This window comes from Schistocerca gregaria, chromosome 4 (assembly GCF_023897955.1).
Source record: "Schistocerca gregaria isolate iqSchGreg1 chromosome 4, iqSchGreg1.2, whole genome shotgun sequence".
NCBI lineage: Eukaryota > Metazoa > Arthropoda > Insecta > Orthoptera > Acrididae > Schistocerca > Schistocerca gregaria.
Genome location: NC_064923.1, coordinates 53528423 through 53600511, shown reverse-complemented (window position 1 = coordinate 53600511; position 72089 = coordinate 53528423).

The following is a 72089-nucleotide window of genomic DNA, read 5'->3' as shown; positions in this document are numbered from 1 at the left end:
AGCGCTCACACGGTGTAGATTTCCGACACATGGTTGCTTTACGAAATACATTTGTTTTTTCTCCTGTATCGTCCCTGTTAATTTTGGCACTGAATTTTTAAACATGCATTCGATACAAGGAACGCCTCTTCCATAGCGCATTTCTAGAACATATCTCATGTGAGCCCAAACAATGTGTTATCCACTCTGGTACAAAACTTGCCTTATAATCAATAACAACGGGTAATGCATGTCACAGACTTAAACCAGAACAAGCAGTCGTTGGTCACCTATGATGCGTTACACGCCTTGATAAAAGTGTGTCACTCATGCGCACGAGTCATAACCGGCTGATTAAAAATATATGACCCTGAACAAAAAATTGAAACTGTGAGTGTGAGTAATCATCTCGCACAGAAAATGATTCAAGTGGCTCTGAGCACTATGGGACTTAACATCTGAGATCATCGGTCCACTAGACTTAGAACTACTTGAACCTACCTAACCTAAGGACATCACACACATTCGTGCCCTAGGCAGAATTCTAAACTGCGACCGCGAGCGCGGTTCCGGATCGAAGAGCCTAGAACCGCTCGGTCACTACGGCCGGCTTCCCGCACAGAAGTGAAGCCCTTATTAATACTGTATAACCGATTCGACTGCCATAAATGAGCAACAGAAATAAATAAAATATTCAGGTGCCTCGAGTGGTACATTCGGCTACTTAATCAGGCACTCTTCCTTGGCCCACAATGGTCCCTTGGTTGATGAGAATTCTATCCGAAGTCAATATGCTGACTATATGTGACTGTACTGGATCTGTGTACGCCTTGGTGTCATGGTTGTTTTGTATGGTAATGAAAAAAGAAAGAGAGTTAAAGTCGGTGCCACAAGACAGTCCACTCCTCTCGAATAAGACAAAGGGGATCGTCGAATTCAGTGTCTCCATCCGACTGATGGATGTCCATCAACAGTCACACATGTACTCACTTCGTGGTGCATTCTAGAGAGGTTTGCTGTCCAATCTAGGACATTACTCTGCAAAAACCGGTGATGAGTAAGCTTACGGCAAAACCTCTCGCCCTTCCCTTCCAATTACTGGCGTTGAAGATATCTTCCACCACAAGGATTCCAACCGGCTACCCTAGAATCGAACGCTAACATACAGGTGTGCGTCAGCGACGTCGGGAATTGAGACGGTTGAATAGTCTTATCAAGAATAGAACTGTTTTGTTGCTCGGAGGTAATAAAAATACGCACCTTGAAGTATTCCTGTCTCTGCACTAATATTCGTTCTCTTGCAGAAGCAAAAGCCCATGGACACTGCTACAGTCACTTACTTACAAGAGAAATTTCTTTCTGTCTTAATTTAAGTATGCAAGACAGCTATTCACATTTCGTCAAGAGTGACGTTTGTAGCACAGTTTTGTAGAATGGATGTTTGATAACGAAGAGACGCGCATTCCGCTTCGAAGGGAAGTAGACGGAATTGTTGGCACACCAATAGGAAAAAAAGAACACTAGGACCTTTGCGTACAGCTTCAGGTAGTCCCTGATTTTCTGTTCTAGAGAGAAAACATTTAAAAACAATAGTAATAAATACAGCGAACCTACTGGACTTTATCTTTGTATCCAGGATGAAAATTTCACTATGCAGTGGAGTGTGCGCTGATGTGAAGCTTCCTGCCAGATTAAAATTGTGTGCCGGATCGAGGCTCGAACATGGGACCTTTGTCTTTTGCGGACATGTTCTTTACCATCTTATTTTTCTTTGGTTGACCTCATTTTATTTCCCATTGTTCTGGGTGGACGTCCTAAGACTCCCGCTCAACTTCATCATTTCTTTCTTACAGAGGGCAGCTCACCCTCTGATCGAACACGCTGGCCTACCGTACAGGCTAATCATCTGAACTACCCAAACACGACCCGCGACGCGTCCTCGCAGCTTTAATTTCGCCAGTACCTCGTCGCCTACCTTCCAAACTTCACAGAAGCTCTTCTGCATACCTTGCAGAGCTAGCACTCCTGGAAGAAAGGATATTACGGAGACATCTTCCAGGGAGTTTCATATCAGCGCACACTCAACTGCAGAGTAAATATTTCATTCTGGAATCATCCCCCAGGCTGTGGCTAAGCCATGTCTCCGCATTATCCTTTCTTCCAATACTCCTAGTTCTGCAAGGTACGCAGGAGAGATTCTGTGATGTTTGTAAGATAGGAGGCGATGTACTGGCAGAATTACTGTGAGGACAGGTCGTGAGTCGTGCCCGGCAAAGGTCCGGATTTCGAGGCTCCGTTCGGCACACACTTATAACCTGCCAGGACGTTTCATGCATGTAGTTTCGAAATGCCCATTACTTAATTGTTCTGTAGATATACGATGGGTGTGTATCATCACTAGGAAACTCTCACCGGTGAATGTATACGACAATACCGTGTCGGTCCAAAGTGTTTAGAGATTGGGTTACTAAAGTAAAGTTAAGATGGCGGTTTTAATACTCTAAATAGCCAGCTCCCCAGCTGATTACAAAGCACATAACGGTCAATACAATCATCTGAAATTGCCAGAAAAGTCCTTCTTTGGGTTATAGTTTAACTCGTGCGTCATGTTGACTTGAATGTAAATTGCTCCATCAAAGCATTCACATTTGGCACTTTGTCGCTTTTTCGTATTTTCATCATCCGTGCTAAATTTATCCATAAACGAATTGTCGGAGATTTCCATTTTAACCCTCTCACGGGAAGCGTCCACACGTCGTTGCTGTTGGTGAGTCAAAGTGAGCATAGCGTACTTTGCACACACTTTAGTTCTCTTCGAAACGTTATGAAAACCGTCTTGAACACTTGATACAGAGATGTTGCTCCAACGCAGTTTGCGACACAACAACGCTGACATACACTGAAGCGACAAAGAAACTGGTACAGGCATGCGTATTCAAGTACAGAGATAAGTAAACAGGCAGAATACGGCGCTGCGGTTGGCAACGCCTGTATAAGACAACACGTGTCTGGCGCACTTGTTAGATCGGTTACTGATGCTACAACGGCTGGGTATCAAGATTTAAGTGAGTTCGAACGTGTTGTTATGGTCGCTGCATGAGCCATGGGACACAGCATCTCCAAGGTACCGATGAAGTGGGGTCTTTCCCCAATGACCATCTCACGAGTGTACCGTGAATATGAGGAGGCAGGTACAATATCAAATCTCCGACATCGCCGTGGTCGGAAAAAGATCCTGCAAGAACGTGACCAACGACGACTGAAGAGAGTCGTTAAACATGAGAAAAGTGTAATTCTTCAGGAAATTGCTACAGATTTCAAGTGTCAGAGTGCGAACCATTCATCGAAACATCATCGACATGGCCTTTCGAAGCCGCAGGCCCACTCGTGTACGATACAAAGCGTTACGCCTCGCCTGGGCGTGTCAATACCGACATTGGACTGCTCATGATTGGAAACATGTTGCCTGGCCGGTCGAGTTTCGTTTCATATTGCATAGAGCGGATGGACCTGTACAGGTATGGAGACAACCTCATGAATCCATGGACCTTTTTGGTCAGAGCAGGGGACTGTTCAAACTGGTGGAGGCTCTGTAATGGAGTGTGGCATATGCTGTTGGAGTGATATGAGGCCCGTGATTCGTCTAGATACAACTCTGATAGATGACACGTAGGTGAGCATCCTGTCTGATAACCTGCGTCCATTTATGTCCATTTTGCATTCCGACGGAGTTGGGCAGTTCCTGCAAGACAGTGCGATACCCCACACCACACATACACAATTGCTACAGCGTGGCTCCAGGAACACGCTTCTGAGTTTAAACACTTCCGTTGGCCACCAACCTCCCCAGACATAAACATTATGGAGGGTGTCAGGGATGCCTTGCAACTTGCTGTTCAGAAGAGATCTCCACTCCCACGTGCTCTTACGGATTTATGGACAGCCCTGCAGGATTCGTGGTGTCAGTTCCCTCTAGCACTACTGCAGAAATTACTCAAGTCCGTGCCACGTCATGTTGCGGCATCTCTGCGTGTTCGCGTTGGCCCTACACAATATTATACACGTGTATCAGTTACTTTAGCTCTGCAGTCTATTACGGCCGCATGTCCGCTACTTGACACTGACTGCACACAAGTGACAGTCGTATGTGCACCTATTCTTGCAGTTGTTAGGTCATCTACCACCATAGTTACTGCGCTGACGTCGCTTATGCGTCAGGGATAAGATCAGTCCTGGAACTTTTTGGAAAGATGGTGTATAAGCAAAAACGTCCCAAATAACAAGGATCCACAAATGAATCGTATGCGAGATATTTGAGAACTGCTGCTTACGAACAGCCATTGCATCAGTGTGACATATTCTAGATCGCACAAACATGTTGCAAGTGTAAAGGTTTCTACTTGGGCTCTGACCTGTAATCAGTGGTTGAAGTATGTGTTAAGTGTATGATTGGGCACAGCCATATATTTTTGCTGACCTAATACGCTATCTAACTCTCCAATACGGTTCATAACTAGTTGATCCATTTCTTGTCATGAATTAAGAGATGATGTAGGGATAAATATAAAACTACCCTGTGCCTCTACAGCAGACAAGTCAGTGGAATTGGTTCCACTCTAAGAATCACTTTACACAGACCTCAAATGGTCTCATTAATTGAAAACGTTTTGTGAAAATATCTGCCGTGGCAATGGTGAACAATTGTTTGGTATGTCAGTGATAGGCGTTTTACTGTTCTTTTACTGCAACGTTCTTGGACCATTGATGTCTCCGTACGTCAAATCTGCTTACATGTCGAAAAAGCATTGGCATTGCTAGACGAGATGTACACCGACAGTTGCCATCGAGGACTCTTCCAGAACTACACTCCTGGAAATGGAAAAAAGAACACATTGACACCGGTGTGTCAGACCCACCATACTTGCTCCGGACACTGCGAGAGAGCTGTACAAGCAATGATCACACGCACGGCACAGCGGACACACCAGGAACCGCGGTGTTGGCCGTCGAATGACGCTAGCTGCGCAGCATTTGTGCACCGCCGCCGCCAGTGTCAGCCAGTTTGCCGTGGCATACGGAGCTCCATCGCAGTCTTTAACACTGGTAGCATGCCGCGACAGCGTGGACGTGAACCGTATGTGCAGTTGACGTATAGTGGCCATGCGGGAGGCCGGGTGGACGTACCGCCGAATTGCTCAACACGTGGGGCGTGAGGTCTCCACAGTACAACGATGTTGTCGCCAGTGGTCGGCGGAAGGTGCACGTGCCCGTCGATCTGGGACCGGACCGCAGCGACGCACGGATGCACGCCAAGACCGTAGGATCCTACGCAGTGCCGTAGGGGACCGCACCGCCACTTCCCAGCAAATTAGGGACACTGTTGCTCCTGGGGTATCGGCGAGAACCATTCACAACCGTCTCCATGAAGCTGGGCTACTTCCCGCACACCGTTAGGCCGTCTTCCGCTCACGCCCCAACATCGTGCAGCCCGCCTCCAGTGGTGTCGCGACAGGCGTGAATGGAGGGACGAATGGAACCGTGTCGTCTTCAGCGATGAGAGTCGGTTCTGCCTTGGTGCCAATGATGGTAGTATGCGTGTTTGGCGCCGTGCAGGTGAGCGCCACAATCAGGACTGCATACGACCGAGGCACACAGGGCCAACACCCGGCATCATGGTGTGGGGAGCGATCTCCTACACTGGCCGTACACCTCTGGTGATCGTCGAGGGGACACTGAATAGTGCACGGTACATCCAAACCGTCATCGAACCCATCGTTCTACCATTCCTAGACCGGCAAGGGAACTTGCTGTTCCAACAGGACAATGCACGTCCGCATGTATCCCGTGCCACCCAACGTGCTCTACAAGGTGTAAGTCAACTACCCTGGCCAGCAAGATCTCCGGACCTGTCCCCCATTGAGCATGTTTGGGACTGGATGAAGCGTCGTCTCACGCGGTCTGCACGTCCAGCACGAACGCTGGTCCAACTGAGGCGCCAGGTGGAAATGGCATGGCAAGCCGTTCCACAGGACTACATCCAGCATCTCTACGATCGTCTCCATGGGAGAATAGCAGCCTGCATTGCTGCGAAAGGTGGATATACACTGTACTAGTGCCGACATTGTGCATGCTCTGTTGCCTGTGTCTATGTGCCTGTGGTTCTGTCAGTGTGATCATGTGATGTATCTGACCCCAGGAATGTGTCAATAAAGTTTCCCCTTCCTGGGACAATGAATTCACGGTGTTCTTATTTCAATTTCCAGGAGTGTATAAACTAATCGTTCTCTGAAGGAACAACATGATGCGGGGATGTTTCAAAGAATTTATAATTTTCGGCAAAAAATGAGAGCAGTAATGCATCAAAATGCGAGTACGACACATGGAACACCACTTGTAAGAGATACGAGTGTATACTAAACTGTCACATGTACGTGGTGAAGCACTACTGCATCTTTTTAGTAAGATAGGCTGTGAACGAAATTTGAGCTCAGTTAGATGCATATATAATCGAAAAGTTAGCGTTTGAAATATATTTGAACTAACTAGGAAAATGTTTCACACTGTAGTGACTGGAGGCTTGTAGCAACACATTCGCAATTACCTAGCAATACAATCATTTAGAACTGTGTACAGGAACAACTTATCTCTTGTCATCGCATAGTTATTATGATACATCTGTTGTCACACGACACTTCATACCGAAACATCGTATATCCCTGCCGCTGCTGGCACCATTCACTGTAAATCCAGGACCCTCTACAGTCTGGCTGTAAAACATCCTATGGTCGAACAATATTGTTACACTGAATGGCGTTAGAATTCTGTCCGTCACTCCCTATTATGTATATTGGCTTAGTGAATAGGTTCAACCTATTGACAATAGAATGTTAACCTACAAAAGTGTTGTCGACACTGTTGTCTGTAAGGCATGTTGCATGCGATCCCAGCCTAGAAGGAAATACGAAACATCTTTCAGGCTACGTAATGTCCAAAGTCGCACTGATTCATTAGCGTATTGAGGTTTCGGATGACATAAAATGTCCGTCACATCGGTGTGAGAGAGTACTTTACTCAAGTTACGCTGCAACTAACTAACGATAACCTTAAGTATTCGTATTAGGTTCAGAATTAACTGTCTTGGTTATAACTTTACACCCGTGAAATTTAAAATTATAAGTGCGCCAGTGACTTTTCGCAAGGCAAATCGGACTTCGCCCCGATAAAAAAGACGATATTATTTAATGAATATACATAATAAATATCTCAATGAGATGCCCACAATGGCAGCTGAACACATCTCGACCAAGCCGGCTATTTCTGTTCACAACAAACTGGTTCGTGAGATGACAAATTACAGAACAGAGCTGACATTAAAATGTACAATGAATTTCATTTCTCTTAACTTATTGTTCAAAGACACTTACACGGACGAAATGTACTTACAGATACAAGCAAGAAGGATAACATAAGAAGAACTAACAAGAGAAGAACGAAAACAAGTCACAAAAAAGGACAGACACTCTAACTTTTACTTATGGAGATAAAACTTAAGTCATCCCTATTATGATTCAAATCGAAACAATAAGCGGTTCTGTTCTCATCATAATAGTACAGTTTTTGGTTCAGTGAAACGTCTCTGTCTACTCAAGGTAAGTTACACTAAGAAGGAAAAAAAAACATTGTGACGCTTCATATCTTTACCGAAAGTTGAGGTTGTGTCAGTATTAACAATCTATCGGAAATCAAAACAGCCAAGTTAATAAACAACATATCATCTTTTATAATAAATTAATATGCTATGAACCATGGACCTTGCCGTTGGTGGGGAGGCTTGCGTGCCTCAGCGATACAGATGGCCGTACCGTAGGTGCAACCACAACGGAGGGGTATCTGTTGAGAGGCCAGACAAACGTGTGGTTCCTGAAGAGGGGCAGCAGCCTTTTCAGTAGTTGCAGGGGCAACAGTCTGGATGATTGACTGATCTGGCCTTGCAACATTAACCAAAACGGCCTTGCTGTGCTGGTACTGCGAACGGCTGAAAGCAAGGGGAAACTACAGCCGTAATTTTTCCCGAGGACATGCAGCTTTACTGTATGATTAAATGATGATGGCATCCTCTTGGGTAAAATATTCCGGAGGTAAAATAGTCCCCCATTCGGATCTCCGGGCGGGGACTACTCAGGAGGATGTCGTTATCAGGAGAAAGAAAACTGGCGTTCTACGGATCGGAGCGTGGAATGTCAGATCCCTTAATCGGGCAGGTAGGTTAGAAAATTTAAAAAGGGAAATGGATAGGTTAAAGTTAGATATAGTGGGAATTAGTGAAGTTCGGTGGCAGGAGGAACAAGACTTCTGGTCAGGTGACTACAGAGTTATAAACACAAAATCAAATAGGGGTAATGCAGGAGTAGGTCTAATAATGAATAGGAAAATAGGAATGCGGGTAAGCTACTACAAACAGCATAGTGAACGCATTATTGTGGCCAAGATAGATACGAAGCCCACACCTACTACAGTAGTACAAGTTTATATGCCAACTAGCTCTGCAGATGATGAAGAAATTGAAAAAATGTACGATGAAATAAAAGAAATTATTCAGACAGTGAAGGGAGACGAAAATTTAATAGTAATGGGTGACTGGAATTCGAGTGTAGGAAAAGGGAGAGAAGGAAACATAGTAGGTGAATATGGATTGGGGCTAAGAAATGAAAGAGGAAGCCGCCTAGTAGAATTTTGCACAGAGCACAACTTAATCATAGCTAACACTTGGTTTAAGAATCATGAAAGAAGGTTGTATACGTGGAAGAACCCTGGAGATACTAAAAGGTATCAGATAGATTATATAATGGTAAGACAGAGATTTAGGAACCAGGTTTTAAGTTGTAAGACATTTCCAGGGGCAGATGTGGACTCTGACCACAATCTATTGGTTATGACCTGTAGATTAAAACTGAAGAAACTGCAAAAATGTGGGAAATTAAGGAGATGGGACCTGGATAAACTGAAAGAACCAGGGGTTGTACAGAGTTTCAGGGAGAGCATAAGGGAACAATTGACAGGAATAGGGGAAAGAAATACAGTAGAAGAAGAATGGGTAGCTCTGAGGGATGTAGTAGTGAAGGCAGCAGAGGATAAAGTAGGTACAAAGACGAGGGCTGCTAGAAATCCTTGGGTAACAGAAGAAATATTGAATTTAATTGATGAACGGAGAAAATATAAAAATGCAATAAATGAAGCAGGCAAAAAGGAATACAAACGTCTCAAAAATGAGATCGACAGGAAGTGCAAAATGGCTAAACAGGGATGGCTCGAGGACAAATGTAAGGATGTAGAAGCTTATCTCACTAGGGGTAAAGTAGATACTGCCTACAGGAAAATTAAAGAGACCTTCGGAGAGAAGAGAACCACGTGTATTAATATCAAGAGCTCAGATGGCAGCCCAGTTCTAAGCAAAGAAGGGAAGGCAGAAAGGTGGAAGGAGTATATAGAAGGTTTATACAAGGGCGATGTACTTGAGGACAATATTATGGAAATAGAAGAGGATGTAGATGAAGACGAAATGGGAGATACGATACTGCGTGAAGAGTTTGACAGAGCACTGAAAGACCTGAGTCGAAACAAGGCCCCCGGAGTAGACAACATTCCATTAGAACTACTGACGGCCTTGGGAGAGCCAGTCATGACAAAACTCTACCAGCTGGTGAGCAAGATGTATGAGACAGGTGAAATACCCTCAGACTTCAAGAAGAATATAATAATTCCAATCCCAAAGAAAGCAGGTGATGACAGATGTGAAAATTACCGAACTATCAGTTTAATAAGCCACGGCTGCAAAATACTAACGCGAATTCTTTACAGACGAATGGAAAAACTGGTAGATGCAGACCTCGGGGAAGATCAGTTTGGATTCCGTCGAAATGTTGGAACACGTGAGGCAATACTGACCTTACGACTTATCTTAGAAGAAAGATTAAGAAAAGGCAAACCTACGTTTCTAGCATTTGTAGACTTAGAGAAAGCTTTTGACAATGTTGACTGGAATACTCTTTTTCAAATTCTAAAGGTGGCAGGGGTAAAATACAGGGAGCGAAAGGCTATTTATAATTTGTACAGAAACCAGATGGCAGTAATAAGAGTCGAGGGGCATGAAAGGGAAGCAGTGGTTGGGAAAGGAGTGAGACAGGGTTGTAGCCTCTCCCCGATGTTATTCAATCTGTATATTGAGCAAGCAGTAAAGGAAACAAAAGAAAAATTTGGAGTAGGTATTAAAATTCATGGAGACGAAGTAAAAACTTTGAGGTTCGCCGATGACATTGTAATTCTGTCAGAGACGTCAAAGGACTTGGAAGAGCAGTTGAACGGAATGGACAGTGTCTTGAAAGGAGGATATAAGATGAACATTAACAAAAGCAAAACGAGGATAATGGAATGTAGTCAAATTAAATCGGGTGATGCTGAGGGAATTAGATTAGGAAATGAGGCACTTAAAGTAGTAAAGGAGTTTTGCTATTTAGGAAGTAAAATAACTGATGATGGTCGAAGTAGAGAGGATATAAAATGTAGACTGGCAATGGCAAGGAAGGCGTTTCTGAAGAAGAGAAATTTGTTAACATCGAATATAGATTTATGTATCAGGAAGTCGTTTCTGAAAGTATTTGTTTGGAGTGTAGCCATGTATGGAAGTGAAACATGGACGATAACTAGTTTGGACAAGAAGAGAATAGAAGCTTTCGAAATGTGGTGCTACAGAAGAATACTGAAGATAAGGTGGGTAGATCACGTAACTAATGAGGAGGTATTGAATAGGATTGGGGAGAAGAGAAGTTTGTGGCACAACTTGACTAGAAGAAGGGATCGGTTGATAGGACATGTACTGAGGCATCAAGGGATCACAAATTTAGCATTGGAGGGCACCGTGGAGGGTAAAAATCGTAGGGGGAGACCAAGAGATGAATACACTAAGCAGATTCAGAAGGATGTAGGTTGCAGTAGGTACTGGGAGATGAAGCAGCTTGCACAGGATAGAGTAGCATGGAGAGCTGCATCAAACCAGTCTCAGGACTGAAGACAACAACAACAACAATGTGGAAAATTTATGAGTAAAAGTAACTTCCACAAGGAGTGGCACTGCCTGGTAACATAGCTCGATGAAACTTGACAATGCATACGAAGAAAGCGTACAATATAATACTGACGGTAACTAGAAGAAATGAACAATGAGATGAACAGAAAACACTTTCATTCAAACACAATAATTACGCTCAATTCACCTCGATTATGATGGTCAATAGACATTGAGAAAAGCGGGAAACAGTTCTTAATAGGGAGTGTGATCACGAAGGACAGCAGTGCATGCTCTGGAACGTGCGTTGATGCTGGCCACAAGGTTGGTAAGTTGTTCTCGTGGTGGGCCGTTCCTTTCCTCCACCAGTGCGGTTGACAACTGTCAGTTGGCCGTTGCTGCATTTTTGGCGTGCTACAGTACTTGCTCCCCCCCCCCCCCCCCCCCCCCACACACGCACAAACGTTCGTTGGGATTTACGTCGGGGGAACGGGCTGGCAAGTCCATTCACTCAATATCCCCATTCACTGTATATACTCTCGTTCGAAGACCTCCTCCACCTGCACTACATATATATTTGTTCCTAGCTCAGTACCCCTCAGTGCCCACATTATTTCTTTCCAGACAGTAAGTAATAAGTGTACTACGTTTGCTTAAAATCGATCAAGTCGTTTCGGAAGAATGGTGGAACGTACATACACTGGTGTTCATAATTAAGGCAACAAACAGAAATTTTTCAAAGTTCCACTTATTTTGCCACAAAACAGTACAATCAGGCGATAATTAAGTATAAACAATGTAAATAACATAAACAAACTGCAACACGAATAACGGTAGACAAAAACGTTCTTCGTTTTTACCAACTCAAATGACTTGCACACACATACCTTCAACTAGCTAATGTGGTCAGTATGGGTGTGACCAACTGTGGCAGCAATAGAGATCTGACAACGACGGGTCATGCTGTGAATTATCTCATAAATCTCGTGTTCAGGCAGTAACTGCCATTCTTCCTGCAGAGTTGCTCGCAAGTCTTTGGGAGTTGCTGATTGTTGCAACCCATGTCCCTAGAGAATCCCAGACTTGCCCTATGGGATTCAAATCGAAGAGCGTGCAGGTGACGCCATCCTTACAATATCTTCCGTCTCCCAGAAAACATCAACTACCCATCCTCTATGAGGTCGAGCGTTATCGTCCATCAATACAAAGTCTGGGCACACAGCACCTAGCAACAACCGCCCATGAGGTTCCAAAATTTGGTCACGATACCTGACAGTAGTTAAACCTAGCCGATTCATCCATACTACGTATTTCAAGAAGAAGTGTTCGAGTGGTCAACGTAGTCCCTGACCACACCTTTAGGGATCCTCCTAAATATTTGAACAATGTTTTAATTCCTAACTTGTATTCCAGTTCCCACCAGATGAGGATCAGTCGAGAATCACTCTCGTATCTGCGATAACCTCATTGGCTCACTGTTCGACCGTACAGGTCCCATGTTGACGACTGCACTCTAAACGAAACGTTTCTTTCTGTGAAGACACGTCGGAGATATGCATACAGCGGGTCTCCGACAATAAAGACCATTCTCCGTTGTGTGCATCGTTTGCCACGATACAACGCGTCCAGCGAATGCCAGGATATGAGACGCCAGTAGTCGTGCAATACTAAGAGGGTACCGTCTTTCCTTTGCAGCTAAATAACGGTCATCTCTTTCTGATACCACAAGTGGTCGAACCTGCCCTGGCCTTCGACATACAGTCTCGGTCTCTATAAACTGTCAACACACCCGAGAAACAACAGAACGATTCACATTAAGCCAGCGGGTCACCTCAATTTTGGGACTGTCCTGCTTCCATTCTCCCTATGCTCTCCACCGCAGAGAGTCTCGTAGGCGTCTGCTCTGTGACACACTGCACCGTCTGTGACTGTGTAGATAGCGATTGTGGGTACGGGACTACTCGGAAAGCACTACCCTGTTTTATAGGTGACCTGGTGTCATCGTTAGTGGTTGTTAGTTGTCCCGAATGTCATGTCCCGTGCAGAACATGATCCTACGGACATCTGTTGATAGTTTGTTTGGTTATATCGTGAATGAAGCACATGACTGGGAAATAACAGTTTGTGGCTTTAATTTTCGACACCAGTGTACATACATATATGCATTTCATATTTATGTATATATTCGTATTTATGCATCACGCTTTATGTTTTAGAGATCTGAACACCGTCATTAGCGTAGGAATTGTCTTCGTGGGGTGACCGTAAAAAATAATCAAATGTAACTCATTAGCTTAGTTTAGTTTTTCACAGACTACATTTTTGACCTCACAAAGCTACTATTCATTGCCTCAGTGAAACACAGTGACCGTCTTATAAATTTTGATATTATTATGTGCGATATTTCAGCATCGCAATCACAGAAATTCTATCGTCACTGTTTTCGACTTTCAACAAAACGTCAAAGAACGAAAGGGGGACAAGGAAATGCTGTGTAACTCATTTCCAAATCATCTTAACTTCCATATACAGACATACGTACTTGAGTATGTGAAAGTAAATTCACAGTGTAAAACATAGTTTGGGAGGAAAGCCTTCTCAGAGCGAAAAGTAGTAAAACTACCAAAGTAGTTAAGTAGTTTTTCATTTGAAAAGTCTTACGTTGGGATATTCTTAATCATTTACTTCCGATTTAATAGCTACTAAATAAAGAGGGTGTTTGAAACTGGTGTCCATCGCAAAACATTAAAAAAATATCCGTATGGACGTTGTTCGAAAAGTTCTTCTTTAATGATTTACGAAATAAATTCCCTGCAGTGGCTCCAGATTGCGCACCAAGTCTGCCACTTGCAGTTTTGTTTACATTATTCCTTACAGATTGTCTTGGCAGTTGTTTGCACTCTGCACGATTGTAATTTGTGCAGCATAAACATGTTGGACAGAATGATTCAATGGTCATCTTATTGTTTCGTATTTCTTCGCACAACGTCTTACTTGATCACGTACGTAAGTTTTCTCACAAATGATTGCATCATTCATTTGATACTGTAGCTCGGCCATTCAATGGATGTTCTTCATACATGAGTGTTATCCGCCTTACTTTACCTCAGTAACCAGTTTCGAATCGATGGATAGCACGAGACTGAAACATTGCATGAGTCGCCAGATTTGAATGCAACGGATTTTTATCTTTGGAGATATTTAAATCTTTTGCGTATTCAACTCCCGTGTCTGATATAGGTGCTCTGAGGAAGTGCATCCAAAATGAATTAGACGGAATTGGAAGCATCCAGGAATTTTCAAGAGAGTGCGGCAAAGCATGGCACACAGCCTCAGGGGATGTATCGAAACAGGAAGAGGTCACTTACATCGATTTTGTAAATGTACATTGTGTATGACGTGTAACATTAACAATAAACCATTATAATTTCCTAAGTTAGGTTGTTTTGTCCTGCATTCAAGTGGTTTGTTTCTAAGGTTCTGGTGTCAGGAACATATCCCCTTACTGGTGGACGACAGTTTACAATCACCGTGTATCTCGCTACTTAGTCAACTGCAGCTTCAGTTTCAACAAATAGAGTGAACTATTTTTACGTAGTGAAAGCCTCTCCTGGCTCCTTAAACTAACGAATTACTACCTAAGGTATTCAAGCAGGTGTCTGCAAAAGCCAATTTTACACGTACATAGTTTCCTAGTATTTTGTGATCCCTCTTTTTCTTTGTTTGTAAAGAGATTATCTTGACGACAGTTTGATAACATATTTCAGTTTCTGTTACTACGGCAATCACAGGGATCTTCCGTACGTGCTTCTGGTCGTCCCTTACGCTCCTTACAAGACACTCAGCTAGTCTCTCGTGCCCCCTTCTGTTCAGGTGCACTCCATGATATTCAAATCCCCATATCCCAATAACAGCCACAGAAACAGCGCAGATATGAGAGTTTATTTCAGTCCGAAGCAGTCCACTCCGCTATTTGTTTACACGGCTGACAGCTGTGTCATCTCAGGGTTGGTCATGGGGCATGAAAACCTCCACGAACGTGTGCTGCTGTGCATCTATTTCCTCCAAGTCATCTTTGACCCTATACTCCAAGTTGTTAGTCAGGCTGTCTCCTTCTCCTCCGACTATAATTACTCAACAAAACCTCTGCACAATGCGCCTATGTTCTCTGTCAACTGGATAAGCAAGGTATTAGGTTTTACGATACTTATGACATGGTATACATAGACTAACTTCCTTCAGCAGTTGGTCTAAGACCCTCCTGTCACTGCTATCCAGCAGGAGGACATTTTTCTTTCTTCCTGGCTCTTCTACCGTCCCATCCTTGATAGGTTTCCTGTGAGTCTGCTGCACTCTACTTTGCTCAGAATCTATTTGACGCACATCTTCTGCTGCATGTATAAAGTAAAATTGATTGCCAAGTGTAATTAGAAATATTATTTTCTCCTTTATGTTATTACTTGTCACCAAAAATCAAATGGCACTAATCAATATGGGACTTAACATCTGACGTCATCAGTCCCCTAGGCTTAGAACTATTTAAACCTAAATAACCTAAGGACATCACAAACATCAGTGCCCGAGGCAGGAATCGAACCTGGGAACGCAACAGCAGAGTGGTTCCGGACTGAAGCGCCTACAACCGCTCGGTCACAGCGGCCGGCACTTGTCATCTTTTACAAGTTCTTATTTTCTGTTTCCCCCTTCAATCTATCTAGTTCAAAATATGCTATTTCTAATTCTACCCCATGGGCATGTATCTACCTTCCCTGTTGCACGATTGTGTTGCCTCGACTGCATAACTCACAACTCCATGTGCGAACCTCATCTGACACTTATATACTGATTTCCCCACTACAGCCATCCGAATGAAACATCAACTTACAGTACCGATAGGTTTCTTCCATACCAATTAACCTGCGGAAACTCCAAAAATTTGCCAAACATAACGCTATGTTTACCGTAAACTAAAAAGTGCCAGCTCGCACCTAAGCTGTGACGAAGTACGATTAGTGAAAACAATTTCCGATGCGGTGCACAGCTGACCTGTAGACAAGAGGCGCACGTAAAAACACAAGCGTTTAGACGACACACGGATGTTCTTTGAAAGTAAGATTAGTTAGCAGAAGATGTAAAATGGGTGAAAACTAAGAAGCATAATTTCTCAAACATAAACTACCAGGAATTTATGAAAAGCACTGCAATGTATCAAAACCACACATAACGTATAGAATGTACAGAACCCAAACATTCACTGAACGTAAGTTTCAAAACGTAATGCACACGAAACCAATGAAAATTAGAAAATTAAGATATATTTAACAATAATATTAAACAAACACTATCCGGACATTACGGAAAGGAGGTGACCGGAGTGGCCGAGCGGTTCTAGGCGCTACAGTCTGGAATGGCGCGACCGCTACTGTCGCAGGTTCGAATTCTGCCTCGGGCATGGACGTGTGTGATGCCCTTAAGTTAGTTACGTTTAAGTAGTTCTATGTTCTAGGGGACTGATGACCTCGGCAGTTAAGTCCCATAGTGGTCAGAGCCATTTGAACCATTTTTCAACGGAAAGGACTGCGCTGTATCCAAAACAAAACGTAGTGTTCAACGAACAGCTGATGCTGCGGCCTGAGCCCACTTTTGTGACTCTGCACTCCAATCCCACGTGTTTCTCTTCAGGGGCGTATTCATCCCTGTCTTAATTTTTGTGGATGGCAATGCGCGACCGCAGGTGAAAGAGCTGTTGTAATGAGAGAATATCCGGCGGTTGGACTGCCCTGACAGTTTCTACGACTAAATACCATCGAGCACATACGGATGAGTTGGGAAGACGTGTTGAAGCACGTCCACCCTCACCAACAAACGCCCAGCACTTGCCAAGCACGCTGGTGGAGAAACTGAACGACACACCACAAGAATACCTGAGGAGTTTTGTGATCAGCGTGGGAACACGCTGCAGAACATGCACTGCCACCCGTGGTGATCACACACCCTATTATGCACACTGCCCCGTTTCTCTTTTAATGTCCAGGGGATCATCATAAATTGCGGCCACTTCAGTGTAATTATTCTCTTTGAATATAAGTGTCATTTCTGTTCGTCTCATTGCGTATTTCCTTCGGTTACTTTCTGTACTATTCTGTAGCTTTCCTTTCTATGTATGGTCCAAGTTTCTTCGAGCTGTGTTATTTGGCAGTGGCACATCATACTGAGGTAACTTTCATCTTTCAGTTTGGCACACAAGTTTGTGTATATATTGCAGGAAAAAATACAACACTTCTAGGGTAAGATCATTTTATTGACAGGTGATGTAGTACGTAGCTCATCACCGTATGAGTATTTGATAAATTCAGATGAAATGAAACACACATTTCGTGCAGTAAGGCATGCCCAAAGATTTGCATCAGTAGACATTATATTCATTCCTCCCCCCCCCCCCCCCCCTCTGCCACACTGGCGACAACACAGGCAAGTATCGTCTTATGCAAATTAACGTATTCGATCAGCATGGCATCATGCGTTAGATTATCCCATGCACTATCTACCTTTTGTTGCAATTGGGCAATGTTTCTTGCAGGCTCTATAGAACGAGTAATTCCCGCTTCACCATTTTCTGTAGGTATTTAGATGGGCAGAGGTCTATTGCTGGGCATGACAGTTGTTGTACACCATGAGTCACACATTCCAACGCAGCAGCCGAATAGGGACGTACGTTGTCCTCCTGTAAAGGAACATTATTTTCCTGCCAAAGAAATGGCAGCAGCACGGTGATAACTGCTCGTGCCATGCAGATGGCACTGATTACTTTACCCTAAAGAAACAACCAAACGTAGCCGCGAACTGTAACTGATACCGCCCTCCACCTCTCACACACACCGTGAAGCCTGCAGCGGGACCTGTGTGCAGCATCACACCGAAGCAGACAGATTCTACCCTCATCAATGAAGACAACAGGCTGTTATTCCTTTCTTCAGTAGACTCAGTTACGGCACCACAATACAATATGTGATCAAAAGTATCCGGACACCTACAAAAATACGTTTTTAATCTTAGTTGCATTGAGCTGCCACCTACTGTCAGGTATTCCGTATCAGCGACCTTATTAGACATAGTGAGAGAGCAGAATGGGACGCTCCGCGATGCTTACGGACTTCTAGCGTGGTCAGGCGATTGGGTGGCACTTCCGTCATACGTCTGTACGTGAGATTTCCAAATCCCTAAACATCCCTAGGTCCAGTGTTTCCGTTCTAATAGTGAATTAGGAACATGAAGGGACACGTACAGCACAAAAGCATACATGCCTACGTCGTCTGTTGACGACCGCCGACAGTCGAAGAGAGTCGTAATATGTAATAGGCAGATATCTATCCAGACCATCACACAGGAATTCCAAACTTCATCGGGATCCACAGGAAGTACTATGACAGTTTGTCGGGAGGTGAGAAAACTTGGATTTCATGGTCGAGCGGCTGCTCATAAGCCACTCATCACACAGGTAAATGCGAAACGACGCCCCACTAAGCAATAGGATCGTAATCATTGGACGATTGAACAGTGGACAAATGTTGTGTAGAGTGACGAATCGCGGTACACAATGTGGCGATCCGATGGCAGGGTGTGGGTGTGGCGAATACCAGGTGAACGTCATCCGCCAGCGTGTGTAATGCCAACAGTAAACATCGGAGGTGGTGGTGTTATGGTGTGGTCGTGTTTTTCAAGGAGAAGGCTTGCACCCCTTGTTGTTTTGCGTGACACTATCACAACATAGACATTGATGTTTTAAGCACTCTCTTGCTTCCCACTGCTGAAGAACAATTCGGGGATGGTGACTGTATCGTTCGACACGATCGAGCACCTGCCCATAATGGACTTGATGTGACGGAGTGTTTACAAGACAGTAACATCCGTGTAATGGACTGGCGTGCGCAGAGTCCTGACCTGAATCCTACAGAACAACTTTGGGATGTTTTGGAAAGCCGACTTCGTGCCAGTCCTCACCGACCGACACCGATACCTCTCCTCAGTGCAGCACTCCGTGAAGAATGGGCTGACATTCCCCAAGAATCCTTCCAGCACCTGATTGAACGTATGCCTACGAAGCTGTTATCAAGATTAAGGCTGGGCCAACACCATACTGAATTTCAGCATTACCTATGGCGGGTGCCACAAACTCGTAAGTCATTTTCACCCAGGTGCTCGGTTATTTTTCATCACATAGTGCAACTGTGCTTGGCTGTGTAGCCTGATAAGAGGCACACGTGAACTTAGTCCTACTGCAGTCAGAAGGTTCGCAATGCTCCATGCTCACACATCAGATGCAGCATGTACCGAGATTTCGTCTCTGGATGTGGTTCGATCGGCCACTGCTGCTCTCGGAATGCGTCGAATTTGATGTGTGTCTGCAGGGGAGACCGGGATTGGTTGGTGTAAGGGGCTAGTTCGCACATCTATTTCATGTCATCATTCTAATGGTGAATGTATGTATGTAAAGGTGCATCCTCCACAATAATATCTGTCTGCTTGGAAATCTCAAAAAGGTGACGGCTAAGTAATTTATTTTTGGTGAATTTCTAGATCAAATTGAGGCACTACTGATAGCGGTTTTCGAAAGAGTGATTAACAGTATTTGCAAGGATGTACCACAGTTTTTTGTTTATGGCGTATGGGATTGTGTAGTATGCATCTTGTTTCTGATAACAGTCGGGGCTAGTTGGTATAGTCACGTATTGGGTTAATTGGCATATGTAAACCAACATGTCACATCGAACAAGACCGGTCATGAACACCCTACAACCTCAACGACTTCCTGATCACCTTAAATACATTTAAATGACCTAATTTTGGCGAACACCTTGCCCGGCAGCATCTGGTAAGATCGTAGAAACTGACGCAATGGGATAGGCGTGTCCACTATAATAAAAACAGTATAACAAGTAGGGAAATACCCCGATAAGGATGATTTCATTTGGCACGGTCGAAGTAAAATTGTGTGAAAATTAAAGTCACCTGTTGAGATAAACGTGCACCATCTCTCATTTCATGGTTGACTTAAACAATTGAACTAATTCTATCTGAATAACTACAAATAACTATAACAATAATAAGAATTATTCTTCTTGAAGATTTTAGTGTTTGTTCATACATTCAAGTTCATACGGTTGTTAAAATATATAACAAGAATTTATTTTCTGCTCAGTTGTATTTTTTACACGACGGATTTAGTTTTTGAAGAATTCATTCATAGAAAAGAAAGTTATCCAAAATTTCGATAAAACGTTTTTCACCTAAAACTGCTGTTCTGCGTAACTATTCATTTTCATTCAAGGTTACGCCAACTCACCTTTAGCGGTTTGACAGCTGCAGTTAGTTGGCGTAATTGCAAGCATTTAGAAGTGTTTTTGAATTTTATCTAAACACGTACATAATTAATGAGTCCCAGATGATTTTATAACGGTTAAAGCAACCGTCGCATTCACCAGAACCTCTCCAACTAGCGCACAAAAAATGGAAACATAAAAAAAATCAATACCCACACCAACTAGCACCGGTCTACCCTACTGCGTGGACGTCCAAAAACTTGTCTGCGGGACTGGGAATGTTCCAAAGACCATTGCTGATAGCATCGACACATCACCGATACGCTGTACCCAACATGTGCAGCAAACCGTCTGTCCAGCTTTCCTCAGGTCAGTAATGCTACTCCTTTCAAAGGCTGAGGCAGTTCAGCCGGAATTGGGTGGGGGCGTGGTTATACCCTAGAATGAACGCTGCAAACACTGTTCGCCCCTAAATTCAGCACAGTCACGGTCTGCAGAGTCCAAAAAGAGGGTACTTCTTGAGCGCCGTCTGGTCGCTGATGAAGGTGGGAAATAAATTATTAACACGACAATCAATCATTAAGCACGTATTATACTATTGTGCCGCTGAAAACAACCCTTGAGGGTGTTGCTTTTTCTCCGGCAGTGTATGTTGCGTGAGAGGGAATAAAAAAAAAGCTATTATAAATGTGATACAAATATTTGCTACGTAATTAAGAGCTAGCACCAACGTATTCTTTTTTTTTCCTGTATCATTTATCTGGTACTATGTTCTGATACGACAGAGTATGCACGAAGTATCTCGCTTTGCTGCGAAATCCTGATAGTGCAGCACTGAAATAGTAGAGCCTTGTTGACACAATATACTGTTATTCTTTAGCCCTGCATAATTCATGGCTGAATTCACACCGATAACTCAATAACTCTCATAGAACCATTTTTGCCGTCCATTCCCAAACAGATCATTAATAGATGAGAAATGCACTGATACAGCTGGAGTACTGCCTTTCCTACAGCGCTTAAAAAAATTTTGTTAGTAATATTTTTACGCTACTTCAGATTAGATTAATGTAAGCATACGAAGTGACGGCTAAACGGTCACGTTCCCTTAACAAGTACGTTTTCCATTGTCTAGATGCAGCCGTGCGAAAGACTCCTTGTGGAAGACTGTTGGGAAGTATCTTTTTCTACGTTCGAGGGAGTTCTGCGCCCGCCGCCGCATCGCCACAGATTTTTTCTCCAGGTTTCCTTTGGGCTGTCGGATGGCGTGAGATTTATGCGGGACAGCCCATTCATCTTGGCGCTCTCGCCAACGTAGAATTAAGACATCACCGTAAATTTCCAAACCGTGCAGTTCTCACAGCCTCCTACCACGGAATACGTTAACAGCACACCGCAAATTTAGTGTATCGATGCCCATCTAAATGCCAGAATTTACTGCGGCGCCAGCTCTATAATGATCGCAGAGAGTAACGTATATATTTCGATCGTCAGCTGACAGCCGAACTTGGTAAGCGCTTATTACGTCTTGGAGCGAAACGATATACGTATTATTAACTTTTGTAGGTCTCAATTACATGCTCCACATGGGCAGCGAAACAGGTTCTAGCAAAAATTCTTGTTACGTTATGACGGTTATGGGGCTTCTGGCTGTCAAAACATTCTAATGGATATTCAAGATCATTACTGAATACTGAGCAATAAAATTTCACAGTCTCGTACACTAATGTCGTGGAAACCTTTTAGTGGAAATGATGTGCCGTTTTCTTCGTACGATCTGTCTTTAATGACAGATACATTGAACGTCAGTTTTCTGGCAAACAATGAAAAAAAGTTAAAGAAACCCCAAGACGGAATTCAGATGCCAGAACGCGCCCTGCTGTCCACCCTTGCGGACATTCATGTCTTGTGTTTAACCGACGACGCATCACCGACAACAATCTACCTCATTTTAAGACTTACGTCTACGCGGGGTAGCAGAGCGGTAGGAGGCGTCTTGTCACGGTTCGCGCGGCTGACCCCGTCGGAGGTTCGGGTCCTCCCTCGGGCAAGGGTGCGTGTGACGTCCTTAGCGTAAGGTAGTTTAAGTTACTTTAAGTAATGTGTAAGCTTAGGGACCGATAACCTCAGCGGTTTGGTCCCATCAGACCTTACCACAAATTTTTTAAGTCTAACGAAACTGGTGAGGTAGGTAGGAGTTTAGGAGTTAACCTAAGGTATTTTCTCATAGTATAGGGATTTTAACTCTAACGAGATGTCGGAGATTAATTTATTTTATTGACGAGGTTTGTCACATTATGGTCAATTAGTTGACCAGCTTATCGCTGCAGTTTACATAGGCGGTGTTAGTGTCAGATGGTTCAAATGGCTCTAAGGACTATGGGACTTAACATCTGAGGTACTCAGTCCCCTAGACTTAGAAATACTTAAACCTAAAACCTAAAAGCATCACACATCTATCTACATCTACATCCATACTCCGCAAGCCACCTGACGGTGTGTGGCGGAGGGTACCCTGAGTACCTCTATCGGTTCTCCCTTCTATTCCAGTCTCGTATTGTTCGTGGAAAGAAAAATTGTCGTTATGTTTCTGTGTGGGCTCTAATCTCTCTGATTTTATCCTCATGGTCTCTTCGCGAGATATACGTAGGAGGGAGCAATATACTGCTTGACTCTTCGGTGAAGGTATGTTCTCGAAACTTTAACAAAAGCCCGTACCGAGCTACTGAGCGTCTCTCCTGCAGAGCCTTCCACTGGAGTTTATCTGTCGCGATTACTAAATGATCCTGTAATGAAGCGCGCTGCTCTCCGTTGGATCTTCTCTATCTCTTTTATCAACCCTAACAGTATTCAAGCAGTGGGCGAACAACCGTACTGTAACCAACTTTGATTTCGGATTGCATTTCCTTATGATTCTTCCAATGAATTTCAGTCTGGCACCTGCTTTGCCGACGATCAGCTTAATATGATCATTCCATTTTAAATCGCTCCTAATGCGTACTCCCAGATAATTTATGGAATTAACTGCTTCCAGTTGCTGACCTGCTATTTTGTAGCTACATGATAAGGGATCTATCTTTATATGTATTCTCAGCACATTACGCTTGTCTACATTGAGATTCAATTGCCATTCCCTGCACCATGCGTCAATTCGCTGCAGATCCTCCAGCATTTCAGTACAATTTTCCATTGTTACAACCTCTTGATACACCACAGCATCATCCGCAAAAAGCCTCAGTGAACTTCCGATGTCATCCACAAGGTCATTTATGTATATTGTGAATAGCAACGGTCCTACAACACTCCCTTGCGGCACACCTGAAATCACTCTTACTTCGGAAGACCTCTCTCCATTGAGAATGACGTGCTACGTTCTGTTATCTAGGAACTCTTCAATCCAATCACACAATTGGTCTGATAGTCCATATGCTCTTACTTTGTTCATTAAACGACTGTGGGGAACTGTATCGAACACCTTGCGTAAGTCAAGAAACACGGCATCTACCTGTGAACCCGTGTCTATGGTCCTCTGAGTCTCGTGGACGAATAGCGCGAGCTGGGTTTCACACGACCGTCTTTTTCGAAACCCATGCTGATTCCTACACAGTAGATTCCTAGTCTCCAGAAAAGTCATTATACTCGAACATAATATGTGTTCCAAAATTTTACAACTAATCGACGTTAGAGATATAGGTCTATAGTTCTGCACATCTGTTCGACGTCCCTTCTTGAAAACGGGGATGACCTGTGCCCTTTTCCAATCCTTTGGAACGCTACGCTCTCTAGAGACCTACGGTACACCGCTGCAAGAAGGGGGGCAAGTTCCTCCGCGTACTCTGTGTAAAATCGAACTGGTATCCCATCAGGTCCAGCAGCCTTTCCTCTTTTGAGCGATTTTAATTGTTTATCTATCCCTCTGTCGTCTATTTCGATATCTACCATTTTGTCATCTGTGCGACAATCTAGAGAAGGAACTACAGTGCAGTCTTCCTCTGTGAAACAGCTTTGGAAAAAGACATTTAGTATTTCGGCCTTTAGTCTGTCATCCTCTGTTTCAGTACCATTTTGGTCACAGAGTGTCTGGACATTTTGTTTTGATCCACATCCATGCCCGAGGCAGGATTCGAACCTACGACCGTGGCAGCAGCGTCGTACCGGACTGGAGCGCCTAGAATCGCTCTGCTACAGCGGCCGGCGGTGTATGAAGAAAGGCAAATCGGGAAGAATGAAGAGTGGTCACTGAGTGAATTTTCTGTTTGGCTGTACCAGTGTTACTCTCTCTTTATCTATATTGGCATAGCATAGAACACGATCTAATAAAATTTCATACACAATTATTGATCTACGATCTTCATATAGTGATTGAATTACCTGGCATTGTCTCGAAACTGTTTGAGATGCAAGTTCGTAAAGACAGCTGTATTATTCGGATGTTAATTCGATCCGATATTTTACTTCGGTTTGCGTCTGACACTACTGACAATCGCGTTGTAGGGATGTTCTCTTCGCTGTTACCGACGAAAGAGACAGCTTCTGGCATCTTTCGGAAACTGGCTTTGTCTGTCTGCATCGAACTGATGGCTGATTTTCATCTAACCTGCATAAAGTGTGCTTTAAGTGACGTTCAGAGTACAACCTTCATGCTGTGGTGCGACTGTCCTAACAACGAAAGTCTCTCGGCACGAACAGGAATTAGAAGTTCCACTTCTGTTTAGAAGAACTGTGATTAAGACGGTGAAAGCATTCTACTGTGTTACTCTTAGTCTGCCCGCTATCGGATTTCCAAAATGTACTGGAGGCTCCTCAAGAGAAAGCATGAAACAATGTGCAAAATCACAATAAACAGTGACGAAAGTAATATCTGGGCAAACATTATAATCACATTCTTGAGGTGCAAAATCAAATGCAGCTTGAATCTGTGCTTAGCCGCTTGCAACGGATATTGAAGCATAGGATGATACACTGGAGCACACAACTGGTTATGAATAAAAAAAATGCATTTTCACTATGCAAATTCTGTTTACTAGTTTAGAGTCGAAGTCACTGCAGAGAATCCATACGGAATCTGTTATTTTTCCTTCACATATTTTATAATGCCGGAAGAAATATACATCCATAGGCTGTAAGTATTTTATTGTTTTTGGCGGAATGATCATGAATTGCATGTCTCTTCCTGAAAATAAATCATGTACTATTGTTATGTGTTTCTGAGCACTCCAAGAATCAAAAAGTAGTTAACAGTTTTCGTTATCTGTGACATTGTCATTAACAACACTCACGAGAAAGGATTTTAAATGAGCTTAGGACATTTCCCCGCTTGTTCTAGGCTCCAAATGTGTGTTTGGTGGAGGATAATCTTCAGTAGCCTTTTTAAAGTTCGAGCCGAATCATTTCTATTAAAGACACATACATAGTTTACTTGCTAGGCATCCACTCATTGAAAGTCCAACATCTATGAGTTGTATTGTGTGCGGAACGGACCAAGGCTATTCTTAATTTTTAATGGTTTCCCCAAATTACTCTTAATTTTTCCCTTTTTTTGATCGTATTTCACCAGAAGTTAGTTCATAATTAAATCCATTTAGATCAGTGTCCCAAATCCAGTGTGGCTGTGTCTGGAAACCTGCAGTTCTCTGGTTTACTTCTTCAAAAAACCGAGCCCCAAATTGACGAAAAACGTCTCTGGATGCCATGAAAGCAGCCATTTGTCTACGGCACATTCAGTATTAGAAGTTGAGACGTGCCATGAAAGCTGCAGAGCATTTAAACTTCGTGTGCCCAATTTCTCTTGATTTTCGCATTGCCCAACATTTCAGGTGCCAGTAATGGACACGTTTAACTCTGAGCACTATGGGACTTAACTTTTGAGGTCATCAGTCCCCTAGAATTTAGAACTACTTAAACCTAACTAACCTAAGGACATCAAACACATCCATGCCCGAGGCAGTATTCGAACCTGCGACCGCAACGGTCGCGTGGTTCCAGATTGTAGCGCCTAGAACCGCTCCGCTACCCCGGCCGGCCATTTAATTTCATTCATTGCTGTGTAAGATTGGGATAGAATGTGCTGGTTTACCTCAATTTCTTTGATTGGCTAGTTTGTTCGAATTGGATGTTCATTATATCCTTTTTCCTCCGTGTAATCAAATATTACTATAATGCTTGGTGTGCTTTTTATAGTAAAATGTCTCTTCAATAATGAGCTGTAGGCCTTATACGATATCGTAAAGTCACTAGCTAGCGGGAGGTACTGTTTTCAGAAGACATAGTCGGATATGGTGAAGCTAAGAAACTACCTTTGTGTAACTACACGGTTGAAGTCTAATCCTTTTGAGCCCAGACTTGTACTACGCAAGGATCAAACTTCAGGATTCGAGGAAAGGGACTTTCCTTCCACTTCTCTCTTCTAAGACGAAATTCACGCATTTAAGCATTTCAAAAGACAGCTGAAGATCATCATGTGTAAAATGTGGGCTTAACAAAGGCACTACGCTCCTAGAAAGTAAATGTGGGAGTATTGAGTAAAGGTGTCCGTCTAACGCTAACAACACGTATATCGCAGTTGCTCGAATCGAAAGATAAATAGCATGCAGATAATGTTGTGTGAATTCATAATTCTGAGATAAATTGGAATTTCCTGGGTTCAGTCATATCGAGGTAGTTTTTCTTACTTCAACGGACAAGCGACTTTTTCGTTGGGTTCCACAGTGGAATCAACACCCTGTTACACATGCAGCCTTAATGGTTTTTCTCAACAGATTATATCAGCAACTTTTGTTCTAAAACGAAGTACTATATCTCATTCACTTACAGATGACTCTATAGTACTGAAATAATACACGTGCTGTATTTACTGACTGCGAGAAGCATGTTTTATGGACCTAGTTCCAGAGCGAAACATTTCTTTCAATACGAACCCGTGGAGAGTTTCAGAATTATAAGCGCACTGTATGGATTTGGGTAGAAAATCAACTGAAATCACAGGAAAGCTGTCTTGAGATGATGAGACACCAACACGAGGCCACGCGTGGTATTCGAAATAACTCGCTCATCTTCCAGAAGGAGTGTACCGTAGCTCGCTGAAGGTGTGAAGCGTTCCCGTTGATTGGAGAAATGCACAGATCACTCAAGTTCTAATGAAGGATCGGCGAGCAGACGCTTAAGACACATTTTGCTCTCTCGTACACACTAAGTAGAAATAAACGAAACACGTCGAAAGAATTATTGGAATGGGAAAGAAATTGCTAGATCTGATATACAGGCCGGCCGCTGTGGTGGAGCGGTTCTAGGCATTCAGTCCGGAACCACGCTGCTGCTGCGGTCTCAGGTTCGAATCCTGCTTCGGACATGGATGAGTGTCATGTCCTTAGGTTAGTTAGATTTAAGTAGTTCTACGTCCAGGGGACTGATGACCTCAGATGTAAGACCCATAGTGCTTGGAGCCATTTGAAGCAGTTTTTGTGATATACATGTACAGATAAACAAATGATAATAATTTCAGAAAAACTGATGATCTATTCTACAAATTGAGCAAGTCAACAACGTGTTGGTACACCTCTGGCCCTTATGTAAACAATGATTCAGTTTCCGCACTGTCTGACGGAGTTGTTAGATTGTCCTCCTGAGTGATATCATGAAAAATCCTGTCGAGTTGGCGTGTGAGATTGTCAAATTCCCGTCCTGTATGGAGATTCCTGTCCGTGCCATTTGAATAAAGGCCTGGCAAGACAGAATCAGGCCTGCCGCTGTGACGGTCGGTGCATGGGAGGGGGCAGTCAGCGGCCAGGGTCGCCACACAGGCAACGGCCGGCCGGCCGGCCGCAGCGACTCTTGATGCGTCAGCTGTTACCCCACTATTAAGCTTGCATGCGTAGCGCGATTGTCTTCGCGTTTCACGCGGGACACGTTGTCTTTGTGCGACTTTTTTTTTTTTTTTTGTTTTTGTTCAGAAATGAGTAGCTTGCATTAGCGATACGAAATGGCACCAAGAAGAGGAGATATTGGTAGCACCACATTAATAGCAAGAGAGAAAGCTTAGGAGAATACCATCGTCTGTGTTTTGATCTAGACTCTGACGAAGATAGGTCCTTTAAATATTTTCGTATGTCGCGAGAATATTTCGAGGAACTGCATCGTCTGATAATAAGGTAGCACCGAGAAGTGCACAACGAACTGGAGAAAGCCAATTGATACAAGACACAGACTAGCTATTTGTTTGAGGTAAGTTTTACTATTTGTGGCCTCTTTGTGCTTCAAACAAAAGTCATATAATATATTCCATTTCAGTTTTTCTGTATCATATGAAAGGTTCGGCGGAAGAAAGTGCTATCCCAAAATGTAGTTACGAGTGAAGTGATAAATCTATCTGCAGTGTTTACGAATACAGCAAGCGATAGTAACATCTACTTCCGTATGTCCTGCTAGAGAGAACTTTCTACTTAACAGATTGTTTTGTTTCATTGTATTCATAAAATTGTCATTGAATTTAAACAATCTTTGGTCGTTAACTTATTATCTATTGGTTCTATCGGCATAATTTTTTTAAATGTTTTCAAGATACTTGATTACAGGCGACAGTCACCAGGCCATAGCTCTCTCTTTTCCGTTAGCACGTCCAACAGTCTCAGAAATTGTGAAACAAGTGTGCCAGGCAATATGGACTGTTTTACAACCCAAGTATTTACCCACTCCTACAACAGAGATGTGAAAGAATTCTGAAGAAGGATTTCTAGAACTTTGGGGGTTTCCGAACTGCCTTGGAAGCATAGACGGAAAGCGTATCAGGTTAAAATGCCCGAAGGATAGTGAATCGCAGCTCTTCTTTTACAAACAGTTCTTTTCGCTGGTTCTCCTGGCGCACGTTGATCCATACTACAGAGTTTACAGTAGTTGATATTGGCAATTATGGACGTCACAGTGTAACACTATTCCTGAGAGTTCAGCTTTCTAGTATATCGAGGGCAAAAGTATTCTACCTCCAAATCAGTTTCGCGTGTATCATACAAAAAAGTTGTATTGTCTCACCTCCTCTATAAGTTTTTCTGTGTCCATGATGCGTGCACTACGAGCTGCAAGACAAAAACCGCCTCACGCCGCTGCTTCCAGTGTGACCACAGAGCAGTTGAGTGCGCCAACAGAGGCAAGCAGCTTGCGGCGAATCTGTAAAACAAAAAGTAGTTCAAATGGCTCTGAGCGCTATGGGACTGAGGTCATCAGTCGCCTTGAACTTAGAACTACTTAAAGCTAAAACCTAAGGATATCACACACATCCATGCCCGAGGCAGGATTCCAACCTGCGACCGCAGCAGTTGCGCGATTCCACACTGAAGCACCTAGAACCGCTGAGCCACAGCGGCCGGCGGTGAATCTGTAATCTGCGACAACCCGGCGGCGGCCGGAGCGGCAGGCCGGCTGTCGGTGCGTCAGAGCCGCCCGCACTCCGTGTGACCGCCGCCGTACAGTGACGAGCGATTCAACAGTGCGGCCTGCCGGGTGCGGCTCAAGGCCACAGGCCGGACGGCCAGGCCTCGTTCCGTCTGGCCAGGCCTTCATTCCTTCGCTCAAAAATTTTCAAATGTGTGTGAATTCCCAAGGGACCAAACTGCTTAGGTCATCGGTCCCTGGACTTACACACTACTTAAACTAACTTATCCTAAGAACCAAACACACACCCATGCCCGATGGAGGACTCGAACCTCCAGCGAGAGGGATCGGGCAGACTGTGACGTGACACCTCAAACCGCGCGGCCACTCCGCCCGGAAATTTCTTCGTGGTGAGCCTTTCTTTTTCTATATTATCTTCCAAGGCGCGACAGTAATTGAAAATAAAATACCTAGAGTCGCCTACGAAGGGAGATATTCCTACTGAGAGTGGGCACAGCTATGAGAAAACCACATATGGGTCAAAAATCATGTGGAATTTAGTAATTATGAGATGGATATAAAACTATAAAATGAGAAGTTCAAAAGTATCAGAAAAGACTGATATTATTTGAGAATGGTGATCTTACGGGAATAATGTATTTCCTTTTAAAATAAAATTAGAGTGTTGATTATTTTTTTACTGCACTTCGTAAGTTTCTTATATGCAGCTTGCCATTTTGAGGAATACAGTTTATTTTAATAATCCTCTCTCCCTAAACCTGTCGATGGTACGAGAGTAAATAAAGGCTTTTACGACAGTGATTCAGTAATACGTAGAAATTATTATCTAAAAGATATGAAAGAGTGTTGTTAAACACATATTTCCCGAACGTTTCACTGTTTTCACCGTAAAGGGAAATGTGAGAGCAAGTAGCAGGAAGAGTTTCAGTTTACATCTGAGAACATTCTTTCTCAATTATAAATGAAGAGGCCGGCCGGAGTGGCCGTGCGGTTCTAGGCGCTACAGTCTGGAACCGAGCGGCCGCTACGGTCGCAGGTTCGAATCTTGCCTCGGGCATGGATGTGTGTGATGTAATTAGGTTAGTTATGTGTCATTAGTTCTAATTTCTAGGTGACTGATGACCTCAGAAGTTAAGTCGCATAGTGCTCAGAGCCATTTTATAAATGAAGAAAGCGTCCACAGAATTGAAAATAAAATACCTAGAGGTGCCTATGAAGGAAGATATAAATTTATTTCTACTGAGCGCTGGTACAGCTATGAGAAAACCACATATGGGTCAAAAATCATATGGAAACCTAACATTCCTTGATGTTTCCAGAATCTCGCGAAAGGCAAAGGTCCCGATTTCGGGTCTCGGTCGGTCACACAGTTTTAATCTGCCAGGAAGTTTCATTCCTTGATGTGTTAAAACGTTACAAGTTGATAAACTATTACAACTGTGACAAAGAGAAAAATTATTTTAATAATATTTAGTTAAGAACTTTTATATTACAGGCGAAAGTAAGTGTCACTGCGAGTTTTCCAGCTGAACTGATGAGTTTCCTCAACAGGTTGCCTTTCTTTCTGAAGTCCGAATTTGGTGTCGTCGTTTATAAGGTACCTCTTAAACAAAATGTTATAAGAACCTTCATTGTCATGTGCCGCGAAAATACTATTAATCTTCTTCTTCTTCTTCTTCTTCTTCATAAAGTCGAGGAGCAACAAAAATATTACCGTGTCATTTTCTTCTTGTAGTAAAATAGCTGAGTAGTTCAGGGTCAGATTCAACTCGACCGCCTTCTCTTCATCCCGTTGGTGTTGGAGTCGGATGTGCGGCTGGGCCGCTACTTGGGAAACAGCGGCGTATACCTGCGCGAGCAGGCAGCCCATTTCGCCACGGGGGTTTCTCGTTGCCGCAAGCCGATGTAGCACCTTTGTCAACGGACCTTTAGAGTGTATTACAGTTGTGTACATCTGTAATAAATGGCCATCGCATGATACTCTGCTCTCTTTGTTCGACCACGACGTTCACATTTCTTGATTTCCAGAAAGAGATCGATACGGATCCGCACAGTCGATTAATCGAACGAAATATCAAACCAGGCGTGACATTAGAGTGAATAGTTCCTGGCAAACAGAACACAGCAAGTCATCCTGAACAGAGGCATATTTCGGAAGATCCATGAGGCTCTTCTCAGGTGATCCTGAGGTGCAGAGAAAATTTGCAATGCTATGAAATAGTAGCGAGGTGCAAGAACACAAGCATTGGATAGACTCATGATGGAGTGATTAGCAGTTAACCTTTAACATAAATAAATGTAACGTATTCCATCCATCACATCCATCAGCCCATTGACAAATTCATATTTTTCTCCATAGTAGATCGTATATTTGCTATTAATATTTACTAAGATCAGTATATTTTATCTTACTCACTTCTCTCAAAATTATACACTGAAGAGTTGACAAAACTGGTAGACCTGCCCAATATCGTGTAGGGCCCAGGGAGCACGCAGAAGTGCCGAAACACGAAGTGGCATGGACTCGACTAATGTCTGAAGTTGTGCTGGAGGGAATTGCCCCCATGAACCCTGCAGAGCTGTCCTATTAATCCGTAAGAGTATAATATGTCGTGATGGAGATCTCTTCTGAGCAGCACGTCGAAAGGCATTACAGATATGCTAAATAATTTTCATGTCTCTGGAGTCTGGTGGCCAGAGGGGGTGTTTAAACTCGGAAGGGTTCCTGGAGCCACTCTGTAGCAATTCTGTACGTGTGGGGTGTCGCATTGTCCTCCTGGAATTTCCCAAGTCCGTCGGAATGCACAATGGACACAAATGGATACACGTGATCAGACAGGATGTTTAGGTACGTGTCACCTATCAGAGTCGTATCTAGACGTATCAGGTATCCTATGTCACTTCAACTGCACACCTCCACACCGTTACAGAGCCCCCACCAGCTTCAACAGTCCCCTTCCGATATGTAGGGCTCATGGATTCAAGAGCTTGTCTCCATACCCGTACATGTCCATCCGCTCTATACAATTTGAAGCGAGACACGTCCGAACAGGCAACATCTTTCCAGTCATCGACAGTCCAATGTCGTTTCTGACGGGCCCAGGCGAGGCGTAAACCTTTGTGTCGTGCAGTCATCAAGGATATACGAGTGGACCTTCAGCTCCGAAAGCCCATATCGATGATATGTCGTTGAATAATTGGCACGTTGACACTTCCTCATGGCCCAGCGTTGAAATCTGCAGTAATCTGCGGAAGTGTTGCACTTTTGTCACGGTGAACGATTCTGTTCAGTCGTCATTGGTCCTGTTCTTGAAGGATCTTTTTCCGGCGCAGCTATATCTGAGATATGATGTTTTACCGGATTCCTGATATTCACGGTAAACTTGTGAAATGGTCGTACAGGAAAATTCCCACTTCATCGCTACTTCGGAGATATGTGTCCCATCGCTCGTTCACCGACTATAACATCACGTTCAAACTCACTTAAATCTTGATAAGTTGCCATTGTAGCACCAGTAACCTATCTAACAACTGCGCCAGGCACTTGTCTTATTTAAGCGTTGGCGACCGCCCCGTCGTATTCTGTCTGTTTACTTATCTCTGTATTTGAATACACATGGCTATACCAGTTTCTTCGGAGCTTCAGTGTATGACGCAGTGGAGTCGGCGTACGGATCGATTTAAAGTGAACCTCTACCTCTTAAACCTAATGAGAAGTGAGGCGGACGTCATGCTGAGAATGGTTTGAAGAATCCTCAGGACATGATCGACTCATGTAAGAGGTTGCTCACAAAATCCTCGCTAGAGCGGTACCTGAATACAGCTGGTCAGTCTGGGATCCTTGCCGGATGAGATTCATAGTCGGGATAGAGGGAAGACAAAGAAGGGCAGCGCATTCTGTCATAAGTTCTTTTAGCAAGCAGGAAAGAGTCACGAAGATCTTTATCCATCTCCAGTGGCGGGCAGTGCAGATGCGGAACTATACACAATTTGGTTCTGTGTTAAAATTCTGAGAGCGTACATTCGTAGAAGATTAAATGAATAATTGCTCCCCCCTACGCAAATGTCGCGAAAAAACAACACAGGTAAAATCAGAGAGATACGAGCTCACACGCAGTCTTGTCAAAAATCGATCTTTCCGTTTACTATTCGCGGCTGGAAGAGGAAAGTGGCACACAGTGGTACATAAAATATACTTTTTCACTCACCAAACGGCGGTTTGCGCGATATGGATAAATATATCTGTCGCGTACTGGGCGTCTCTGATACTTTAAGGCTACGTCCTTTCTCACGCTATATGCTGTATGCTTTCTTTAAAAAAATTGTCTGTATGTGACAAAGTGCTTGTAATCGAAGTTTTCTTCCAGGTGAGAGCCGAAATGTTCTCTGTTGTGTCTGACGGGAGGTTCACTGTCATGTGTTCGTGAAAAGTACTGTTCTCTGCGAAAGTCGCAAAGATACCACAAATTACCTTCACCACAAGTTTCATAACTTGGGTGTGAGTGTGAAGTCGTGCAATCATTGGTGTCGTCATTAATACTTAGTTTGCATTCGGTAAATGTCATCGGTTCTCACATATTGTTTTTCTTTTTTCTGTTGTTAATCCTTTTCAATCAGACTTCCTTTAATATTCTTACGTGCCTGACATTCAGTTGCGTCTGATAATGAGGCAGGATATATAACATCAGAATGATTGTCGGTATAGTATTGACAGCAATTTACAGATTTACGATACACAAATTAACAAACGATGGAGCTGGTCCCTCTTGGTATGCAAAACAATCACAATACTGTTGCAAAAGCAACGAAAAAAGCTCGCCGAATTTAAATGAAAAGCGTGGACTTCAATGCCTGGTGCTTATAACGCTTTCTAGACTGAAACTTTGTTTCAAAACCTGGCAGAAAATCCAAAGATATTCTGGTCCTATACAAAGTATGCTAGTGGTAAGAAACAATCAGTGTCTTCTCTACGCGTTTGCAATGGAAATACCATCAATGAGAGTGCTGCTAAGGCTGAATTACTAAACACAGTCTTCCGAAACGCATTCACAAAAGAAGAAGAAGTAAATATTCGAGAATTCGAATCAAGAACAGCTGCCAAAATGAGGAACTTACAATCAGATATCCTCGGAGTAGTGAAGCAACTTAAGTCGCTTAAAAAAAGCAAGTCTTCCACTCCAGACTGTTCGAGCATACCTATTAGATTCCTTTCGGAGTATGCTGAAGCAATAGCTCCATATTTAAAAATCATTTACAACCGTTCGCTCGACGAAAGATCCGTACCCAAAGACTGGAAATTTGCACAGGTCACAACAATAGACAAGAAAGGTAGTAGGAGTAATCTTCTAAATTAAAGGCCCATATTATTAACCTCGATATGCAGCAGGATTCTGTAATATATATTGTGTTCCAACATTGTGAATTACCACGAAGAAAACGGCGTACTTACACACAGTCAACACGGATTTAGAAAGCATCGTTCTCGTGAAACACAAATAGCTCTTCACTCGCATGAAGTAATGAGTGCTGTTGTCAAGGGATTTCAAATTGATACCGTATTTCCGGATTTATGGGAGCTTTAGGCACTGTACCACACAAGTGGCTTCTAGTGAAATTGCCTGTTACGGAATTTCCTCTCAGTTATGGGACTGGATTCGTGATTTCTTGTCTGAGAGGTGACAGTGCGTAGTAATTGTCGGAAAGTCATTGAGTAAAATAAAAGTGATTTCTGGTGTTCCCCAAGATAGTGTTATAGGCCCTCTGCTGCTCCTTATATATATAAACGATTTAGAAAGCAATCTGAGCAGCCGTTTTAGGTTGTTTGCAGATGAAGCTGTCGTTTATCGTATAGTCAAATCATCAATATCTCGTTCAAAACAAATTGCACAACGATTTGAACCTAAATAATGAAAAGTGCTAGGTCATGCTCATGTGTGATAAAAGGAATCCGTTAAACTTCGGTTACATGATAAATCAATCTAACCTAAGGGCCGTAAGTTCAACTAAATAAGTAGAAATAACAATTACAAATAACTTGAATTGGAAAAAACACTTAGAAAGTGTTGTGGGGGAAGGCGAGCCAAAGACCGCGTTTTATTGGCAGAACACGTAGAAGATGCAACAGACCTACTTAAGGCACTGCCTAGACTACACATGTCCATCCGCTTTTCGAATACTTCTGCGGGGCGTGGGATCCTTACCGGATAGAATTGACAGAGTTTTTCGAGAAAGTTCAAAGAACAGCAGCACCTTTTGTATTATCGGGAAATACAGGAGAGAGTGTCACGGATATGAATCAGGATTTGGGGTGGACATCATTGAAACAAAGGCGTCTCTGGTTGCAGGGGGATTTTCTCACGAAATTCCAATCATCAGCTTTCTCCTCTGAATGCGAAAATGTTCTGTTGACGCCAACCTACATGGGGAGAAACGATCATCATAACAAAATAAAGGAAATAGTAGCTTGCAAGGAAAGATATAAGTGTTCGTTTTTCCTGCGCTCTCTTCTTGACTGGAATAATAGAGAATTATTGTGAAGGTGGTTCGAAGAACTCTCTGGCAGGCACTTACGTGAGTTTTTCAGCGTACCCATGTACATGTAGATGTAAGTATTTGTAGAAAAGTTCGCGACCTTTGTTGTCAAATCTTCGACATTCTTTGTCAACGTACAAAGTTGTTCCGTTTGTTGGTCAGAGTTCATTTTTAATGCGTTCACCTGCTCACTAATTGTTTCAACAGTGGCATTAATTGGCCGTGACGTTCTGTGAGTTGCGAGATTACTGCGCTCGGTGCAGTGGTATTTATTTTTGCGAATAGCTCTTCTTTGTCGTTGTGTTGTGTAGTTTTTGAATTATTTTATTCAGTTTCAAGGCTGCGTAGCGTGGTCCCTAACCTCGTAACAATTTGTTTATAAGGTACTTGCAAGGTCTCGTCGAATTTCTACAGAAACATTTTGTTGTTGTTCTTTAAGTTTCTGAAAATGTGATGCCAGTACATGTTTGGTAGTTTTGATAGCTTTACTTATTTCGTCTTGTGCTTCACTTACTTCTTCTTGTGTTTTTGCTTTTTATTCTATATTTTGTTCAAGTGTTTTGTCTATTTTCTGAAATTGCTCTGTGGTTTGTTCTAATGTTATATTCGAGTTTGGAAACAAATCTAGTGAAGTTGTGTTACTGTTGGGTTACTGACTTCCTCATTCATGTTTACTAGATTTGCGACAACTGCGTGTGTAATAAATACTTTGTACCTGTGAAAAATCTAGATAACACTGAAAAATTTATCCAGTTTGTACTGTTGTCTGCCTACGCAACAAATATCTTCACGGTCTATTTTTTTCCAAAAAGAGAAAAAAAAGAATTCACGGAAAACCACACACAGAAACGAAAATGAAATTACAACAGCTGAAACAGAAAATACATATGTTAGTACATATAAGCGTAGCGGTGATTTGCTTTCGAGAAACTGTGTTGCAATCTAACCATGCAACACAGAAAAACCAGAGGACTGTCCTTGGCGAAAAGGATCGACATGTGTAAGCATTCTTTAAAATAATTTTCAGTTCATGAGATAAATGAATATATCTATTTAAAAAATTTTCTCCTCTTGTAACTTGTACTTTAGATATCATATTCGATTATCGGCGAAAGGTTCAGGGCACTCACGACAATATATTCAAAACTTTAATAAGAATAATAGAGGTAGGTTTTATTTTAAACAGAACTTTTCTTGAAAAATTCAGCTCTTGTTACTGTCAAACAGGACTGCACAACATAATAAAACCCTAACAACTGCGAAATTCTCTCATCAAAAAAATTACAAACTGTTCAACCATTTGCGTTATTTGTGACGTAAGGAAAACAATGAGATCAAAAATGGTTGAAATGGCTCTGAGCACTATGAGACTTAACTGCTGAGGTCATCAGTCCCCTAGGACGTAGAACGACTTAAACCTAACGAACCCAAGGACATCACACACATCCATCCCAAGGCAGGAGTCCAACATGCGACCGTAGCGGTCGCGCGGCTCCAGACTGTAGCATCTATAACCACTCTGTCACACAGAGAGATCATATTAGCACTAAAATTGAATGTTATTGGTTACCTAAGGGACGAAGACTTAATTATTAGTTGTGACGAACAAATATTTTAGGCTTGTGCATGCATAGGTCACCTAGAAATATTCCTCCAAAAATATTCTCCATCAAAAGAAACAATCATGTGTTTTTACAGACAACTTTTCACCTCCACACTAAAGAATTCCTGATAATATCTCTCAGATTCACATACATCAAACTCCTTCTCTAAAAATTAGACTGCTCGCTAGTATGCCTCAATTAAGAACACCCCAGCACTGCACAACTGACTGACTAGCAAGTAAACCACAGATAAAACTATACACAGAGTCAAGAATCTTATTCAGTACTGGTGCAGTGCGCTCATTCATCTTTATCCCAGTGTATTAGTTATTTACAACAGCTGGAAACGTGAAAACCTTACAAAATTTTAGAGACAGTCCTCTCAATAGAGCATTCGTTATACCGACCGTCGCTCATGGGGCCTATAAATACACTGCACCGTTTACCTGCCGATTACGTGTGGCGCAGTTGGCTCAGCCAGGGACCCCCTCAACTGGAGAGCAAATTGGTGGTATAAAGACTGATACTCTATCGGTGTAGGCGTGACTCATTGTTAATAAGTATGAACGGTAATTGCACTCTTCCCTGGGGAAACGGCCGTGTGATCTGTGTCGCTGCGTGATTGATCTAGATCGAGCTGACCACACGATTTTGTACTCGTAACCACCACCCCGCGAGGCAGGGCAGGAATCGGGCCGCAGCCGATACTTCAAGGGCTGTCGCCGTCGGCCAGATTACAGTCCTCGTGCGGCGCTGTCCGCGCAACAAAAACGTGCGCGGGAGGGAAATGAATTTATAAGGCACGGCACCGACCGAAACAACTCGAAGCGCGTGTGAGCCGGGCCCCGCCCACTCGGGAATACAGAGAGTAATGGCGGGCCGGCGCCGCGCGGCTACCCCCGACAGGGAAGACGCACCCCGATCAGCCGGCCGGCGGGGTACAAATACAGAATTTGTAAGTCATTAAATCAGGCGCGGCGCGCAGGTGGACATTATACCCGCCATCTATCTTGACCGGCGCATGTTACGAAGGCGACCCACATTTGTTACGACTGTCGGGTTCTTGCCCACAGCGACGGGCACGCGGTGGCTGAAAGGAATGTTTTACAACTGGTCCGGAGTTCTACTAAATGAGCCAGATGTATCTTTTCTCCGAATTAAATCGTGCTGTATTCAGTATTAAATATTCGTTCCTTCTCCATTCTCAGTCATTACGGAGACTGTAATGAATCTAGTCACTGTTACACTCTCATCCTCCATTGCCGTGCAATCATAGGGCGCCTTGTCACGGGCGGTGTGGTTCCCCCCGTCGGGGGATCGAGTCCTCCCTCGGGCATAGGTGTAGTGTCTAAGCTTAGGGACCGATGACCTCAGCAGTTTGACCCCGTAAGACCTCACCACACATTTCCAAGCATGTCATCCCCTACTGAACAACACGTTACACTAGTCCAGTAAACAATACGATCCAATAAAATGTCAACCATAATTACTTTTTACAGCTGTATTTATAATTTAGGTGACAGTTAAACCGAGTACTCACCTGTTCAAATAGTTCAAATGGCTCTGAGCAATACGCGACATAATTTCTGAAGTCAGCAGTCGCCTAGAACTTAGAACTAATTAAACGTAACTAACCTAAGGACATCAGACACATCCATGCCCGAGGTACGATTCGAACCTGAGGCCGTAGCGATCGCTCGGTTCCAGACTGTAACGCCTAGAACAGCACGGCCACTCCGGCCGGCTACTCTATCAATATGAAACACATGTGTATGATTGCAATTGCATCGGTGTCATGTTAGTTCGAGAACATTCAGCGAATTTCATAACTTTTAATAACTAGTTTTTTTGAAATTTTGTTGTTTAAATTACTTTTGAAATTATTTTTATTATTACTATAGCTTACTTCAACATTTGCAAAATACTTAAAGAAGGTACAATACAAATTACGGACTTTCGTTAATGTTTGATGTAATACTTTATCGAGTTGAGTTTTGGTGGGAACCGAACACGTGGTGTGTTGTGTGGTGTCACCGCCAGACACCACACTTGCTAGGTGGTAGCCTTTAAATCGGCCGCGGTCCGTTAGTATACGTCGGACCCGCGTGTGGCCACTATCAGTGATTGCAGACCGAGCGCCGCCACACGCCAGGTCTAGAGAGACTTCCTAGCACTAGCCCCAGTTGTACAGCCGACTTTGCTAGCGATGGTTCACTGACAAATTACGCTCTCATTTGCCGAGACGATAGTTAGCATAGCCTTCAGCTACGTTATTTGCTACGACCTAGCAAGGTGCCGTGATCAGTTTCTCTTGATGTTGTAAGTCATGTACCGTCAAGAGCGACGTTCGTCATTAATGTATTAAAGTTAAGTATTCCACCAGCTACGTCCGTTTTTTCTCAATTCTAATTCCCTTGTCATGTTCCAGACCTCACGCCAGCCTGCGTGAGCTAAAACGTGTGCATTTCGGCCTCCTTTCGGAAAACGGTTGGCTCTCCTGCCAACCACAACATGTTGTGTTACACATCTCGTGTCGTTTGGATGAGATTATCACAGAAAGTTGTTAGTAAAATCTGGTAAATTGATGTGAAAGACTGTAACATTTCTTGTGTTGGCGTGTATATATAAAATCGCGCGATCGAATTTGCGGGCAGGAACACCTTCACTTCGGACAAAGTGTGCAAACAACGAAAACGAGCAGTAATCGAGAATGAAAAGAAGATGATCAAAAGCAAATTTTAATACTATGAAAACAACCAATGAAAATTCTAGTGCTATTTTATGATTTATTAACAAGCTATTGAAGAAATGACTTAAACTACGTCACAGTAGAACTTAGTGAAGTTTGCTAAGCATTATTATATCACCTACTTCAGTGTAGGCAAAATGAGAGAGAGATTAGCAGATGGAGACAGTTTTCTTGGCTTTTGGTCTTTTAACCATTTTAACAGCTATGTGAGGGACTCGGCGTCTACTCATCGGAGCCTCGCTATGCACTGCTTGCCAAAACCTTCCAACGTCTTCGCCATTCCTCAGCTGTTTTCGCTTTTTCGGGCTTTAGAATGGCAGTGACATAGTTATTAGCATTTATGCAGAGTACTTACAGCATTTACTGCAGCCAATATCAATACATCCCTTTAGCAATGGCCGGCCGCGGTGGTCTAGCGGTTCTAGGCGCTCTGTCCGGAGCCGCGCGACTGCTACGGTCGCAGATTCCAATCCTGCCTCGGCATGGATGTGTATGATGACCTTAGGTTAGTTAGGTTTAAGTAGTTCTAAGTTCTAGGGGACTGATGCCCATGGATGTTAAGTCACACAGTGCTCAGAGCCATTTGAACCTTTAGCAATAAGCCAAGTTGTTGAATTGACAGATATCATCGGCTGTAGGCCTACACTGAAACGTAAACTGATTGATTTGCAACAATCTACACAGTGAATCGAAATTCCACCAAAAATGCAAACAGTGACCACGAAATCATGTAGTGTCCGTTGAATCACAACTTTTTACGTTTACAGCAAAGCTCAAAATTTGGATAGGTCTGCTCAAGTGCTGACATCTAACTGACAACACAATCATACACTGTTGGCTGAAATACCATCCGTTACTTTTAGAATAACTGATAAGATACGGCTGTAGTCTACCAATAATGCTGCTATCAAATGGATCTCGTATTCTACCACAACTAATTACGAGTACTAAAGAAAAACATCCTCAGACCTGGAATGTGATTTTCACTCTGTAGTGGAGTGTGAGCTCATACGAAACTTTCTGGCAGATTAACACCGTGTGCCGGACCGAGACAAGAACTCGGGACCTTTGCGTTTCGCGGGCAAGTACTCAACCATCTGAGTTACCGAAGCACGACTGACGCTCCGTCCTCACAGCTTTACTTTCTCAGACCTTCTACAGTAGTAAACAGCTTCACTGCACGTGACAGCTGAATTGTTTTGCCAGTCCACCCCAGACCCACTGCTGATATCTAAAAACATACTATACACATTTGTACTAGAAGAGTCCACTTATATGAGGACTGTGTATTTTGAAAGGGAAATGATTCCAACAGAAATTCTTTATACCTCTGTTGCGTCGCATTTGCTACACACACAGTGTCTTCAAAGTTTTCTCAGTCTCCACGACCCACTTCCACAGAGTAGTGTGCTCTGACGTGTAGTTTTATATATTTACATCTTCTCCTTTTCGTTATCATGGTGAGCCACTTGACATTAAAGACAAACTACACCGACAAAACTTCGGAGATTTTCTGGTATATCTCTGAGTAGTTTGGTGTGAGGGACTCCCGATTTCCGGTGGTTCGTTACAGATTATTCGATCTGTGCGTCACAGTGAAAAAAAAACGAGGTTTTTCAGAGGGTTATTATCTCTGGTTCTACTGATCACAGAAGTAATGAGCGAAGTGTTTTGGACAGTCCCGTCGGAAGAAAGGGGATACTGTGACGGTCCTACAGTACAGGATAAAAATTTAAACGTTTCACGTTCTCCAGCCCCCGGAAAAATGAGTGGTTGGCAGTTTTGTATTAGATATGCTTCTAAAATCACTATTTATTCATGGGCGTTTCCTGAGAAAACTACGAGAAGTCATAATTTTTGGGTACCTAAATTACCAGTTGCCAGCGGCCTAGCCGTACTGGATACACCGGTTCCCGTCAGATCACCGAAGTTAAGCACTGTTGGGTGTGGCGGGCACTTGGATGGGTGACCATTCGGGCCGCCATGCGCTGTTGCCGTTTTTCGGGGTACACTCAGCCTCGTGATGCCAATTGAGGAGCTACTCGGCCGAATAGTAGCGGCTCCGGTCACAGAAAACCATCGTAACGACCGGGAGAGCGGTGTGCTGACCACATACCCTTCCTAACAGCATCTTCAGGTGAGGATGACACAGCGGTCGGATGGTCCCCATGGGCCACTTGTGGACTGAAGACGGAGTGCTTTTTTAAATTACCAGTTATGAGGATGGCCACTTGTATAATTCTACGATTTTACAGTGCCTGCAGTATTGCGAATTATGATGTTGTGTACCTACAGCCGTTACGAAATACATTAAATGTATTCGCAATTACGATTACGGGGCGACCATCAGTTGCATAATGGAATGAAGACAATGAAAATTTGTGCCGGACCGGGACTCGAATCCTGATTTTCCTCTTATCGCGAGTGGTCGCCTTATTATCGCGCTATGCAAGCGCGATTCGAGGCCTGACCGAAACTTCCATACGTCGCCAGACACTTGTCTACAACCTGTACTCGTACATCCATTACGTATAGTTCCGTACAGGCGAGACTTGAAAATTGCTTGTTCGGTGTCGGCATATCAATAAGATATTGCAGTGGCTGTATTATTTCGAAACCGATGCAATGTTCCTTTGGACGTGCGTGCATGTCGCCTTACCAGTTTTTCTTCTTTTAGATAAATAAATGTAGAATAATATTTGTTTCAACAATAAGAATTACTGAACAGTGAAGTAAAATTTTAAATGCAGTAAAAGTTTGTGAAACGTACAGGTGTGTTTTCATTATATTACGATTCAATTTTCTCTTGTTTTTTTATTTTTTATTTTAATGTATGGAGAGGAGGGCGGGGAGGGCAGAGTGCGCTGGGGTCGCAATCCGAGGCCTGGAATGGTGAAGGGAAATCAGTAGTGGGAATTCCTTTTTCCATTTTTTCTTTATTTTTTTAATTTGCTTTGTACCACACTTAAAGTAAGTGTAACTAACTCAGCATCCTCCACTAAATACACGACAGAACGATGCGGAAGGGTGCGCCGATAGTCTCCTGACGCTTCATCATCCGGGTATGTCTTCACACCTGTATGTCATTCCACCGATAATCGCTCCTGTTCTTGTCAGCTCAGTCAGTGGGTATATTCTCCGACCTGTTGATGTCTCAGTTGCTTGAATGGTCGCGCACGGCTCTCAGTAAGTAATTAGAAAAATATTGCCTCTAATTTGGGTTTCGTACTGTCTTACATGACGTTCTTGTTAGTAGCTCTAAAAGGCTAATACATCTCTCGATCTATCGTGAAATATATATTTCACCGCTTGCCCACGGGCCCAGGTGAATGCGTTGGTTTTGGTGCGTAGTACATACAGTTCATCCGGAAAAACTAGAAACTGAGGTGCCATTTGTTCCGGAGTACCCGTGGAAAGTACGACAAAATTTGTCGGACCAATCGCCATACGTCTTCTGCTGCTCCACATCTGAGACGGCGCTCTGCGTGTTTGGTACTGCCTATTCCGCACGTAGAGGCATGTCCACCAAATTTATCTCGTGGAGACATGATCAGAGGATCTGTTTACCGTTCAGTGTGGTGTGCCGCGCTGATCGGACATCTGTATCCAGTGTGACCGCGTGTATCGTCCGCCACACCAACTTCCAACTAACAGGAGAGTCTTGGCCTCCACGACGCTTCGCTGACGCCCCTGTTGTAGGTTCGTCCAAATGGCTCTGAGCACTATGGGATTTAATGTCTGAGGTCCCCTAGAACTTAGAACTACTGAAACCTAACTAACCTAAGGACATCACACACAACCATGCCCGAGGCAGGATTCGAACCTGCGACCGTACCAGTCGCGCGGTTCCGGACTGACACAGGGTCTCAATGCCGCTAACATAAGTTGAGCCATTAGTAGCGGTGTTGGAAGTACACATGCTACGTGCAGAAGGCGTGGTGCTCGATAAATATAGACGAATTGTGTTTTTTGAAGAATGTTGACGATCCGCAGAGGAAGATGTGAGATCTGCACCCGAGTTTGTTATAACAGGTGGCAGTAATTAAGGACCGCAGTGCGCCGTTTATCGTCGTGAGATTCTGCTCCGAGACATTTGATAGTACCACTAAGCTGTAAGCGGTCGACACTCACCGGGGTCAACACGTGTGCTATGCTCATGGCGACTGGTTTGGTGACGTTGAGACAGATTCCTGGCGCCACATCGTATGTGACAAACCATTCTAATGCGCTGGTTTCATCGTCACGGTTGCGGAGACACGAGAATCAGGTCGTCTGCATATGCTGTACAGTGCAGTGTGTCTCCACGTAAAGTTAGTCCTGTGAGGCGTTGATGGAGGCCACAGAGCAGTGGTTCTCGTGCCAGGGCGTAGTGTGAAATTGACTGGGGGCAGTCTTGACGCACCGACCTGGAAATCGCGAGGGACATCGTGAGACGCCCGTTAACGTGCACCTTGGAGGAGGTGGCGCATCACGATGTCTATGAATTACTGTTGGTACTGTATGTATTGGAGAATGGACGTCAGGTACGTGTGATCCACTCGATGCAAAGCTTGGCTAAAAGCTAATGATGCCAGCCAGCGTTCCTGGGATGTGTCGTGCGCTCGCTAGGGCTATTATGTCACGGTGGATGCTACTAATACCCGTTGGGGAAGCCTGATCTGGCGAGATGACGTGAGGCAGGCTCGGTCGTCTACAGTTTGCTAATAGTCTGATGGAAATCTTCATGTCGTAGTTGACAAATGTCAGAGGGTGGTAATCAAGTATTCGAGCGCCACCTGTCGGTTTGTGAATCGGTGTAATCATTTTTCCGACAAGGCTGCGGCGAGCGGTACTACGGAGGACATTACCTCCCGACAGACGTCCGTCAACTTGGCGGTCAGTAAATACTGAAAAGTTCTATAAAACTCCAAAGGGAGCGCGTCGGGGCCAGGAGACTTGTTCGACGCTCCTTGGCCTACGGCGTCCATAATTTCGTTCAATACTTCAGTTTTTAAGTCTTGTGGAACGCTGCCACAAACCAATCATGAGACCCCTGTCACCATCGACGGGTTGGAACACTGCGCAGAATACAGTCGCACGTAATGGTCGAAGAAGATTGCATCAATACCGTGTTGTGTGGTGAGGTGACAGCCGTCACAATGGTGATGGTATGTATCAACGAAATGAACGTTCTCGAATAACGTGATGCATTGTGGGTCTTTCCGTTGCTAGTTTGTCGTGTGTTCGCGTTCGGTTGATCGTCCCTTCGAGATGTCGGCGCATATGGGCTACGATCCGTGCCTTCACACGCTGAACTGTTATCTGTCCTTCGGGTGTGGGTATTTTGGAGGTACATTCACGAAGGTCGGTGGAATAAAATTCGAGGGAGCGCCACCTCCGAGGTTCTCCTTAGCGCTGGTTTGGCACAGTTTAACCACCAACTAATTGATGTATCATGCGTAGGGAGGCGGCAAACGCACGAACTCCATGTGTCCTCGATCTCACGCTGACAATCCGGAGAAGCGAGATGAGCGAGGTTTAACTTTCTGGGATGGCTACTGCCCACACCTTCACGTTGCTCACTGTTGCCGAGAGAGAACGGAAGAGGTATAACATAGGAATGTGACTAGACGAGTGACTCGTGCAATGAGTGAATCCCGGTCAGTTTCCTTGAATATTTACCCGTGTATGTACCGGTTGGAGATCTATGACGAGTGTACCAAGTTGAGTGGCGTGGCAGCCGGATCTTTCTGTGCCCTAACACTGCTTCTTCGCGCGTGCCCTGAAAAAGCAGTGCTAGTCCTGCCGCGAAGAGGTGTGATCGGTTGCGATGGCGTTTCATTCTGGTATGGGCGTAGACACAGATAAACTGGACTCTAGCACCTTTACAGCCATTCCTCTAGTGTCGGAGAGACACTTACTTCGTCTGCCTCGAGGCCCTCCACGAGGGAAACTGCGACACCGCTGTTAGTTGGAGAGGCGTGGGACACATGAGCCTTATAACAATACACAGCCGGCCACAGTGGCCGAGTGGTTCTAGGCGCTTCAGTCTGGAACTACGCTACGGTTACGGTCGCAGGTTCGAATCTTGCCTCGGTCATGGATGTGTGTGATGTCCTAGGGTTAGTTAGGTTTAAGTAGTTCTAAGTTCTAGGGGACTGATGACCTCAGATGTTAAGTCCCATGGTGCTCAGAGCCATTTGAACCATTCTTTGAACAATACATACCCGGGAAATCGTCGAGTGAGACCACTTTGAGGAAGACAGTGTCACTGTCTGCTGCATTGAGCATGTCCTGGAGCACCGACAACTTCGTCGTGTCCGAATGGTGTTGACGCTGATGGTCACTAAGCGACAGGTCTGTTGATCGTCTCCTGCAATGGGAGAAGCTGCCAGCGTCAACGTAAATGTAGGGGTCTTTCATCTGTACACAGCGTCCGTGTCATCTGTTGGTACTCGAGAGGGGCTGAGCTGTGTGAGGGGACACCCCTCTCATCCACCACAGCGGGCGTAGAATCTTCTTCAATGTCGGCCGTCCAAGGTCTGTAAGTTAACCGTGGCTGCGGTAGCATACTTGTGAACTGGGTGACCATGGGGAATCCGTAGTTGTTTCAGGCTGTGTACCGGTGATAGGCGCTGTTCTTACGATCTGGATGCCCGAGAGGTCTGAAACGGCTGTGTCAAAGTAAGGGAAAACAACAGGAGATGGCGACCCTATGTTACCATGTTTCCCGTCTCGTCAGCCGTCTTGTCGTCAACAGGAGAAGATGTACGCAGGAGGGAATCGTCTGAGGATGTGCAACGCCCATTTTTATGTTTCCTCGGTGACCTCTGCTTTTAGACTCGGTTCCGTGTTCGAAAGTGTGTGTGGTTCCTATACCGCACTTCCTTGGAGAGAGAAGGAGATGTCGGTACAACACTAGTGTCGAGTTCCATTTTTTTCGTCTGAACTTCTTCTGGAGTCGATAGGATACTTCCTTCAACCTCTGTCGAATCTGTAATGGCGTCGGTCAATGGTTGACGCGCTACGGGTGTGCGGTCCAACGTTCCATGTCTTCCAAGTGGCCTCCCGTCTGCCATGACGGTCGACCTTGTCACAACTGTGTAATTGAGAGGGAGGGCCGTGAGCGTAAAGGTTGGTGCCGTGTCACCTAACGGGATTTGTGTAAACCGACGTTGAATACACGCCGAGAGTACATGACCCTCTTGGCTGCAATCAGAACAAGTACCACGCTGATCATCGTACATCACGATTGCTCGACATCCTCCTATGATTAAGTAGGACGGCACGTGTTTTGTTAATTCAATTTTTACTTGTCGCACGCCGTTGGCGACTGAGTACGTCTTGAAAATGTTCCATTTCTCGGCAACGTGGCTAATTACCGTCCCATTCGGTCGGAGAGCCGTGGTGACTACGTCCGGCGGGACTTCGAAAGTGAGTTCGAAAACCCGTAGTGTACGTGATCCTAGTTCTGCATGGTCAACGGTAACCGGTCCGATGTGACCATCGCATTGTTTGAACTTGAGAGTGTTCGCACATCAGCTCAAAACAGCGTGTCACAACGCGTCATCGACCATCTTGATGTAGACGACGATACTTGTGATGGATAGGTGGATACCGGCGATCTGTTGTGGTGCCATTTAAACTACTTCGCGGATGAAGCGTTCGATTTCAAAGGCTCATTGTCTTGCGTGGGCTGGATGGAACTTGATCTTGATGGTCTCTATTCTGCTGGAACGAGCCATAGTGACTCAATGTCAATGGAAGCTAGTACTAGCTGCGGCGAGGAAGTAAACAACTACGCGAGCTCGCACTCTGCAGACGAGACGCAAACAAGACGTCCTCGGCACCTACCTGCCGAAAACAGACTGAACCATTAGGCTATCCGAGCACGCCTCACGGCTTGAAAAAAATTCCATGTGTCGTCAATGGTTTGTCTACAACCTGTACTCGTATATCTATTGTGTATAGCCCCGTAAAGGCAAGAAATTTTACTTTAAAGTCGCTTCCCCGGGGTAGGCAGATAAATACGCTATCGCAGTGCCTGGTTAATCCGAATTACGATTCAGTGCTCCTTTTGACATGCGTGAAAGTAAAATGTCTCACCTGTACAGGAAAGCCGCGTTCCAGTCCCGGTCGGACATAAATTTTCATTGTCGTCATTCCTTTATACAGCTGATGGTTGTCCATATTCTCAGTTGTGAATACATTTAACGTATATCTACAATTTATACACTCCTGGAAATTGAAATAAGAACACGGTGAATTCATTGTCCCAGGAAGGGGAAACTTTATTGACACATTCCTGGGGTCAGATACATCACATGATCACACTGACAGAACCACAGGCACATAGACACAGGCAACAGAGCATGCACAATGTCGGCACTAGTACAGTGTATATCCACCTTTCGCAGCAATGCAGGCTGCTATTCTCCCATGGAGACGATCGTAGAGATGCTGGATGTAGTCCTGTGGAACGGCTTGCCATGCCATTTCCACCTGGCGCCTCAGTTGGACCACTGGAGGCGGGCTGCACGATGTTGGGGCGTGAGCGGAAGACGGCCTAAGGGTGTGCGGGACCGTAGCCCAGCTCCATGGACACGGTTTGCGAATGGTCCTCGCCGATACCCCAGGAGCAACAGTGTCCCTAATTTGCTGGGAAGTGGCGGTGCGGTCCCCTACGGCACTGAGTAGGATCCTACGGTCTTGGCGTGCATCCGTGCGTCGCTGCGGTCCGGTCCCAGGTCGACGGGCACGTGCACCTTCCGCCGACCACTGGCGACAACATCGATGTACTGTGGAGACCTCACGCCCCACGTGTTGAGCAATTCGGCGGTACGTCCACCCGGCCTCCCGCATGCCCACTATACGCCCTCGCTCAAAGTCCGTCAACTGCACATACGGTTCACGTCCACGCTGTCGCGGCATGCTACCAGTTTTAAAGACTGCGATGGAGCTCCGTATGCCACGGCAAACTGGCTGACACTGATGGCGGTGGTGCACAAATGCTGCGCAGCTAGCGCCATTCGACGGCCAACACCGCGGTTCCTGGTGTGTCCGCTGTGCCGTGCGTGTGATCATTGCTTGTACAGCCCTCTGGCAGTGTCCGGAGCAAGTATGGTGGGTCTGACACACCGGTGTCAATGTGTTCTTTTTTCCATTTCCAGGAGTGTATTTATGGCATAGCACTGAAATTTTTAAAGTACGTTCTTAAGATGGTATTGTCGGGTAACTAAGAAACTTTTACTTGATATCATTACTCGTTTCCGAGATCTAGAGCTTCACAGTTACCGTGATTATGCAAAAAATCGCAAAAACCGGTTTTTAGGATTTTTTGCACCGTGGACCGCAGTTATCTGCATACCTAACCATAGGAAATGACTTATATTTTATCTGTACATTCATTACACAGTTATCTAGAAACATCACTTTCCCGTTTTCGAAAACCCTTTTTATCAACACAAATCCTAAAAACCATGATTTTTGTATACCAAAAGGTACCAATTGTGAGGATAGCCACTTATATAATTTCTATTCATAGCTAATCACCGGAATTTTTACCATATGTTCTTAAGGTGCTGTTCTCAGGGAACCGTGAAACTTTTTTCGATAACATTATTCGTTACCGAGTTACGGAGCTTCATAGGTATCGTACGTAAGCACGAAAATTCGCACGTAATATCCGCTCTGAGAAGTTCGCCTAATAGGTGCGGCTCAATCATAGTTGTTTACATCTTTGGGCGGGTTTAGGCACATCTCTGAACAGTCAAAGCGTCTGTGTCCGTGATAAAATATTCACACTCATCTGGGAACCGGAGTGATTCAAAACTTTTTTGATGTGTGTGTATGTCAAAGTACGTAAGTGTGTCGATGTATGTTAACTCTCCAAACGTTATGTACCTACAGAACACGTTTTATATAACCAGCATACACTGCTTTAACAGACGGAACAAGGGACTAGCTTAAAAATGCTCCTATCGGAGCACAGTAAAAGCTGATATGCTCCTCTTTAAAAGACTCTAATTTAAAAAGTGGGGAACCAGCTTCTTAAATCCTGATTTCCTTACCAAAATTTGTGGTATTGAAAAAGAGTAACAGAGAGACAGTAACGGTGGAGGAGAGAGAGAACAGTGCCATTGAGAGAGCAAACAGTGATGGTAGGAGATATAGTAGCAGTGAAGGAAAAGAGAGATGGATTAAGACAAAGCAGTAGGAGCAAGAGAGAGATGTGGAAGTAAAAAAAAAAAAGAGATGAGGGGGGATCATAGATAGGCTTGGTGGTCTCGACTCCACCCACCAGACTGGCGAACATTGCACGAGAAAATTGTTCATCGAACTAATCACCAACCAGTTGCTTAAAAGATATTTAATTTCTTCACCGATTTGTGGCACTTCTTCAGAACATTATACCCACGAAAAATTTCCCATTTTCCCCCATCCTACATGAAAGAAAGCGGAATGAGGATTGAGGCAGGTGGCTGGTAGTGTAATTATCATTATTGTAACTGAAAGTGCAGTTAACATTGTTTCTGTGAAAATAATTGCAATGATTTTAAGACGGATAGATTGAGTGAATCGTTTTCGACTGTATACATGGTGTTAGCGGTATTAGTGCTGGTATTTATTTCGATGCCTAAGAACAGTGCACTGTACAACATTAGAACAGTATGTACTTCCTTTTCAGACTAATGGTTATAACTAGTTTCAACCATCCAGCAAATATCAGGTAGTAAATTATGCAAATTGTTTGTGGAAAAGTGTTAGATGCAGAGAAAAAGCAACTAACACACTGAGGTGGGTGCGTATTAAAGTATCAATGATCGCGATGAAACTCCCTGGAAGATTAAAACTGTGTGTCGGACCAAGACTTGAACTCTCGAACTCTCGAAATTTGTCTTTCGTGGGCAAATTCTCTACCGAGTAAGCTACGCAACCACAGCTCACGACCCATCTCCACAGATTTAATTCCGCGAGTACCTCGTCTCCTACCTTCCAAACCTCAAATATGCTCTTCTGGCTTCTGTGAGCTGTGGAAGGTAGGAGACGAGGTACTGGTGGAACTACAGTACTGAGGATGGGTAGTCAGTCGCGCTTGGGTAACTCATTCAGTAGCGCACCTGCCAGCAAAAGACAAATGTCCCGAGTTCAAGTCCATACTGTTTTAATGCCCTTGATAGTTCCTGATGAGCGCTCAAACCGCTGCAGAGTGGAAATGTCATTCCGGAATGATCACAATACCTTTGCCTACAACACACACACACACACACACACACACACACACACACACACACACACACACATAGGATGTAAGTGCAGACATTTTTATGTATGATACCTTGATGTGCACACATATCAGTTTGTTTGCTGTTTTTTCACTGCGTCGACAGTTTTCCCGCAAACACAGTACATAATTTACTACTTGATATTTTGTGCACAGTCGTAACTGCACAACTATGTGGTTAGACTACCTGTTTCCCGCCCATGCGGCAACACTTCAACACCTGACCGTCAGTCCCGGAGAAAATAACGATTAATGGCTTGCTCTTGTCATATGTACTTGGAGGTACTAATCAACCTAAAAACATACGACTTTTGGTAACTATAATTATTAATGTGCAGCTGAGGTAAATACTGATGCAAAGTTGTCCAGTACACCATAATATAAATATCTACACTTATACCCGTTATTCCCTCTGCTATGATGTATTCCTACGGGAATATCGGAGCATAGCGTCGCTGTGCTCTTCTTCAAAAATGGTTCAAATGGCTCTGAGCACTATGGGACTTAACGTATGAGGTCATCAGTCCCCTAGAACTTAGTACTACTTTAACCTAACTAACCTAATTACATCACACACATCCATGCCCGGGCAGGATTCGAACCTGTGACCGTACGGTCGCGTGGTTCCAGACTGAAGCGCCTAGAACCGCTCGGCCACTCCGTCCGGCTGCCGTTCTTCCACTGCATTCAGTTTCCACATGCACCAGATGCATCTTGGTCAGCTCTTCGTCAGTAAACATGTTCATACTGCTGAGACAACCGTTAACATTTTACAGATGCTGTAGGGAAAACAAACTGCAAGTTCGACGGCGAAGAATAATGCGGTTATTACTATTGCCAACAGGAAGAACCTCAATGAATTGAATAAGCTAATTTTCAAGCTAGATACATGGCACATACCGTCGACATTTGGTTTCTTGTGAAGATACTGTAAGTGCGGAACACAGACGAAGGAAACGCAATCAAGCAGCAACGAGCCGCAGAGACCACGGGACGCTTGTACCAAATTACTCAGTAGATCCCCTCTGAGAGTAGGTCGGCCGAGTCCATATTGATACTATATACATCACCGGAAGCAACTCCATTTCCCACAGATTAAGATACCCGAATCGATGTGAATATTTTTATCCGTCGAATTATCCGTTGGAGAACGGAATCACCTGCTTCTACCTAGACGTTACGTATCTCACTTGCCAACTTCTGCATGTTTGTTCCTACGTAAAACAGTATCTTCACTTGTATTTTCCTTCCCGAGTCAGTATTCTCACGCGTACTACTCTCCGTCCATTTTGAATCTTACTGGTACAATTTCAGTTTTCCTGAAGTTTAAAACAGTGTACAATATTCACTGCATTCAGCAGCTCTAGATTTCGTTATTAGTGGCAATAAAAGTTAGTCGTCTACGTTACCATTCTTTTCAAAAATGATGTCTCAACAGGGGACACTTTTCTGGAGTGGATAATATTAAACTACCAATTTAAACGTCTAGGTATGCGAGCCACATCCAACTGAAGGTAAACTTCATGTTTTCAGTCGCTAAATTTGCTACCCTCTTCGTCATAAGAATGCATTTTACATCTTTTAGATATCCATGTTTTCACGTAGTGTTTTGTTACTGTTGTCAGGTGTCCAACCCCTGACAGTCGTATAAACTTCCAAGAGAAATTTAAACTGTAGAGACTGCCGCTATTACCAAACTCGTCTGTTTATATCTAGATGCACTCCGATGAGCCTAAGATTATGGTCACCTATGTGACACCGCTTGGTCCATATTTGCAACAAAATAAACAAGTCATTCTGCTACAATGCATTCGACAATGCTTGGTAGGATTACGGAAATGTGTGGTACCAGAAGACGATACAGAGGCCACGGAATTTCATACAAATTACAATGAAAGGGAGTATTGCTTACGAAATATGTACATATCATGTTTTTTTGGTACATTCGACGATTTATTTGGAATTTTTACCGCTATGGTCATCTATGATCAGATACAAAAAGGTATCAGATTATATAATGGTAAGACAGAGATTTATGAAGCAGGTTTTAAATTGTAAGACATTTCCAGGGGCAGATGTGGACTCTGACCACAATCTATTGGTTATGACCTGTAGATTAAAACTGAAGAAACTGCAAAAAGATGGGAACTTAAGGAGATGGGACCTGGATAAACTGAAAGAACCAGAGGTTGTACAGAGTTTCACGGAGAGCATAAGGGAACAATTGACAGGAAATGGGGAAAGAAATACAGTAGAACAAGAATGGGTAGCTTTGAGGGATGAAGTAGTGAAGGCAGCAGAGGATCAAGTAGGTAAAAAGACGAGTGCTGCTAGAAATCCTTGGGTAACAGAAGAAATACTGAATTTAATTGATGAAAGGAGAAAATATAAAAATGCAGTAAATGAAGCAGGCAAAAAGGAATACAAACGTCTTAAAAATGAGATCGACAGGAAGTGGAAAATGGATAAGCAGGGATGGCTAGAGGACAAATGTAAGGATGTAGGGGCTTATCTCACTAGGGGTAAGATAGATACTGTCTACAGGAAAATTAAAGAGACCTTTGGAGATAAGAGAACCACTTGTACGAATATCAACAGCTCAGATGGAAACCCAGTTATAAGCAAAGAAGGAAAAGCAGAAAGGTGGATGGAGTATATAGAGGGTCTATACAAGGGCGATGTACTTGAGGACAATATTATGGAAATGGAAGAGGATGTAGATGAAGATGAAATGAGAGATACGATACTGCGTGAAGAGTTTGACAGAGCACTGAAAGACCTGAGTCTAAACAAGGCCCCTGGAGTAGACAACATTCCATTGGAACTACTGACGGCCTCGGGAGTGCCAGTCCTGACAAAACTCTACCATCTGGTGAGCAAGATGTATGAAACAGGTGATACACCCTCAGACTTCAAGAAGAATAAAATAATTCCAGTTCCAAAGAAAGCAGGTGTTGACAGATGTGAAAATTACCGAACACTTAGTTTAATAAGCAACAGCTGCAAAATACAAACACGAATTCTTTACAGACGAATGGTGAAACTAGTAGAAGCCGACCTCGGGGAAGATCAGTTTGGATTCCGTAGAAATCCTGGAACACGTGAGGCAGTGCTGACCTTACGACTTATCTTAGAAGAAGAATTAAGAATAGGCGAATGTACGTTTCTAGCGTTTGTAGACTTAGAGAAAGCTTTTGACAATGTTGACTGGAATACTTTCTTTCAAATTCTAAAGGTGGTAGGGGTAAAATACAGGGTGCGAAAGGCTATTTACAATTTGTACAGAAACCAGATGGCAGTTATAAGAGTAGAGGGACATGAAAGGGAAGCAGTGGTTGGGAAGGGAGTAAGACAGGTTTGTAGCCTCTCCCCGATGTTATTCAATCTGTATATTGAGCAAGCAGTAAAGGAAACAAAAAAATTCGGAGTAGGTATTAAAATCCACGGAGAAGAAATAAAAACTTTGAGGTTCGGCGATGACATTGTAATTCTGTCACAGACAGCAAAGGACTTGGAATAGTAGATGAACGGAATGGATAGCGTCTTGAAAGGAGGATATAAGATGAACATCAACAAAAGCAAAACGAGGATAATGGAATGTAGTCAAATTAAGTCGGGCTATGCTGAGGGATTTAGATTAGGAAATGAGACACTTAAAGTAGTAAAGGAGTTTTGCTATTTGGGGAGCAAAATAACTGATGATGGTCGAAGTAGAGAGGATATAAAATGTAGACTGGTAATGGCAAGGAAAGCTTTTCTGAATAAGAGAAATCTGTTAACGTCGAGTAAAGGATTAAGTGTCAGGAAGTCATTACTGAAATTATTTGTATGGAGTGGAGCCATGTATAGAAGTGAAACATGGACGATAAATAGTTTGGACAAGAAGATAATAGAAGCTTTCGAAATGTGGTGCTACAGAAGAATGCTGAAGATTAGATGGGTAGATCGCATAACTAATGATGACGTTTTGAATAGAATTGTGGAGAAGAGAAGTTTTTGGTACAACTTGACCAGAGAAGGGATCGGTTGGTAGGACATGTTCTGAGACATCAAGGGATCACCAATTTAGTATTGGAGGGCAGCGTGAAGTGTAAAAATCGTAAAGGGAGACAAAGAGATGAATACATTAAGCAGATTCAGAAGGATGTAGGTTGCAGTAGGTACTGGGTAGAGGATGATTTAAGAAGATTTTATAGAGATATGGCTAATTTGCAAAAAAAGTAGTTTGCATTGAGTGTCCTTGCTAAAAAAGCTAATAGCAAAATATTGTAGTGTAATTACTTCATTGTGTCTAACAATATCTACGTGTTGGTGTCCAGGGTGAACTATTAGTCATGTGTTCAGTATTTTAATTAGAGTTCTTTCTTCACTGTTAGTTAAAGTATTTCGCTAACAAAAACAAAGAATGAATTTTACATAATTGAGATTTTGTGTAGGAAAGTAAATATTTTAAGGTGTATGACAATTTTTTAAAAAATGAGGTCGTAGTTCATGTTAGTTCCATACTTATTTGTTTCATTATAAGGAATTCAACATAATTTCAAAGTATTACCTCTTGCATTTATAAAAATTGGACTGAACGGAATCTCACTTTTAGATGCAAAATGTTGCTTCTGAAACCTGCATTTTAAATGTTTGCAGTACTATGTAGACAGTGAATCATATTTTGGGGAAGAGAACGAAAGCGCATTTCACAAAACTAGAAATCAATATAAGATAATTTTTCCCGCTGTGATTTATCTCAGGTAGATGCAGCTCAGCACTTCACATCCTTGGAGTGTCCATATCCAGTAGAGCCGCGTTATCCTTTGCAACTCTAAGAAAAAAATCGTAGTATTTAGATGAACCTTGTCAGAGGAAATTAAGAACAGTATTCATTTACAAAATTACATGAAAATTCAGTTGATGAGTTTCACGTTTTATAACAGGCCATAATTTTTGTTACACAACAGTTGGGTATCGTGTGTGATGGTTTCAGAAGTAAACTAATTTGTGTATTGTTGATAACAATTCTTATTTACATTCAATCTTATTTACAGATAATCAGATCCAGTTTAGATTAGCTGATATCACACACATAAAAAGTAATTTACTTAGTTCAAATGGTTCAAATGGCTATGAGCACTGTGGGACTTAACATCTGAGGTCATCAGTCTCCTAGAACTTAGAACTACTTAAATCTAACTAACCTAAGGACATCACACACATCCATTCCCGAGGCAGGATTGGAACCTGCGACCGTAGCGGTCGCGCGGTTCCAGACTGACGCTCCTAGAACCGCTCGGCCACTCCGGCCGGCAATTTACTTAGTCACGTAATTGTTTAAAAGTAAGGCAGCAAAGGAGTTTCTACATCAGAATGCATATTCGACTCTGTAACCGGAATTCAAGACATGTGTTTTCGTATTGCTAGCGAGGGATTTGGTCAAACACAATTTCCACTTAACAAGTTTAAAAAATACTAAATTTCAACGAGTCGATTGTTTGTGGATACGGAGCTGGCAGACGATACCGACTCGGAAGTGTTCCTTCGGTTTCAGATCATGCGAATTTGGTGATTGGGACGTCAACGTGACTTCTCTAACGCGCTCCTCAAACCACTGAGACACGGACAGTCACTCTACTGAAAGAAAGCAATAGCGCTTGGGAAGGCATGAAGCATTAACAGACGTAGGTGACCCACAATAATGTTCACGTAGTGCACAGCAGTCATGATTACCACCACCAGGTCTCGTGAATGCTTAAGTGAATGTCCTCCGTCGCACAATACCGCCCTCATCTGCCAGCGTCCGAGGGGCGGTGCAAGTTTAGAGCAGTCGCTCACCTCCTTGGCGGCGTTTCCACACACGACCGTAGACCTGCTGCGGCAAGAGACATAAATAATCTGATGAGGCGACACGTCTCCATTGAACCACGGCCCAATCTCAATAATCCTGTGCCCTTTGCAATCGTAGCTGACGTCGTTGCACCAACATCGAAGCACGTAGGGTCGTATGCTGCACAGCCCCGTGGTCAACAATGTGTTCTGAATGGCGTCCTCCGAAACACCCATGCCTACACCAGCACTATGCTCTATCATCAGATCTGCCAAAGATAGTCCGCTATCCTGATTTACAGAGCGGGCAAGCCTCTTATCTTCAACTTTGGAAGAAGATTACGGTTAATTAAGTAAAAGATCAACGCAGTGGACACCAAATGACAAAGCTACTCTTTATGTTTCTGATCTAGACTGCCATAAAAAAGCGAAGGAACTGTCAATCAGAACTCAGGAAGAAGTTGTAGTCTAATTCACAATCGATTTATTCATCTTAAACAGGACAACAAAATTATTTAAGAAATGTCATACAAAAAAAATATTTATTTAACAAAATCCTTACAAAAATTGGATCTATGGCGGACAAAGTGATCTGCTGGGGATCGACACAGGACACTAACCAGAACTATACTCGCTCTATCTCACTTCATACACGTGAATCCAGGTTATGGCATCAAACTAAACCACCACCAATCATCTTTACTCTACCATACAAAAAAAGGAAAAATATGGTTCGAAAGAACAGAGTGCTGAGAAATAAATATTATAGCCCTGCTTCGCAGCAGCAAATATGTTACCACCCTATTGGTCAAGGTGGCAAACTACGATGCGTTCGGTGACTGAAGTCGTGGACAGCAGCAATCTGTTATTAAATGCGCTTTCCCGAAAAATGCAAGTACGCGGTCTCGTGTTCGGTTAATTCAGAATGGAGGTACTTCCCTAAGAGCCTCGGAAACCCCGACGGATTCCAGCGTACAGGTGGACCCGTTTGCTGGTCTGCCAAACCAATCTGACTCCGTGCCACGACTGTGCGTGTCGGAATACGTCAAATGTTTAGACGGCCGACTCAAGACAAATAAGAACGTCCACACGTCACTCGTTGTGACCATGATGATATAACCAGTACCTCTGACGGTTCAGAAGGTGGCTGGCATATGCTCTAAGTCGCACCCTAGTGAAGAACACAAGTCTCACCGTTTAGGTAGAGACTTGCAGTTCTTTACTAGCGAAGAACCTGTACAATACGCGCAAGTCGCCAAAGTGGCGTCAAATCGATAGATTTGCACCAGGCGAACGGTCTACCCGATGGGAGGCCCTCGTCACATGACATTTCATTTCATTTTCACCAGTACAAGAGACTTGTACAAGAATGGCGGTCTCACTTTTTTCTGTGTTGCCTACTCAGCTCGGTTCCAAAGGCACATTTCTCTTTTTTGACTTCTGTCAATTTCGTACAAGCCAATCACGAGCTGCATCCCAGCATTCTAAGCGCGGTGAACGGTCTTTGTACTGGAAACCGATTTGACCAATCAGAGACTTAAAGTTAATTGGCAAAAAACGGAAAAAAACGCTGTGCTTTTACTGCAGTCGTTTAAGTCTGCACCCTATTCCTTGGAACGCAGGTAAAGCTTACCGCATTTCCTTCCCTAGAGCACGCAAACAAGACCATAAACTGCTGCCCACCATTTCATCTATACGTATGAAGTCAAGTCGCGGTAGATCGTATTCCCTACATCAAATCAGAAGTGAGAGTGCCCTACAATCTCTCAAGTTCTGTAATGAAGCTTGGACGTCCAACACCTTATCCGTTACTCATGGTTCTAAAGCTCTCCAACTACATTCCAAAGAAGCTCACGACAGTAGCACGCGAACAACCGGTTAGTTTCGCTGTTTGCGACGTGCTCTGTCTCAGGCCCCATGACATAAGACTCGGGGTTTATCTTAACACAGCAAAAGTCAGTGGATTTCCTATCGTCGCCTGAATGATACTTCTTTTGTCTCTGCTCCGCTCATATCTCTACCGTGGAAAGTGCTCTGTAGGTGCTCCTTTTTAAATCTCGAGCTAAAATCTGTCACAGAATTAATTTTTGTATCTCCTAGCGATGTAAACATGAAAAAAATGGAATGTCGACGTACATTTTTAATCTTAGGAGCCTGAGAGGACAGAGTTACGCATGTTACTTTTGTTTTACGGAAATTCACTTCATTTGTCACTTCCTTACGAATTTATCCTTGTCTGTCTGAACACGGTAGAAGAGACATATAAGTATTTCACGTTGTCTACTTAGGGGTTACAATACAAAAATTTAATTGTTTAATGGCGTGTCATTTCTTCAGATCATACGAGAATCCTTATTTTAAATACGTTTTGAATTTATGTGTATTTTTATGATTTACAGAGGCAACATAGCCAGTCTTCAATGTATTTAAGCCGGATTATTCAACGAAAAACGACTGCAGCTTCGTTTGTGCTCTTTCGTTAATCATTCTCGTAAGAGAGAAATAACCTATTTTCGTTAATATCGAAGCTCGACTATCTTAATTCGTTCCATTTTTTTCCAGTGTAAGAGTTTTATTAAAATTTCACTGTCAAAGGTCACTTAAAAATGACGGCAGCCAACCAAAATATGTTCTTCGGAAAAGAACAATACTTTTCTTCATAAATATGTCGATGGGAGTTTATTTATGATAGCGTTCATTATTTTTTCAGACTGAGACAGGTTATAGGTATTAAGTTCATGTGTGGAGTACAAGTTACAGTCGCATCGCTGTTGTAATGTGCACATGCGAAACAAATTACGCGAATTTCTAACGTCGTTTAACAGGATATTTTACATTGTAGAACTTTCTCTATCGAGACGGCACATATCAGTGTAGTTCTGCCTTCCACGAGTCAGCTTACTGTGTGTGGCGTAGTGTGACTCGTTTGTTTTTCACCTTTCCCTGTTCCATTTTCTGATGGTGCGTGGAAGGAACGAATGAGCTCAAAAAAATGTTCAAATGTGTGCGAAATCTTATGGGACTTAACTGCTAAGGTCATCAGTCCTTAAGCTTACACACTACTTAACCGAAATTATCCTAAGGACAAACACACACCCATGCCCGAGGGAGGACTCTAACCTCCGCCGGGACGAATGAGCTGTGACTTCACTGATTTTTCCATCGTCTCCATTTCGTAGGACGCATGAGTTTCCTTGCATCTGCAGGCAAAAGTAAAATCATGTATGGAGAACTGTTGTGTAACGGAAACGTGATGCTTGGCTACCTGCATCAAGTACCAATACCGGTCAACCATGTTCGAAGAACAGACAAAAACAGTGATCCAACACAAAATGTGAGGTCCGTTATGTTTATAACAGACGGTTATTGCAACTGTGGAGAGTTAGGACGTGTAGAGCTGGCTGTTAGTGACGAATGCACTAGAGCGCATGTCCGTATAAATAGCTGCATCTATATCAACACTCCCCCACCCACCTGACGGGATGCTGCCGAGGGTACTTCTTGTACCACTAACTGATTTACCCATGCCTGTTCCACACGCGAATGACGTGTGAGAAGAAATATTCTCGGTAAGCTTCTATATTAGTTCTAATTGTTGTGGTGATTTCGCGAGACGTATTTGGGAGGAGGAAATACGTTGTCCAACCCTTTCCGGAAAGTTCTCTGTCGGAATTTTAATAGCAAACCTCTCCATAATGCCCAACGCATCTGTTTTAGTGTCTACCACTGGAGTTTGTTGAGCTTCTCTGTGGCGCTCTCACGCCTACTAAACGATCCCACGACGAAACGCGCCGCTCATATCTCTCCTGTCGTCCTACCTGGTGAAGGCCTTAGATTCCCTAACAATACTCAAGATTCGGTCAAACGAGCTTCTTGTTAGCTAATCCAACTTCTTTAGTGGATGAATCACATTCCCTTAAGATTCTTGTATTAATCTGTCAGAAGTCTGATTTTCCTATTATTTGATTTCCACCTAAGATCGCTCCAAGATATTTTACGGTAGTTACTGTTTCCAGCAATTTGACATCGATAGCACAATTGTACCGTAGTGGCTTTCATTTCCTTTGCATGTACAGTCTTAGACATAAAAACTGACCGCCGGCCGGCCGCCACAGAGACTAAGTCCGAGTCGTTCACTTAAGGTGGCCAATAAAACTGACCGCCATCTGCACAATGTGGTTACACTGTAAGATGGGGAAGTGTTAGGAGAAAGTGTTGTCTACTTCCGAGATGATATGGATGGAGTGAGCCCGTGGTCTTGCGGTCATCATGCATTCTAAACTTAGAGTCGCATGTTCGCATACAACAGTTTTTTTTTTACCACATTTCGGACTAAAGTTATGGGTCTGATTGAATATCGAAGACAATTCGCTTAACACTCTACCCACCCGCAATAACAAGTATTCCAGAAACAATCCCGAAGGCAGCTCGTGGCTGCGTCGCGATCATAACAGCTTAAGCTCGAGCGTTTCCTCGCGCTGCAACGGCTACCATGTGAAGGTGGCGCCACGCTATCAGTGTTTGTATCAATGCCATTTTCGAATTTGAAGTTTTAGTTATCATCTTGCAGTTAAGCATCGGATTTCACATACTTGAAAATCATGAACTACAATTAAGCATTGTAAAATTGAGTCGCAAGAGGAAAAAGGTGTAACATCTGCAACACAACGTTTGCTTTTGGTATAACAGAGGGATCAATGTAGAGGAGGCAGCTAGAAAGATTTGAACTGTGCGTGGAGCGAGTGCTTTTGGGGAAAATACGCCAAAAAAGATATTCTTGTTTCAACAAAGATCGTTCTGGCATGAATGATTTTCCACATTAAGGAAGTCTCGACTACTGATATATGTGACAGAGTATCATTTTAATATCATGCGACATTTGAATTCAACAGGCAACGTTCAGAAGTGTGGTGTAGGAGTACTGCATGCTCTAATTCGAAACAACAAAAATCAACGGAGTGACTATTACTGAACGTCATCAGGTCGCTCATTGAGCATTCGTATGCAGTTATGTTACTGCTGACGTGTTATGACGCCTTTATCGTTAACTTCCCAAGAAGAAATGAAAGGCTGAGCCCCACCAAAAGACGTAGACTAGAGGAAAGTGTAGTGTGAATATAAAATTTTACGTTTGATAGCCCCATAAGTGTGCTTTGGACTACGAATTCTGCCCCAAGGGGTGTGTGCAACACAGCTGGAATTTGTTGTCAACAACTGAGACCCCTTTCGGTCGCAGTGCAAGAAAATCGAGCAACAAAACTACATGACCTGTGCTACTGCAAGATAATTCACTCTGTTGATCTGAGAAACAAAACTATCCAGGAGATTGATAGGGAAGTCGTCTCTCAGGCGCTTGTATTGATAGGGAAGTCCTCTCTCAAGCACTTGTCCCTCTCATCATATATTCTTAAAATATTACTTTTCCCTTTCTTGATCGATCAACCGTCTAGGCAATTCATTTCTAGACGAAAATACTCTTTAAAACTACTATGGTTCAATGACATCGTTAAAACAAGTATGTTTCTACGGGCGTAGAATTTGCAAACAACTTTAGCATAGTCAGATTGTTGTAGATATCGTGAAAGAAAATTCAGCTGCTGATTAATTTCTCTTTGATGATTAATGTTGCGATTAGTAAACTAATGGAAAATGCAATTAAAATATTCACTGTACTAATACAAATTAAATTCAGCTTACTGCAGAAACATCACGAAGGCAATCTATCTTAATAAAGCATTATGTGTCTGTAAGACGATTGAGCCTATTTTAACACGAATTAGTAGAATATTACCTACTTTGGACTTCGAAAATATCTGTATTCACTTCATTTCCTGTATCATTCGTAAGTATTTGGAAAATGTGGTATTTCATAGATAACATTATGTATTCACAACAACAAAAAATATGTCGGCAGAAAACAAAGGAGACATTATGAAATTGGCAGTACCGTAAGGTTTCCGCTCTGACACTAAGGGTTACTGTAAGTAGCGATCCGAATTTTGCTCGAGCGTTATCTTACGATTCCCTTATTAAGTTTGTATCTGCCTGCTTGTAGCTCTACTACAAAATAATTAAAAATCTGGTTTTCAGCCAGTCTCGAAAGTCCAGTTTGCACCTGGTAGCCAAGCATGTTACCTGGGAACTGTTTTTTTCTTAAGTGGGAAGACATCCTTTTGTAGATGAATTGTTGGCAAATGTCAGTCAGACGTGTGGCGTTTGGCTAAGCGTTTCGGTATGTTGAATTTGTACCAATGATTTTTCTACAGTTTTTTTTTGTCCCAAATAGTGATTTGAAGTCTCCCATTAGTATTTTCAATTCATCTTCGTGAATTTTGCTCATAGTATTTTCGAGTGTGTTCCAGAATTTTTCGACAGTAATGTTAATGGTGGAATACGTAATTTAGCGCTGACTACCTAATTAAGTAAAGATAGTGTTGTGGCGTCGTCGCTTCTCTTTATTTGGTATTAATTCTGCAATGAATTGCTTAACAAATATTACCCTCAGCTATGCAGCTGGAATGACTCATTACATAGATACTCTATGTTGCACTTGGTTAAGGGGTCAGTTCGCTCCAATCCTGTTTCTACTGTTCGTAAATAGTTGTATACTTAAAAAAATTGATTCAAATGGCTCTTAGCACTATGGGACTTAACTTCCAAGGTCATCAGTCACCTAGATCTTGGAACTACTTAAACCTAACTAACCTAATGACATCAGACACATCCATGCCCGAGAAAGGATTCAAACCAGCGACCGTAGCGGTCGCGCGTTTCCAGACTGTAGCGCCTAGAACCGTTCGGCCACCCCGGGCGGCATACTTGTATACTGACCATTCGTTACTTGACTAAATGTGAACTACAATTTGATTCTCATATATATGACATAGGTTAGCTTCGGCACAAAGCAATGCCTAAGGGTTGGATGTTTTTGAAGTCCCGTTACATTGACGGCAAGGCAAATGTTCGCCAACCACCTCCATTGCCTCAAAAAAAAAAAAACATTTGCATCTTAAATATCGAAGGACCGACGTCCACACTGTGTCGGCGCGTTGAAATACAGCTAAGACGACAGATGAATATTTGTGATCGACGGGGCTTCGAACCTGGACCTCCTGCTTACTAGACAGACATGCTGATCACTACACTATTTTTTTTTAAAGTTTGAGAAGACTTTCAGCACCAGGGAGAAGGAGGCAAAGAGGGCAGGGTTGAAGACCCGAGGCCTGGCCTCAATGCCTCCCCCATACCTCTCACTGAGCAACTGCATTATTCCCATGTATTCCATGTTTGCACCCATATACACCTTTAAATTGTGGACCAAAATTGAAGTAGTAATTAAGGTAAAATAAATTACAGATAGCCTCCTCCAGTGGCGTGCATTCCTTGTAGAACCTTATAACAGTGAAAAGGGTGACGGAAAAATACCTAACAAACATTCTTTCATAAATATATCCACAACCTAAGTTATTTTGCACTGGATGCTTATGAGTTCTGTAAGCAAACCATATATTTTTTCTCAAATGAAAAAAAATTTCGGAGCCGGAGGGGTTTCGACAAGGTAGAACTGTCCTGATTTTAGAACCAACGTAAAAGTATATTCTATGAATGAAAAAAGTGAAAGAATAGTATTCTGCTTCTGATCAAAAAAACTATCTACCTCTCCGTAGCCCACATAAAGCAATAGATAAAAAAATTTGAAACCATTCCTTATATTTGTTATTCTTCTTCAGCGTAAAATGTTCTTCTGCAATATATAACATGTACTGTTACGACGTAAAACACAAACTGTCCCAGAAGCCACGAATAACTGTCATTCTTTGCGGACGGGTAACATTTCCTGTCGGATTGTAAAGCTTCAGTTATCGGTATATGACTTTCTGCGGTTCTGTTGATAATGCTAATTTCTTCGTAGTCCAGTTCCAGATTCTGATTCTATTTTCACATAAGAAGATGTGCGCTACAGTTTCTACATGCCGACATCTGTCTCAGTATGGAGATGGTCTCAATTTGATTTTCCATAATCGTTCCGCTGAGGGTATGGTCTCGTTTACAACGTTGCACCATACGGCACTGACTCTAGTTGGTAGAATTTTATTTTTGATATTTTTCCAGACGTTCCTCCAGTTTTTTGCAGGTTAAGTTACCGGAATTGGTTTGTGAAGATGATGTGTGGTAATATAATCATAGACAGTTCTAGTGTTGGTTTGTGCTGGTGGAAGTCTTATACAGTTCCAATCGCCATAGTTCTTTTGGACGTAATCTAGGCTGGCATGCTACGTTAACAGGAGCGTTGCTATCCTCAGTACCTAACGAGAGGAACAGAAGTTTCGCGATGCCTGTCTTGGTGGCATGTATTAGTTTAAAAGCACGTCTTTAATTCCAAGTCTTCCATTTTGCCTCTGCAAAGTCGCCGTGTGGAGGGATACTTTGAAGATATTTTGTTTCCACACCTACCAAGAGGCTACAGCTAATATTTTATGTGCAGTGACCTGCAGTATCGGTAAGACTGCAGCGGCATGATAAATTTTGCTGAGTATGTATGTATTTATAAAGTGAACTTCCTGCAGTCAGTCTAACGATAGCAAGTCCTGGTCCTTCAACAACGTTCCGATGACATTAAGTTTCGTATCCCAATAGTTAGTGGCCATGAGATTGGGATTTGCTCTTAACCTCAAGCCGAGTTGGAGTCTCTCTTCAGTTACATCTAACCAGTGCGCACCTGTTGCACTATTGTAAGAACCGAGATGCAGGTTCATTTGGCTACAAGAATACGTATGTTCATAACATTTCCCGGAAGGTGGATCATTAGATATGGGCACTTTTCTTGGCCTTCAAGGTCCTCGTACCTTATCTCTTTGGATTTTTGCCTGCGGGGATGGTTAAAGGCGAAGTCTACAAATAAAAAGTAAACCGAAGAGCCGATTTGATCGTTCGGGCTATGAATAGTGCAACTCTCATAAAAGAAAGCAAAGACGACCTCAGTAAGGCTCCACGTGGTGTTATCAAGAGAAGTCAAATGTGCATTGAAGTTGGTTGGTGGATTTTTGAAAATCAACTTTGAATGTCCTCATTCGCCTTTGCTTTGAGTTTGTTAGCGTTACGTACTAGCAGCTGTATCTCTGTACTCAATAAAAAGTGGACGCATTTATATAGAATTTTTTTCGTCTTTACTACCACTTGCTCAAATATGTGCTATTCCTCCTGAAACACCCTGTATATGGATATATGTGTGGTGTCTGTTCTTTCGGACATGTCCGAAATAAAATGCTTCATGGCATTCTACAACGACCTTCGATCTAGTTGCAGGGGCTGATACAGATTTCAGAGCTGCTTGGCTGTCTGAATAAAAGTAGATGCTACGATTTTTGTAGGGTCTACTCTAACTTTCCCCCGTGCTCAGGCTGACAGAAAACAAAACGTGTAATACTGTGGCCATCTTGCCTAAAGAGATTATAGGCAGTACACCAGACCTGGTACTTTCATCTGTTTTCGAACTGTCAGTAAACCAATATATTATGTCTCCTGCACGGTGTTGTGGTTCGTTTTTCCACTGCTCCCTGCTTCCAACTGTTACGTGGCAAATTCTATTGAAACAGCTAGAAATTATTGTGTAGTTAGTCGGCAATTCCACCAGCCATCGCCTTACTGATTTTGGATTCCGTATATTCTAACTATATCCAGTTATTTCCAATTTTTAGCCTTTATGTCCCTGCCGCTGCCTCCATTTTAAGTCACAGGTGTAAGGCGGGCATGTCTAGCATAATATCCGTTCCAAGAGTGGATATCCTGCTAATTCCACATGTTTGTGAAAGCAGGCCAGTCTCTGCACTTTGCCAGACTCCTTAGCAGCCACCTTCTATTCGACTTGGTTAATATTATAGGCCAATAAATTATCATTGTTTTTTTAGCAGGGATGTATATCCAGTACGTACTGGGTTTGGACCCCAGTTTACCCTACAGCAGCTTCTAATGCTTATAAGATTATCTTTCGCAGTGGAAAATATTCTTTATGTGAGGTGTTCATAATAGTTTTCCTTTCAGGGCTACCTCTAGATACACTACAACCCTCCCTGAAGTTTTATCAACAAACATAATTTTTCAGTATGTGTGCTGGACATGCTTCCCCATAAATAATACTACATCAATTTTCGTGGGGCTCGTCTTTAAATACTTTTTCACAATGTTCAGTGCATATAGGTTTAACAGTACTAGCAAATTTTTTAAGTCTTACTGTGAATAGATCGTCCCCTATTCTTTTCAAGAGTAGTCTCCCTCATTCTGCTCATCTATGAGTTCATTCACCACTAGGCTCTTCATCGCTAACCATTTACTCGAAGGTCGTATTACTCTACATCCAGGAAGAGACAGAGAGCACCCAGAAAGGGTAGTGCTTTTTTCCATCTTCCCAACAAGTTGGTGAAGTGTTACTTCAAATGATTTACTTCGCAAGTATTACGAAAATGTGGCAGTTCATAGATAAAATTATGTATTCACAACAACAAAAAATATGTCGGCAGAAAACAAAAAAGTCGCCTTATGAATTTAGCAGTACCTCAAGGTTTTGGCTTTGACACTAAGGGTTACTAAAAGAAGCAAGACGAAATTGCTAGAGCGTTTTCTTACGATTCCCTCACTGAATTTGTATCTGCCTGCTTGTAGCTCTGCTACAAAACAACTAAAAATCTAGCTTTCGACGAGGTTCGAAAGGCGAACAGAGGCAGCATGCACCTGACAGGCAAGCACGTTACCCACGAGCTAGCGAATAGGTGCGGTGTCCACTTGCTTATTGACCCAGTAAATGCTCTGGCAGATAAACCGCAACATAAGAGGCGACAGTAGTTGTATTTCCCGTGTGGAACGACTTTCTTGGACTCAAAAGGATTAAATGATATCATTATGTCACATCTAAAGCGAAAATCACTCAATATTAAATTGAAATGACAATTTAATGTCAAGTGAATTCAGCAGGATAGTTCTGTGCCATCAAGGAAGTAACTCGTCGTTCACAGAGTTGCCAAACATATTCTGCGCTGTTGCCAACTTTCAGTTATACCGCCAGGAAGGATACCAGCTGATGTGTTCTGTGAGTGACCTCGGAAGTGACTATAGCTTCGTTTCAAAGTTGCAGGTGGCAGGGGCCGCAAGATCCTCATTATGTGTCAATGAGTCTTATTCGCATTTCTGTAACTAGGTTTAGGGGCTAGAGTGCAGTTACTTGTAATACATCGATGCACTGAATGCAAACTAAATGTCATAAATTAATAACTGCTGCAATTATTTGTGTTTTACTGACTTAATCGGTTAGAAACCTTGAAAGCGTATTCACCAGATGCGATTCACAGTTTCGGAACTTCTTCAGTGGTTGAGTTGGCAATGTATATTTGCTGTACAATCTTGTTATTGAGATCACTGTCATTGGCACATCCACCACAAGACAGGCATGGCCTGGCTTATTGTTGTCACCTTTCCTGACGGATATTCTGCCTTTGTTCGAAACGTGAAGACTTAGGGTGAATTCGAACATTCCATATGGCGAAAATTTGATGTTTCTATTGTTCCAGCTTTAACATTCAAATAACAGTTACAATAAGCGGCAGAAAAGCGCCTGTGAATCAACAGTTAATAATACAATCATAATTAGTGGAATCTGACAAATCCCATCTGTCATCTGATAATTGTGGAAAACTACTTTATTCATCTTCACAGCACCACAGTATGAACTCAAGGGTTTCACAGGATACCTATAATTAATTTCGTTGTGATCGTTTTCAGTGACAGTACGGGAGGAGCAAAACCATCTGACTTGAAACATACTCTTCCAGCGGGATTTGAATCTTTGGCTACAGTTGAAGTAGCACGTCCAGTGAGGTATCAAGAATGTGAGCAATCACTCATTGCTATAGTATAGGCTAGGGCAGAGAGAAACAGGTTTCCGACAAAGTAAACGATGGGAGCCACTGTCGCTGTCACTTATCAAACAGGAATTGTTCAGAAAATTACAACTATACCTAGTGGAATGAGTAGGTTGATGCAGTTCCAGTGCGACACTATCACTAAGTTGCCAAACATTTTCCGAAGAGCACTTATCCCAAAAATGTGTGTGTGTGTGTGTGTGTGTGTGTGTGTGTGTGTGTGTGTGTGTGTGTGTGTGTTGTATGTGTCTGCTCTTTCCGACATTTCCGAAAGAACAAACACAACGAATTGAAATAGACAGCCTAGTTAATCAATTAAAGATTGAAGGACAGATGTCCAGGCTGTCATGCGCATTGAAATAGAACAACGGCGTCAGATGAAAATTTGTGCCTGATCAGGTTCGAACCCGGATTCGTATTGTCTTTCCTTTCTGACATTCCCGAAAGAACCGTGCGTGTGGTATGCGGCAAAGATGGGAATTCGCGTCTGACGAGGAGCTTGTGCAGATAGGGGCTGAAAAGAGGTTCACTGCTGCGTCCCCCTCGGAGCTTCGAGTCCTCCCTGCGGCGTGGGTGGGTGTGTCGTCCATAGCGTAAGTTAGTTTAAGTTAGATTAAGTAGTGTGTAAGCCTAGGGACCGATGATCTAAGCAGCTTGGTCTCATAACTTCTTACAACGAATTTACAAAATTTTAAAACCAAAATACTACATCTCGGTTCTCACAATAGTGCAATAGGTCCGCACTGATTCGCTGTAACTGAAGACAGACTCCAACTCGGATTGTGGTTAAAAGCATAATAACTTAAACTGTGAATATACACTCCTGGAAATTGAAATAAGAACACCGTGAATTCATTGTCTCAGGAAGGGGAAACTTTATTGACACATTCCTGGGGTCAGATACATCACATGATCACACTGACAGAACCACAGGCACATAGACACAGGCAACAGAGCATGCACAATGTCGGCACTAGTACAGTGTATATCCACCTTTCGCAGCAATGCAGGCTGCTATTCTCCCATGCAGACGATCGTAGAGATGCTGGATGTAGTCCTGTGGAACGGCTTGCCATGCCATTTCCACCTGGCGCCTCAGTTTGACCAGCGTTCGTGCTGGACGTGCAGACCGCGTGAGACGACGCTTCATCCAGTCCCAAACATGCTCAATGGGGGACAGATCCGGAGATCTTGCTGGCCAGGGTAGTTGACTTACACCTTCTAGAGCACGTTGGGTGGCACGGGATACATGCGGACGTGCATTGTCCTGTTGGAACAGCAAGTTCCCTTGCCAGTCTAGGAATGGTAGAACGATGGGTTCGATGACGGTTTGGATGTACCGTGCAGTATTCAGTGTTCCCTCGACGATCACCAGAGGTGTACGGCCAGTGTAGGAGATCGCTCCCCACACCATGATGCCGGGTGTTGGCCCTCTGTGCCTCGGTCGTAGGCAGTCCTGATTGTGGCGCTCACCTGCACGGCGCCAAACACGCATACGACCATCATTGGCACCAAGGCAGAAGCGACTCTCATTGCTAAAGACGACACGTCTCCATTCGTCCCTCCATTCACGCCTGTCGCGACACCACTGGAGGCGGGCTGCACGATGTTGGGGCGTGAGCGGAAGACGGCCTAACGGTGTGCGGGACCGCAGCCCAGCTTTATGGAGACGGTTGCGAATGGTCCTCGCCGATACCCCAGGAGCAACAGTGTCCCTAATTTGCTGGGAAGTGGCGGTGCGGTCCCCTACGGCACTGCGTAGGATCCTACGGTCTTGGCGTGCATCCGTGCGTCGCTGCGGTCCGGTCCCAGGTCGACGGGCACGTGCACCTTCCGCCGACCACTGGCGACAACATCGATGTACTGTGGAGACCTCACGCCCCACGTGTTGAGCAATTCGGCGGTACGTCCACCCGGCCTCCCGCATGCCCACTATACGCCCTCGCTCAAAGTCCGTCAACTGCACATACGGATCACGTCCACGCTGTCGCGGCATGCTACCAGTGTTAAAGACTGCGATGGAGCTCCGTATGCCGCGGCAAACTGGCTGACACTGACGGCGGCGGTGCACAAATGCTGCGCAGCTAGCGCCATTCGACGGCCAACACCGCGGTTCCTGGTGTGTCCGCTGTGCCGTGCGTGAGATAATTGCTTGTACAACCCTTTCGCAGTGTCCGGAGCAAGTATGGTGGGTCTGACACACCGGTGTCAATGTGTTCTTTTTTCCATTTCCAGGAGTGTATTTATGAATGAATGTTTGTTATGTATTTTCCCGTCACCCTTTTCACTGTTATCAGGAGAAAGAAAACTGGCGTTCTACGGATCGGAGCGTGGAATGTCAGATCACTTAATCGGGCAGGTAGGTTAGAAAATTTAAAAAGGGAAATGGATAGGTTAAAGTTAGATATAGTGGGAATTAGTGAAGTTCGGTGGAAGGAGGAACAAGACTTCTGGTCAGGTGACTACAGGGT